At 45.8% G+C, this 69,509-nt stretch overlaps 5 protein-coding genes across 18 annotated transcripts in view; all 5 read right to left on the reverse strand.

Annotated features, from left to right (window-relative positions):
• Nucleotides 1-2,044: 2,044 nt before the first annotated feature.
• LOC311278883 (uncharacterized protein) lies at nt 2,045-4,893 on the reverse strand. 7 transcript variants are annotated; one of them, XM_084389993.1, is made up of 5 exons: nt 4,586-4,893; nt 3,718-3,849; nt 3,337-3,474; nt 2,391-3,073; nt 2,045-2,212 (listed from the first exon to the last, which is right to left on the reverse strand). In XM_084389993.1, the coding sequence occupies exons 1-5, from the start codon at nt 4,668-4,670 to the stop codon at nt 2,210-2,212; spliced, it is 1,041 nt and encodes a 346-aa protein (XP_084246119.1). In that variant the 5' UTR covers nt 4,671-4,893; the 3' UTR covers nt 2,045-2,209. The 7 variants fall into 7 exon arrangements, with proteins under 7 accessions (XP_084246119.1, XP_084246120.1, XP_084246118.1 ...); XM_084389994.1 differs by having other exon boundaries at nt 2,045-2,224; XM_084389992.1 differs by having other exon boundaries at nt 2,358-3,073.
• A 13,302-nt stretch (nt 4,894-18,195) lies between these two features.
• On the reverse strand, nt 18,196-21,083 carry LOC311278884 (uncharacterized protein). Its single transcript, XM_084389995.1, has 4 exons — nt 20,724-21,083; nt 19,869-20,000; nt 19,488-19,625; nt 18,196-19,224 (listed from the first exon to the last, which is right to left on the reverse strand). Exons 1-4 carry the CDS (start codon nt 20,806-20,808, stop codon nt 18,317-18,319), a joined length of 1,263 nt encoding a protein of 420 aa, XP_084246121.1. The 5' UTR covers nt 20,809-21,083; the 3' UTR covers nt 18,196-18,316.
• A 10,366-nt stretch (nt 21,084-31,449) lies between these two features.
• On the reverse strand, nt 31,450-34,362 carry LOC311278885 (uncharacterized protein). 6 transcript variants are annotated; one of them, XM_084390001.1, is made up of 5 exons: nt 34,003-34,310; nt 33,147-33,278; nt 32,766-32,903; nt 31,886-32,502; nt 31,450-31,707 (listed from the first exon to the last, which is right to left on the reverse strand). In XM_084390001.1, exons 1-5 carry the CDS (start codon nt 34,085-34,087, stop codon nt 31,705-31,707), a joined length of 975 nt encoding a protein of 324 aa, XP_084246127.1. In that variant the 5' UTR covers nt 34,088-34,310; the 3' UTR covers nt 31,450-31,704. The 6 variants fall into 6 exon arrangements, with proteins under 6 accessions (XP_084246127.1, XP_084246126.1, XP_084246125.1 ...); XM_084390000.1 differs by having other exon boundaries at nt 31,853-32,502; XM_084389999.1 differs by having other exon boundaries at nt 31,820-32,502.
• Nucleotides 34,363-41,693: 7,331 nt separating this feature from the next.
• On the reverse strand, nt 41,694-59,717 carry LOC311278887 (uncharacterized protein). The gene is made up of 4 exons (XM_084390009.1): nt 59,375-59,717; nt 43,301-43,432; nt 42,920-43,057; nt 41,694-42,656 (listed from the first exon to the last, which is right to left on the reverse strand). The coding sequence occupies exons 1-4, from the start codon at nt 59,457-59,459 to the stop codon at nt 41,815-41,817; spliced, it is 1,197 nt and encodes a 398-aa protein (XP_084246135.1). The 5' UTR covers nt 59,460-59,717; the 3' UTR covers nt 41,694-41,814.
• Nucleotides 59,718-66,986: 7,269 nt separating this feature from the next.
• The window catches only part of LOC311278888 (uncharacterized protein), a 2,926-nt gene continuing 403 nt past the window's right edge, over nt 66,987-69,509 (reverse strand). Inside the window, exons 2-5 of one of the 3 annotated variants that reach the window (XM_084390012.1) lie at nt 68,696-68,827; nt 68,315-68,452; nt 67,291-68,051; nt 66,987-67,244 (exon numbers count right to left, since the gene is read on the reverse strand). In XM_084390012.1, coding sequence (XP_084246138.1) covers nt 67,242-67,244; nt 67,291-68,051; nt 68,315-68,452; nt 68,696-68,827 — 1,034 coding nt within the window. In that variant the 3' untranslated portion in view covers nt 66,987-67,241. Of the gene's footprint in view, nt 68,052-68,314; nt 68,453-68,695; nt 68,828-69,509 lie in introns of all 3 variants that reach the window. The other 2 variants (XM_084390010.1, XM_084390011.1) reach the window with 2 other exon arrangements.

A 69,509-nucleotide genomic window follows, 5' to 3' on the forward strand; every position in this document is an offset into this window, starting at 1 on the left:
GCTGACTGGGAAAACCCAAACTGGGTTGCAGCACTGGCCTGTGGAGCCCTCAGCTGACTATCACTGGATGCTGCTGTCCCTGCCTTCTCTGCTGACTGGGAAAAATAAAAGTGGGTTTACATTTAAAGTACATTTTCACTAATAATTACATACTCACACTGTTTAACACTGGAAACAAACAGTAGAACTGAGGAGAAAACATTTTCCATTACATTTTCCAGTATATTTTCATCACATCACAGGTTTAAGGATTCAATGGCATCGTTTACCTCGTGGTATCCACACTTGCAGGGGATCCTTTTCCCAAATATGTCTAGTTTGTGGACAGTAGTTTGACCTTTCAGGGGGGTCAGAGGACAATCAGCAATCCGCAGCATTACCGCCCTCCATCGCCTGGATCCTGGCCTTTTGCCAGTCGTAAATGTGTATTTTCCCTGGGCATACAGGGACATCACACCTGCCCAGTAGGCATCCGGTTTCCCAGTTTTTGTCATTTCTGCAGATATTAGGGACAATATATGGAAAATAACAAAAATAAACCGTAACAGATGGAAATACTACTCAACTAACGTTACTGATCACCACAAGCAAGGCTTTATTTCTCAATATTTCAGCAATATGTCTATCAAATAAAGCCTACCCTATCATATGACAAATGTGTTGATTGGTAACAGTAATTAATTTCACAATTTATTTTACTCAGAAAGTTAATTCATAGGTCTAACGGTACTCTTCAAATAGGGTCTTCGTGCTGACGTCACTAGATTATTAAAAAAGCACACAAAAACACCTCAGGCGTTTACGGTTTTCACATCACAAGACAGACACACAAAAGACACTTAAAAACGTTCAGTAAAGAAAATAATTAACATAACTTAACTTAGCTGCTAGCGATCAGCGTTACATTATCCCTTAAGGTTTGTGACCGTCTTATCAAACTTACCGAAAAACATCCAACGTTTGTCACAGCAGAAGTATTTACAAACACACCACATACTTTTACGATTTCACTTCAGTGATTTACATAATTTTAGTAAGTTCTACTTACTTTTAGTGTCAAGAGATATTCGCCGCCGGTAAATAAAGTTACCTCAGGATCAACTGTCGTCTCCGAGTCCGTCAGTCAACCAATGAGAACACTGTCCGCACGGGGCCCGTTTCGACGCATATGATTGGCTCTTTTGCCCCCCTGAAGCATATGATTGGCTCTTTTGCCCCATCGTTAGGACTCTGTTTGGATTCTGTTAGGAGTTGTTTGGACTTGTTAGGACTTCGAGAGCAGGCCACGACTACTTCTCGCATTAGTTTTGGATGTGAAACGCAGTTTGCAGACCAGACAGTTGTCAGCTCTTCTTTCTTTTGTCAAGTCATGCAGTGTGAAACCCCCTGTCGTCGGTGCATCGTGCACACAGCAGCAACTGAACGTTACCCCAGATAGTCGTTTAGTGTGAAAAGAACAGTGCCCCGACTACTTTGAAAATTGTGCAGTGTGAACTCGGCATTCAGAACTCATTTGGTCACAGGCAACTAAAGGGATCATCTGTTAATAGGCTTGAAGTTGCAACTTCGTAAAATAAAATGACCACTAGAAGACACAATTTCACTAAAATGCTTCAGAATGCAGAAGACTATTGGTCAATAGACAATACTGGTTGAAACTTCACATTCTATAGCAATCAAAAATAGAATGGTTTATCCAATCATTGCATTTGGATTTAGACGTTTCCATGTCAACACTATCAACGCCAAAATGAATCAGCATCAGTCAGGTGGTACAACTAGAGCACTGCAAGTTGTTTACGTTCATTATCACTGCATGTTATGCATTTTAGACATGAGGCAATTTAGTGCAGTCTTTCATCTCGTGACACTTTACAGACTCTGCTGTGTGTGTTCAAGCATTTTGAAGGAGGCGCAGCTTTGGAGGGTGGGATCTCACGCATTGATTCCAATGAGCCATTATGTGAAAACAGCCGAACTAACACTGGAATACAAAAATCGAATTCCTTGTTTTCCCCACTAAAAAAAAAAAAAAAAAAAAAAGTGGTCTTACAAGTGTGAGATTTATTTGGTGATAAACAGGGAAAACACACCATACAGCCAATGGTTAAAACAGCACAGTTACAGTAACTGCATGCATAGCCACATTAATTATGGCCAGGACATTAGCCATAAGGGTAAGGAGGCTTGGGCGGTTCGGCTGCAGGCTTCACTGGAGGCTTCACTGGAGGCTTGGGCGGTTCGGCTGCAGGCTTCACTGGAGGCTTGGGCGGTTCGGCTGCAGGCTTCACTGGAGGCTTGGGCGGTTCGGCCGCAGGCTTCACTGGAGGCTTCGGGGGTTCGGCCGCAGGCTTCACTGGAGGCTTGGGCGGTTCGGCTGCAGGCTTCACTGGAGGCTTGGGCGGTTCGGCTGCAGGCTTCACTGGAGGCTTGGGCGGTTCGGCCGCAGGCTTCACTGGAGGCTTGGGCGGTTCGGCCGCAGGCTTTCCTGGAGGCTTTGGAGGTTCGGCTGCAGGCTTTCCTGGAGGCTTTGGAGGTTCGGCTGCAGGCTTCACTGGAGGCTTTGGAGGTTCGGCTGCAGGCGTCACTGGAGGCTTTGGAGGTTCGGCTGCAGGCGTCACTGGCAGTTCGTCTGAAGGCACCGGAGGTTCGGTAGAAGGCTCAGGCAGTTCAGCAGAAGGTTCCGGCAGTTCTGTAGAAGGCTCCGGGAGTTCGTTAGAAAGCTCCGGCTCTTCTGTAGAAGGCTCCGGCTCAGGTAGTTCAGCGGAAGGCTTCACTGGAGGCTTCGGAGGTTCAGCTGCAGGCTTTCCTGGAGGCTTTGGAGGTTCGGCTGCAGGCTTCACTGGAGGCTTTGGAGGTTCGGCTGCAGGCTTTCCTGGAGGTTTTGGAGGTTCGGCTGCAGGCTTCCCTGGAGGTTTTGGAGGTTCGGCTGCAGGCTTCACTGGAGGCTTTGGAGGTTCGGCTGCAGGCTTTCCTGGAGGCTTTGGAGGTTCGGCTGCAGGCTTTCCTGGAGGCTTTGGAGGTTCGGCTGCAGGCTTTCCTGGAGGCTTCGGCGGTTCGGCTGCAGGCTTCACTGGATGGATACAGATAGTCAACTTCAGTCAGTCCGATTAGAGGCATTCATTCTCAGATACATCACAAAAACCAAATACCAACTTTTACTCCTAATTATTAATCATGATCGTATTAATGAATCATATGAATTAATTTTGTAAAGCCATCCTGTGCTTTAAACCGTGCTATTGGCTGAATACTTTTTAAATTGAGAACGATTAATTATAAAACAAGAAACTGAAATGAGGAAGCGGACTCAAACACTAATATAATAACAAATACCTGCAAATGGATCCATACACTGATGTCCACATCCATTGCTGCAGCATTTCTCATTCTTCGGACAGTCACTGTCATAGTAACACAACTCTGCACACATTCCTGCTCCAGAATTTGTGCTTGGACACTCCCCTGCCTTTGCTGTTATAGAGACACATGACAGAGAAACCACATCACTGAATACTGAAGGTCTCATACACTATGAAAAATCGTAGAAGGATTTACCGGAAAATTCAGTCCATCTACTTCATAGTTTCACATTTAGTTCAATGCGTTACTTGTAAGTTTCACAAATTGCAAAGAAACCGCTAGCAATTCCTGAGTGAAAAAATTCAGGGTTTTTTTCTGGAAGACGTATAGCATGAATAAATAATTAAAACTCACTGAAAACAGGCGGCACACACGCGGCCCCACAGGGAAATTGACAGCATTTGTGTCCTCCAGAGCAGTCTCTATCAGAAGTGCATCCTCGTCGGGAGGGCACGACCGTCAGCATCGCCGGACAATGACCAGACACTACAGAAGAGGATTCAAGAGGTGCTGTAATAGTTTGCTTCAGCATTTCCAAGTCAGGGGTTTTGCAATGAGTCTCAAACTTCATAATATTCACACATTTATCTGCTTCAATTCAAGTAGCTTAGAAATCTACCATTTTTCTCTAAACTGCATCAATCGGTTTCAAAGTGCAGTTACAACCTACCCCACTGTAGAAAGCATGGACATCAGTTATTATGTTGTATACAAATTTACTGGTGTACATCTTCAAAAATGATGCCATCCCCATGACCACCCTCATTTCCTTTTAAGCATTTTAATAAGCTACTCAACAGAAAACAAAACGAATATAGAAACCCACTATATATGTAAAATGCAGAGTTATCGGTTATAATTAGCCCCGCCATGTTATATTGTAGGCTCATGCATTTCTTGATGAAAAGTTGAAACTCAGGATTGATACTGTCCGGTAACAATTTTGTAGCCATATTACACTAATGTTCTTGTTTTACAGTAAACAAATGCCTATTAGCGATTATATGGGTTTTACTTGTACAATGAAAAATGCATAAACATATGACAGTTTGCATATTTATACTTTGCTTATTATTAAAACTAAACCAACATACAAAGATGAACTTCAACTTGACGGCTATACTGTATTTTTGTAAGCAGATGTGTCTGAAATCCAATTTTGTAAGGCACTTTATTTATGCACTTCTTCTGGCTGCATAATGAAGCTAAAAGAACTTCTCACCTAGGACTCCAGCATCTGTTGTGCTTAAACAAGCAGACAGACACAATAAAACAGCACTAAATGAGCAGTACACTTGAGCTGTCATCCTCTCAGCCTGCAATCTCAAAATCAGCTCTGCTGGAAGATGCACTGAATTAGTGAGTCTACAATAAAACTACAAAGAAAAACCCCCTGTTGCTGCATCAAAATATCAGCGGAGTCCCACAACAAACGCTATCAAAGGAGTTTAAAACACTTTTTGAAAATGCGTTTTTAAAGATCCAATTGGGGGTCTGGGTAACTCCAACCCTAATGAAAATCACTTGCCTGTAGCTTTCTAATATAGCCTAATCTTGAAGACCTTGATTAGCTTGTTCAGGTGTGTTTGATTAGGGTTGGATGTCGTAATTAGGAGATGATTGATTGTTTTTATGGCAACACTATCAACGACAAATGAATCTGCAGTGGTCAGGTGGTACAGCGATCACGTGGTACAAGTCGGAGTTCTACCACAAGTTACAAGTTGTAATTATGACTAAACTCCTACACCTAAACTCTCCAGGAAATGGATCTCTACTGGAGACTGGCATAAATCTGCATTGAACATCAAGAGACACAGGGGCATGTCTAGAATTTGAATCTGAATCTTTCAATTGTTGATTGATTTGCGATGTGAATCCATGCAAGTAATTATGAATGAAAACAATGTTTCCAGCCACTGTAGTGAATATAGGGGAATACACAGCCATGGTTATATCATAGCCAATTTAATATTGGATGGTTTCATATGGATTGCATAATCAGATAATATTTGTTCACTCAAGCTTTCTATAGACATTTTTCTTATTGTGACCGAGGCAAGTAGCCTATAGAGTTTTGGTTCATTTCTGTGACGGAGACCGAGACGGCAGAAAGTGCACCCTGTTTGTTTTCTTTATTTTACAAAAGCACAACATTTAATTGTTATTGTGAGTGTACATGAATAAAAGTTTGTTCGCGTTTGTCGAACGCTAATTTAACATGCCCGAAATCAAATCGGATTTTAGAAGAATTTGTAGCGCCACTCGGACAGGTGTGCCAAAACACTTATTTATAAACTAACGACGTCTTTACCTACACAAAAACCTGCTCACCTCAGGTTTGAAAAGAGATTTTCCGTTTTAGAGAAAGAAGCAGCACGTACAAAGCTCCTGGATGTCACAATCAGACAAAGTGACAGGGAGCCAAGTAGTCGGCAGGGTTCAAATCTGCGCGGGGAGGCCCCAATGGATTTCGAGTCCATCGCCTTAACCTCTCGGCCACGACTACTTCCGTGTAACGTGCGATTTTCATTTCTGGATTTGAGCATCAGAGAACACCGGGGCCAACTATCAATGTGGATGGCGAAAATATTGTGTTGGCAAAAAGGAGTTCAACGACGTCTTCACCTACACGAAAAGACTGCCATGATCCGGATTTGGACTGGGGATGCTGCGGGCACAACGCAGAGTAATGAATGCTATACAGAGAAAGCAATCTTTCCACTTGCCCCGGGCCTGCACATACAGAGTCAATGGCAAGCTTCAGCTCAGTTCTCTCAAAGTCCCCCACCACCGCTTGCTTAGACAGTAGGGACTTTAAGCAATGTGGTTTAAGCTAATTTAAGATTAGGAGAGGTCTGCACAACTGTAAACCTTGGCCCGAACAGGGACTTGAACCCTGCACCCTCAGATTAAAAGTCTGATGCTCTACCATTTGAGCTAGCCAGGCTTTAGCTAAGGTACAGCCACCCTAGGGATATAACAGCACTTTCTCCTTAAAGTGTTCACGCTTTGTCAGCTTAAAGTTTGTGGCATTAAAGGATGAAGACCACAATTTATAAAGGGACGAGAGAGATAGGCTGCTCCTGCCAAAGCTAGGAACACTGACATTGAAAGAGTGAAGGTTTTTTTTCATGGCATGTTGCTAAGTCTAAGGTGGTTTCGACAAAGGAGCAATTGGGACATAATGAGTAGGTTTCTGTTTGACTTTTCTAAGAGAGAATGAATGCAACATTTCAAAACACTAATATCCAAGATTCTCCATAAAATATAATATATATGAGCTGCCCAACGTGAAGGTCGTGAAGTTGTCGGGGGATGCCAAAGCCATTGCTCCGACTAACCTGAATAGAATGGCCAAAATCACAGATGATCTGGGCCTTTTGAAACGACGCCCACTTCAGGCTTGAAAAGAGCCCAGTTTCCATGTTAGCAGCTCGTACAAAGATCCTGGATGTCACAACTCCTGTTGCAATCAGACAAAGTGAAAAAAAGCCACGTAGACGGCAGGGTTCGAATCTGCGCGGGGAGACCCCAATGGATTTCAAGTCCATCGCCTTAACCTCTCGGCCACGACTACACTTGATAGGGAGTCAAATGCTATTTTCCTTTCTGGAAGTGAGCAGCAGAGGACACCGGGGCCAACCATCAATGTGGATGTGAGCAGTAGAGGATGCACTCAGCTAACATATTGTGTCAGCAAAAAGGGGTTCAACGACGTCTTCACCCACACAAAAACCTGCTCGCGTCATGCTTGAAAAGAGATGTGGGTTGCCCAATTTTCCGTGTTAGAGAAAAAAGCAGCTCGTACAAAGCTCCTGGATGTCTCAATTTCTGTCGAAAACAGACAAAGTGAAAAAAAGCCACGTAGTCAGCAGGGTTCTAACCCTGCACGGGGAGACCCCAATGGATTTCAAGTCCATCTCCTTAACCTCTCGGCCACGACTACTCCTGCCAGTTAGTCACATGCTATTTTCTTTTCTGGATGTGAGCAGCAGAGAACACTGGGGCCAACCATCAATGTGGTTGTGCCGCAGCAGAGGGTCCACTCGGCTAAAATATTGTGTTGGCAAAAAGGAGTTCAACGACGTCTTCACATGCACAAAAAGACTGCCATGATCTGGATTTGGACTGGGGGTGCTGCGGGCACAACGCAGACTACTAGATTCATTAGATTAGATTAGATTCAACTTTATTGTCATTACACAAGTACAGGTACAAGGCAACGAAATGCAGTTTAGGTCTAACCAGAAGTGCAATAGCAGCAAGTGCAGGATATACAGTGGTTCATAAGTGCAGAACATGGATATGTACTGAATAAATATAGAGTTGAATACTATTATAAACAAAAATTTACAGATAGATTGTCCTATGAATATAATATACAGATAACTATTACTGTGAACAGAATTTACAGCTAGATATGTACTGAATATAATAATATACAGATGGCTATTACTATAAACAGAATGTTTACAGATAGATATGTACTGAATATAATATACAGATGGCTGTTACTATAAACAGAATTTTACAGATAGATATGTACTATGAATATATATACAGATGGCTGTTACTATAAACAGAATGTGAGCATAATATACAGATGGATATTACTATAAACAGAATTTAACAAATAGATATATGTATAAGTTAGGCTAATGAGCAGTATAACAATGGATTTAAAGTAGTGCAAATAAAGTTTGGACAGAAGCTATCCGAGTGAAAGTGCAGTGGAAAGTAATTGCATATTACAGTTAAGGTACGATATTGCAATGTATATATAACAGTCGGTACTGTAAATAAACAGTCGGCAGTGCAAATGAGCATATTCCAGTCAAGGTAGTAGTGCAAGATGCATATGTAAACAGTTGTTACTGTAATAACAGTCAGCAGTGCAAATGAACATTATAGTATTGCAAATAACAAAATGGAGGCAGGTGTGAGGAGGGAGAGGAGAGTCAATCAGTATATGAGGGGAGTGGGATCAATGAGGGTTAGAGTTTAATAAAGAGACAGCTCTGGGGAAAAAACTGTTCTTTAGTCTGCTGGTCCTGGTCCGGAGGCACCTGAAACGCCTGCCGGAGGGCAGGAGAGAAAACAGTCTGTGGGCTGGGTGAGAGGAGTCCTTAAGGATGCTGCGAGCTCGATGCAGACAGCGTTTCCTCTGGATGTGCTCGATGGCAGGTAGTGGAGTCCCAGTGATGCGCTGGGCGGTTTTCACCACCCGCTGCAGTGCCTTGCGCTCTGCAACAGAACAGCTCCCATACCACACTGTAGCACAGTTGGTCAGGATGCTTTCTATTGCACAGCGATAGAAGTTCACCAGGATAGTGGAGGAAAGCTGATTCTTCCTCAGTGTCCTCAGGAAGAAGAGGCGCTGGTGAGCCTTCTTGACCAGGCTGGAGGTGTTGGTTGTCCAGGTCATGTCCGCCGAGATGTGGGTCCCCAGGAACTTGAAACTGGAGACACGCTCAACAGCCATTCCATTGATGTGGATGGTGTCGTGTGTGCCTCTTGACACTTTCCTGAAGTCCACGATGAGCTCCTTCGTTTTGGTGGTGTTGAGGAGCTGGTTATTTTCGGTGCACCATGTGGCCAGGTGCTTGATCTCCTCCCTATAGGCAGTCTCATCGTTGTTGCTGATGAGACCAATCACCGTAGTGTCGTCCGCAAACTTGACGATGGAATTGGATCCGTACACAGGCTTGCAGTCGGAGGTGAAGAGGGAGTAGAGGAACGGGCTTAGCACACAGCCTTGTGGTACACCAGTGTTGAGTGTGATGGATGTGGAGCAGTTGGAGCCTGATCGAACATTCTGGGGTCTGTTGGTCAAGAAGTCCAAAATCCAGTTGCACATGGAGGTGTTGAAGCCCAGGTCTCCAAGTTTGGCTATTAACTTAGTTGGGATGACAGTGTTGAATGCTGAGCTGAAGTCAACAAACAGCATGCGTGCATAAGTGTTCTTATTGTCCAGATGTGTGAGCACAGAGTGCAGTGCCATGGAGACTGCATCCTCTGTGCTCCTATTGCTACGGTAGGCAAACTGGTGTGAGTCCAATGTGGATGGTAGAGAGTCTTTTAGGTGTGCCAGGACCAGCCGCTCAAAGCACTTCATTACGATGGGTGTGAGTGCTACAGGGCGGTAGTCATTAAGGCACTTCGGGCTGGAGTGTTTTGGCACTGGCACAATGGAAGTGCATTTAAAGCATGTTGGTACAGTTGCTTGGGCAAGAGACAGGTTGAAAATGTCTGTAAAAACCCCAGCGAGCTGCTCCGCACATGCCCTGAGTACGCGTCCAGGGATGTTGTCTGGTCCAGCAGCCTTGTGCGCGCTGATCCTGCTCAGTGCATTGCAGACATCTGTGGAGGAGAGTGTGATCGGTGGGTGGTCAGCTGAGGATTTGAGCTTGGTGGCAGTTTCTCTGTTGTCTCTTTCAAAGCGAGCATAAAAGTCATTTAGCTCGTTCAGGAAGTTGACATCAGTGGCTGCGGGGGTGGAGTGAGAGGGTTTGTAGTCACTGATGGCCTGAATGCCCTGCCACATGCGCCGAGGGTCAGCGTTGGAAAAGTGTCCCTCTATCTTAAGCTTGTAGCAGTGCTTGGCCTCTTTGATGCCCCTTTTCAGATTTGCTCTGGATGTGCTATAGGCTTGTGCATCTCCTGATCTGAAGGCAGTATTGCGTGTCTTCAATAGGAGTCGCACTTCCCTGTTCATCCATGGCTTCTGATTTGGGTATGTGGTGATCTGCTTCTGGGTTGTAACACTGTCAATGGTGGTATTAATATAATCCAGTACAGAGGAGGTGTAGCAGTCAATGTCCGTGTGAGAGCCACTGGTGGCTTGAGAAGCAAACATACTCCAGTCTGTGTGTAGAAACCTTTCCTGGAGTGAGAAATCTGCCCCCGCAGGCCACACCTTGATGGTCTTCACTGATGGCTTCACGCGATTGATCAGAGGTGCATATTTGGGGGTGAGGAACAAAGAAAGGTGATCTGACTGTCCCAAGTGGGGGAGGGGTGTCGCGACGTAAGCTTCAGCCATGTTTGTGTAAACATGGTCTAAGGTTTTGTTTCCTCTGGTGTGACAGGAAACATGCTGGTGAAATTTCGGTAGCACTGACTTTAAGTTTGAATGATTAAAATCACCCGCAACAATAAACGCAGCTTCCGGGTGAACGGTCTGTTGTTTACTGATGGCTGCGTGAAGTTCTTTCATAGCAAACTTGGCATCAGCATCCGGGGGAATATAGGCTGCAGTTATAATAGTGGAAGTGAACTCCCGCGGTAGATAAAACGGTCTACATTTAACCATGAGAAACTCAAGGTTAGCTGAACAATGTCTCCCAACAATAGCAGAGTTTGTGCACCAAGCTTTGTTAATGTAAATGCACAATCCACCACCTCTGGTCTTACCGGAGCCATGTAATGTTCTATCCGCCCGGAATGTATGGCGTCCCGCTAGCTCAATAGCGTTGTCCGGTATTCCGCTGTTTAACCATGTTTCCGTGAAAATTAGAACATTACAGTTCAAAAGTCTCTTGCTGTATGTGATGTTGAGTCGAATCTCCTCCATTTTGTTCAACAGCGACCGTACATTGGCAAGGAAAATGCTGGGTAAAGAGAGCCGGTGTGGTGTTAGCTTTAGCTTAGCTCTTAGTCCTCCGCGCTTCCCCCGCCTTTGTTTACGATCTCGCCGGCGCCTGCGAGCACTTCCGCCCGGCCGGGCAGAGTGCATAGCCTCGGGTGATCTGGCGATCTCAGGAAGGAGTCGAAGGTTGTCCATAAAACTGTCGGAAATTCGCAAACCAATATCCAAAAGCTCACCTTGGGTGTACGATGTTAAGGCACAACTGTTCTGGACGAACAGACCCGAAATGAGCAAGAAAAATACTGCTAAATTACAGAATCTGGAGAGACCGCGAGCCTCGCGATGTACTCGCGCCGCCATCTTGGATCTGAATCCAAAGTGCTTGAATACTAAATGCTTGAATACTAAATGCTATACAGAGAAAGCAAACCACTCGCCCCGGGCCTGCACATACAAGAGTCAACGGCAAGCTTCAGCTCAGTTCTCTCAAGTCCCCCATTTATTTATAAACTAACGACGTCTTTACCTACACAAAAACCTGCTCACCTCAGGCTTGAAAAGAGATTTTCCGTTTTAGAGATAGAAGCAGCTAGTACAAAGCTCCTGGATGTCACAATTCCTGTCGCAAACAGACAAAGTGACAAGGAGCCACGTAGTCGGCAGGGTTTGAACCTGCGCGGGGAGACCCCAATGGATTTCGAGTCCATCGCCTTAACCTCTCGGCCACAACTACTTCCATGTCACATGCTATTTTCATTTCTGGATTTGAGCATCAGAGAACACCAGGGCCAACTATCAATGCGGATGGCGAAAATATTGTGTTGGCAAAAAGGAGTTCAACGACGTCTTCACCTACACAAAAAGACTGCCATGATCCAGATTTGGACTGGGGATGCTGCGGGCACAACGCAGAGTACTAAATGCTATACAGAGAAAGCAAACCACTCTCCCCGGGCCTGCACATACAAGAGTCAACGGCAAGCTTCAGCTCAGTTCTCTCAAGTCCCCCACCACCGCTTGCTTAGACAGTAACCAAGCATTACAGCAGGTAAAACAACACCAAATGCTTGGAACTAACTCCACCATGTCTTTTCTTGAAGAGGAGGACCACCTCTCTCAAAGGCTGGGAAGAGCACAGCACGAGATTAGGAGAGGTCTGCAACAAACTTTCGGCCGAACAGGGACTTGAACCCTGGACCCTCAGATTAAAAGTCTGATGCTCTACCGACTGAGCTATCCGGGCTTTTACCAGGGAACAGCAACCCTGGGGATATAACAGCACTTTCTCCTTAAAGTGTTCATGCTTTGTCAGCTTAAAGTTTGTGGCATTAAAGGATGAAGACCACAATTTATAAAGGGACGAGAGAGATAGGCTGCTCCTGCCAAAGCTAGGAACACTGACATTGAAAGAGTGGAGTTTTTTTTTCATGGCATGTTGCTAAGTCTAATGTGGTTTCGACAAACGAGCAATTGGGACATAATGAGTAGGTTTCTGTTTGACTTTTCTAAGAGAGAACGAATGCAACATTTCAAAACACTAATATCCAAGATTCTCCATAAAATATAATGCGGTGACTCTTGAGCTGCCCAACGTGAAGGCCGTGAAGTTGTCGGGGGATGCCAAAGCCATTGCTCCGACTAACCTGAATAGAATGGCCAAAATCACAGATGATCTGGGCCTTTTGAAACGACACCCACTTCAGGCTTGAAAAGAGCCCAGTTTCCATGTTAGCAGCTTGTACAAAGATCCTGGATGTCACAACTCCTGTCGCAATCAGACAAAGTGAAAAAAAGCCACGTAGTCGGCAGGGTTCGAACCTGCGCGGGGAGACCCCAATGGATTTCAAGTCCATCGCCTTAACCTCTCGGCCACGACTACACTTGATAGGGAGTCAAATGCTATTTTCCTTTCTGGATGTGAGCAGCAGAAAACACTGGGGCCAACCATCAATGTGGTTGTGCGCAGCAGAGGGTCCACTCGGCTAAAATATTGTGTTGGCAAAAAGGAGTTCAACGACGTCTTCACATGCACAAAAAGACTGCCATGATCTGGATTTGGACTGGGGGTGCTGCGGGCACAACGCAGACTACTAAATGCTATGGCGAGAAAGCAAACCACTCGCCCCGGGCCTGCACATACAAGAGTCAACGGCAAGCTTCAGCTCAGTTCTCTCAAGTCCCCCATTTATTTATAAACTAACGACGTCTTTACCTACACAAAAACCTGCTCACCTCAGGCTTGAAAAGAGATTTTCCGTTTTAGAGAAAGAAGCAGCTAGTACAAAGCTCCTGGATGTCACAATTCCTGTCGCAAACAGACAAAGTGACAAGGAGCCACGTAGTCGGCAGGGTTCGAACCTGCGCGGGGAGACCCCAATGGATTTCGAGTCCATCGCCTTAACCTCTCGGCCACGACTACTTCCATGTCACATGCTATTTTCATTTCTGGATTTGAGCATCAGAGAACACCGCGGCCAACTATCAATGTGGATGGCGAAAATATTGTGTTGGCAAAAAGGAGTTCAACGACGTCTTCACCTACACAAAAAGACTGCCATGATCCGGATTTGGACTGGGGATGCTGCGGGCACAACGCAGAGTACTAAATGCTATACAGAGAAAGCAAACCACTTGCCCCGGGCCTGCACATACAGAGTCAATGGCAAGCTTCAGCTCAGTTCTCTCAAAGTCCCCCACCACCGCTTGCTTAGACAGTAGGGACTTTAAGCAATGTGGTTTAAGCTAATTTAAGATTAGGGGAGGTCTGCAATAAACCTTGGCCCGAGCAGGGACTTGAACCCTGGACCCTCAGATTAAAAGTCTGATGCTCTACCATTTGAGCAGCCGTGCTTTAGCTAAGGTACAGCCACCCTAGGGATATAACAGCACTTTCTCCTTAAAGTGTTCACGCTTTGTCAACTTAAAGTTTGTGGCATTAAAGGATGAAGACCACAATTTATAAAGGGATGAGAGAGATAGGCTGCTCCTGCCAAAGCTAGGAACACTGACATTGAAAGAGTGGAGGTTTTCTTTCATGGCATGTTGCTAAGTCTAAGGTGGTTTCGACAAACGAGCAATTGGGACATAATGAGTAGGTTTCTGTTTGACTTTTCTAAGAGAGAACGAATGCAACATTTCAAAACACTAATATCCAAGATTCTCCATAAAATATAATGCGGCGACTCTTGAGCTGCCCAACGTGAAGGCCGTGAAGTTGTCGGGGGATGCCAAAGCCATTGCTCCGACTGCCTGAATAGAATGGCCAAAATCACAGATGATCTGGGCCTTTTGAAACGACGCCCACTTCAGGCTTGAAAAGAGCCCAGTTTCCATGTTAGCAGCTCGTACAAAGATCCTGGATGTCACAACTCCTGTCGCAATCAGACAAAGTGAAAAAAAGCCACATAGTCGGCAGGGTTCGAACCTGCGCGGGGAGACCCCAATGGATTTCAAGTCCATCGCCTTAACCTCTCGGCCACGACTACACTTGATAGGTAGTCAAATGCTATTTCCCTTTCTGGAAGTGAGCAGCAGAGGACACCGGGGCCAACCATCAATGTGGATGTGAGCAGCAGAGGATGCACTAAGCTAACATATTGTGTCAGCAAAAAGGGGTTCAACGACGTCTTCACCCACACAAAAACCTGCTCGCGTCATGCTTGAAAAGAGATGTGGGTTGCCCAATTTTCCGTGTTAGAGAAAAAAGCAGCTCGTACAAAGCACCTGGATGTCTCAATTTCTGTTGAAAACAGACAAAGTGAAAAAAAGCCACGTAGTCAGCAGGGTTCTAACCCTGCACGGGGAGACCCCAATGGATTTCAAGTCCATCTCCTTAACCTCTCGGCCACGACTACTCCTGCCAGTTAGTCACATGCTATTTTCTTTTCTGGATGTGAGCAGCAGAGAACACTGGGGCCAACCATCAATGTGGTTGTGCCGCAGCAGAGGGTCCACTCGGCTAAAATATTGTGTTGGCAAAAAGGAGTTCAACGACGTCTTCACCTACACAAAAAGACTGCCATGATCCAGATTTGGACTGGGGATGCTGCGGGCACAACGCAGAGTACTAAATGCTATACAGAGAAAGCAAACCACTTGCCCCGGGCCTGCACATACAGAGTCAATGGCAAGCTTCAGCTCAGTTCTCTCAAAGTCCCCCACCACCGCTTGCTTAGACAGTAGGGACTTTAAGCAATGTGGTTTAAGCTAATTTAAGATTAGGGGAGGTCTGCAATAAACCTTGGCCCGAACAGGGACTTGAACCCTAGACCCTCAGATTAAAAGTCTGATGCTCTACCATTTGAGCTAGCCGGGCTTTAGCTAAGGTACAGCCACCCCAGCTTAAAGTTTGTGGCATTAAAGGATGAAGACCACAATTTATAAAGGGATGAGAGAGATAGGCTGCTCCTGCCAAAGCTAGGAACACTGACATTGAAAGAGTGGAGGTTTTTTTTTCATGGCATGTTGCTAAGTCTAAGGTGGTTTCGACAAACGAGCAATTGGGACATAATGAGTAGGTTTCTGTTTGACTTTTCTAAGAGAGAACGAATGCAAGGGGAAAGAAGGGGAATCCACTCCTGTGGGCGATCCACTCCTGGTCAGCTGGCTGGATGACTCTGGTGAACTGCTTGGGTAGAAAATTCACCCAGTTTACCTCAGGAGGCTGCAGAGTGAGTGGGTGTCGTGGTGGTGCTAGTGACGTCTCATGAGCTGTGGGAGGAGCAGGAACAGGGACAGGAACATCGGGTGGGTCACTGGGTTGCAGTGTCGTCTCTTGGGCTATGGGAGTGGTAGGAGCAGCAACATCTGGGAGGTCTGTTGGACAGGTCAAAAGGTGACATTCCTCTATGTGCTGTAACAATCCAAGAGACCCCCAGGCCTTTGCACCACACTGCTCACACTGCTCCTGGGTGTGGTAGTCTGACAGGTGCTGCGTGAAGTCCTCGCACATCACCTCCTGACTACACAGCGAGCATGTGATAGACTTCCCCTCGCTCATCCTGCACAGAGCTGGAGTTTTCTGACCTACACCTGTCTGTCTGTGGTCCTGCTTTCCCAGCTGCTGCACTGGCATGAGAACCTGTAGCTGTTGCACCTGCACTGGCCTGAGAACCTGTAGCTGTTGCACCTGCACTGGCCTGTAAACTCTCAGCTGACCTGAGACACAGCTGACCTGCACTGGATGCTGCTTTCCCTGCTGACTGGGAAAACCCAAACTGGGTTGCAGCACTGGCCTGTGGAGCCCTCAGCTGACTATCACTGGATGCTGCTGTCCCTGCCTTCTCTGCTGACTGGGAAAAATAAAAGTGGGTTTACATTTAAAGTACATTTTCACTAATAATTACATACTCACACTGTTTAACACTGGAAACAAACAGTAGAACTGAGGAGAAAACATTTTCCATTACATTTTCCAGTATATTTTCATCACATCACAGGTTTAAGGATTCAATGGCATCGTTTACCTCGTGGTATCCACACTTGCAGGGGATCCTTTTCCCAAATATGTCTAGTTTGTGGACAGTAGTTTGACCTTTCAGGGGGGTCAGAGGACAATCAGCAATCCGCAGCATTACCGCCCTCCATCGCCTGGATCCTGGCCTTTTGCCAGTCGTAAATGTGTATTTTCCCTGGGCATACAGGGACATCACACCTGCCCAGTAGGCATCCGGTTTCCCAGTTTTTGTCATTTCTGCAGATATTAGGGACAATATATGGAAAATAACAAAAATAAACCGTAACAGATGGAAATACTACTCAACTAACGTTACTGATCACCACAAGCAAGGCTTTATTTCTCAATATTTCAGCAATATGTCTATCAAATAAAGCCTACCCTATCATATGACAAATGTGTTGATTGGTAACAGTAATTAATTTCACAATTTATTTTACTCAGAAAGTTAATTCATAGGTCTAACGGTACTCTTCAAATAGGGTCTTCGTGCTGACGTCACTAGATTATTAAAAAAGCACACAAAAACACCTCAGGCGTTTACGGTTTTCACATCACAAGACAGACACACAAAAGACACTTAAAAACGTTCAGTAAAGAAAATAATTAACATAACTTAACTTAGCTGCTAGCGATCAGCGTTACATTATCCCTTAAGGTTTGTGACCGTCTTATCAAACTTACCGAAAAACATCCAACGTTTGTCACAGCAGAAGTATTTACAAACACACCACATACTTTTACGATTTCACTTCAGTGATTTACATAATTTTAGTAAGTTCTACTTACTTTTAGTGTCAAGAGATATTCGCCGCCGGTAAATAAAGTTACCTCAGGATCAACTGTCGTCTCCGAGTCCGTCAGTCAACCAATGAGAACACTGTCCGCACGGGGCCCGTTTCGACGCATATGATTGGCTCTTTTGCCCCCCTGAAGCATATGATTGGCTCTTTTGCCCCATCGTTAGGACTCTGTTTGGATTCTGTTAGGAGTTGTTTGGACTTGTTAGGACTTCGAGAGCAGGCCACGACTACTTCTCGCATTAGTTTTGGATGTGAAACGCAGTTTGCAGACCAGACAGTTGTCAGCTCTTCTTTCTTTTGTCAAGTCATGCAGTGTGAAACCCCCTGTCGTCGGTGCATCGTGCACACAGCAGCAACTGAACGTTACCCCAGATAGTCGTTTAGTGTGAAAAGAACAGTGCCCCGACTACTTTGAAAATTGTGCAGTGTGAACTCGGCATTCAGAACTCATTTGGTCACAGGCAACTAAAGGGATCATCTGTTAATAGGCTTGAAGTTGCAACTTCGTAAAATAAAATGACCACTAGAAGACACAATTTCACTAAAATGCTTCAGAATGCAGAAGACTATTGGTCAATAGACAATACTGGTTGAAACTTCACATTCTATAGCAATCAAAAATAGAATGGTTTATCCAATCATTGCATTTGGATTTAGACGTTTCCATGTCAACACTATCAACGCCAAAATGAATCAGCATCAGTCAGGTGGTACAACTAGAGCACTGCAAGTTGTTTACGTTCATTATCACTGCATGTTATGCATTTTAGACATGAGGCAATTTAGTGCAGTCTTTCATCTCGTGACACTTTACAGACTCTGCTGTGTGTGTTCAAGCATTTTGAAGGAGGCGCAGCTTTGGAGGGTGGGATCTCACGCATTGATTCCAATGAGCCATTATGTGAAAACAGCCGAACTAACACTGGAATACAAAAATCGAATTCCTTGTTTTCCCCACTAAAAAAAAAAAAAAAAAAAAAAAGTGGTCTTACAAGTGTGAGATTTATTTGGTGATAAACAGGGAAAACACACCATACAGCCAATGGTTAAAACAGCACAGTTACAATAACTGCATGCATAGCCACATTAATTATGGCCAGGACATTAGCCATAAGGGTAAGGAGGCTTGGGCGGTTCGGCTGCAGGCTTCACTGGAGGCTTCACTGGAGGCTTGGGCGGTTCGGCTGCAGGCTTCACTGGAGGCTTGGGCGGTTCGGCTGCAGGCTTCACTGGAGGCTTGGGCGGTTCGGCCGCAGGCTTCACTGGAGGCTTGGGCGGTTCGGCCACAGGCTTCACTGGAGGCTTGGGCGGTTCGGCTGCAGGCTTCACTGGAGGCTTGGGCGGTTCGGCTGCAGGCTTCACTGGAGGCTTGGGCGGTTCGGCCGCAGGCTTCACTGGAGGCTTGGGCGGTTCGGCCGCAGGCTTTCCTGGAGGCTTTGGAGGTTCGGCTGCAGGCTTTCCTGGAGGCTTTGGAGGTTCGGCTGCAGGCTTCACTGGAGGCTTTGGAGGTTCGGCTGCAGGCGTCACTGGAGGCTTTGGAGGTTCGGCTGCAGGCGTCACTGGCAGTTCGTCTGAAGGCACCGGAGGTTCGGTAGAAGGCTCAGGCAGTTCAGCAGAAGGTTCCGGCAGTTCTGTAGAAGGCTCCGGGAGTTCGTTAGAAAGCTCCGGCTCTTCTGTAGAAGGCTCCGGCTCAGGTAGTTCAGCGGAAGGCTTCACTGGAGGCTTCGGAGGTTCAGCTGCAGGCTTTCCTGGAGGCTTTGGAGGTTCGGCTGCAGGCTTCACTGGAGGCTTTGGAGGTTCGGCTGCAGGCTTTCCTGGAGGTTTTGGAGGTTCGGCTGCAGGCTTCCCTGGAGGTTTTGGAGGTTCGGCTGCAGGCTTCACTGGAGGCTTTGGAGGTTCGGCTGCAGGCTTTCCTGGAGGCTTTGGAGGTTCGGCTGCAGGCTTTCCTGGAGGCTTTGGAGGTTCGGCTGCAGGCTTTCCTGGAGGCTTCGGCGGTTCGGCTGCAGGCTTCACTGGATGGATACAGATAGTCAACTTCAGTCAGTCCGATTAGAGGCATTCATTCTCAGATACATCACAAAAACCAAATACCAACTTTTACTCCTAATTATTAATCATGATCGTATTAATGAATCATATGAATTAATTTTGTAAAGCCATCCTGTGCTTTAAACCGTGCTATTGGCTGAATACTTTTTAAATTGAGAACGATTAATTATAAAACAAGAAACTGAAATGAGGAAGCGGACTCAAACACTAATATAATAACAAATACCTGCAAATGGATCCATACACTGATGTCCACATCCATTGCTGCAGCATTTCTCATTGTTCGGACAGTCACTGTCATAGTAACACAACTCTGCACACATTCCTGCTCCAGAATTTGTGCTTGGACACTCCCCTGCCTTTGCTGTTATAGAGACACATGACAGAGAAACCACATCACTGAATACTGAAGGTCTCATACACTATGAAAAATCGTAGAAGGATTTACCGGAAAATTCAGTCCATCTACTTCATAGTTTCACATTTAGTTCAATGCGTTACTTGCGGTTTCTTTGCAATTTGTGAAACTTACTAGCAATTCCTGAGTGAAAAAATTCAGGGTTTTTTTCTGGAAGACGTATAGCATGAATAAATAATTAAAACTCACTGAAAACAGGCGGCACACACGCGGCCCCACAGGGAAATTGACAGCATTTGTGTCCTCCAGAGCAGTCTCTATCAGAAGTGCATCCTCGTCGGGAGGGCACGACCGTCAGCATCGCCGGACAATGACCAGACACTACAGAAGAGGATTCAAGAGGTGCTGTAATAGTTTGCTTCAGCATTTCCAAGTCAGGGGTCTCAAACTTCATAATATTCACACATTTATCTGCTTCAATTCAAGTAGCTTAGAAATCTACCATTTTTCTCTAAACTGCATCAATCGGTTTCAAAGTGCAGTTACAACCTACCCCACTGTAGAAAGCATGGACATCAGTTATTATGTTGTATACAAATTTACTGGTGTACATCTTCAAAAATGATGCCATCCCCATGACCACCCTCATTTCCTTTTAAGCATTTTAATAAGCTACTCAACAGAAAACAAAACGAATATAGAAACCCACTATATATGTAAAATGCAGAGTTATCGGTTATAATTAGCCCCGCCATGTTATATTGTAGGCTCATGCATTTCTTGATGAAAAGTTGAAACTCAGGATTGATACTGTCCGGTAACAATTTTGTAGCCATATTACACTAATGTTCTTGTTTTACAGTAAACAAATGCCTATTAGCGATTATATGGGTTTTACTTGTACAATGAAAAATGCATAAACATATGACAGTTTGCATATTTATACTTGCTTATTATTAAAACTAAACCAACATACAAAGATGAACTTCAACTTGACGGCTATACTGTATTTTTGTAAGCAGATGTGTCTGAAATCCAATTTTGTAAGGCACTTTATTTATGCACTTCTTCTGGCTGCATAATGAAGCTAAAAGAACTTCTCACCTAGGACTCCAGCATCTGTTGTGCTTAAACAAGCAGACAGACACAATAAAACAGCACTAAATGAGCAGTACACTTGAGCTGTCATCCTCTCAGCCTGCAATCTCAAAATCAGCTCTGCTGGAAGATGCACTGAATTAGTGAGTCTACAATAAAACTACAAAGAAAAACCCCCTGTTGCTGCATCAAAATATCAGCGGAGTCCCACAACAAACGCTATCAAAGGAGTTTAAAACACTTTTTGAAAATGCGTTTTTAAAGATCCAATTGGGGGTCTGGGTAACTCCAACCCTAATGAAAATCACTTGCCTGTAGCTTTCTAATATAGCCTAATCTTGAAGACCTTGATTAGCTTGTTCAGGTGTGTTTGATTAGGGTTGGATGTCGTAATTAGGAGATGATTGATTGTTTTTATGGCAACACTATCAACGACAAATGAATCTGCAGTGGTCAGGTGGTACAGCGATCACGTGGTACAAGTCGGAGTTCTACCACAAGTTACAAGTTGTAATTAGGACTAAACTCCTACACCTAAACTCTCCAGGAAATGGATCTCTACTGGAGACTGGCATAAATCTGCATTGAACATCAAGAGACACAGGGGCATGTCTAGAATTTGAATCTGAATCTTTCAATTGTTGATTGATTTGCGATGTGAATCCATGCAAGTAATTATGAATGAAAACAATGTTTCCAGCCACTGTAGTGAATATAGGGGAATACACAGCCATGGTTATATCATAGCCAATTTAATATTGGATGGTTTCATATGGATTGCATAATCAGATAATATTTGTTCACTCAAGCTTTCTATAGACATTTTTCTTATTGTGACCGAGGCAAGTAGCCTATAGAGTTTTGGTTCATTTCTGTGACGGAGACCGAGACGGCAGAAAGTGCACCCTGTTTGTTTTCTTTATTTTACAAAAGCACAACATTTAATTGTTATTGTGAGTGTACATGAATAAAAGTTTGTTCGCGTTTGTCGAACGCTAATTTAACATGCCCGAAATCAAATCGGATTTTAGAAGAATTTGTAGCGCCACTCGGACAGGTGTGCCAAAACACTTATTTATAAACTAACGACGTCTTTACCTACACAAAAACCTGCTCACCTCAGGTTTGAAAAGAGATTTTCCGTTTTAGAGAAAGAAGCAGCACGTACAAAGCTCCTGGATGTCACAATCAGACAAAGTGACAGGGAGCCAAGTAGTCGGCAGGGTTCAAATCTGCGCGGGGAGGCCCCAATGGATTTCGAGTCCATCGCCTTAACCTCTCGGCCACGACTACTTCCGTGTAACGTGCGATTTTCATTTCTGGATTTGAGCATCAGAGAACACCGGGGCCAACTATCAATGTGGATGGCGAAAATATTGTGTTGGCAAAAAGGAGTTCAACGACGTCTTCACCTACACGAAAAGACTGCCATGATCCGGATTTGGACTGGGGATGCTGCGGGCACAACGCAGAGTAATGAATGCTATACAGAGAAAGCAATCTTTCCACTTGCCCCGGGCCTGCACATACAGAGTCAATGGCAAGCTTCAGCTCAGTTCTCTCAAAGTCCCCCACCACCGCTTGCTTAGACAGTAGGGACTTTAAGCAATGTGGTTTAAGCTAATTTAAGATTAGGAGAGGTCTGCACAACTGTAAACCTTGGCCCGAACAGGGACTTGAACCCTGCACCCTCAGATTAAAAGTCTGATGCTCTACCATTTGAGCTAGCCAGGCTTTAGCTAAGGTACAGCCACCCTAGGGATATAACAGCACTTTCTCCTCAAAGTGTTCACGCTTTGTCAGCTTAAAGTTTGTGGCATTAAAGGATGAAGACCACAATTTATAAAGGGACGAGAGAGATAGGCTGCTCCTGCCAAAGCTAGGAACACTGACATTGAAAGAGTGAAGTTTTTTTTTCATGGCATGTTGCTAAGTCTAAGGTGGTTTCGACAAAGGAGCAATTGGGACATAATGAGTAGGTTTCTGTTTGACTTTTCTAAGAGAGAATGAATGCAACATTTCAAAACACTAATATCCAAGATTCTCCATAAAATATAATATATATGAGCTGCCCAACGTGAAGGTCGTGAAGTTGTCGGGGGATGCCAAAGCCATTGCTCCGACTAACCTGAATAGAATGGCCAAAATCACAGATGATCTGGGCCTTTTGAAACGACGCCCACTTCAGGCTTGAAAAGAGCCCAGTTTCCATGTTAGCAGCTCGTACAAAGATCCTGGATGTCACAACTCCTGTCGCAATCAGACAAAGTGAAAAAAAGCCACGTAGACGGCAGGGTTCGAATCTGCGCGGGGAGACCCCAATGGATTTCAAGTCCATCGCCTTAACCTCTCGGCCACGACTACACTTGATAGGGAGTCAAATGCTATTTTCCTTTCTGGAAGTGAGCAGCAGAGGACACCGGGGCCAACCATCAATGTGGATGTGAGCAGTAGAGGATGCACTCAGCTAACATATTGTGTCAGCAAAAAGGGGTTCAACGACGTCTTCACCCACACAAAAACCTGCTCGCGTCATGCTTGAAAAGAGATGTGGGTTGCCCAATTTTCCGTGTTAGAGAAAAAAGCAGCTCGTACAAAGCTCCTGGATGTCTCAATTTCTGTCGAAAACAGACAAAGTGAAAAAAAGCCACGTAGTCAGCAGGGTTCTAACCCTGCACGGGGAGACCCCAATGGATTTCAAGTCCATCTCCTTAACCTCTCGGCCACGACTACTCCTGCCAGTTAGTCACATGCTATTTTCTTTTCTGGATGTGAGCAGCAGAGAACACTGGGGCCAACCATCAATGTGGTTGTGCCGCAGCAGAGGGTCCACTCGGCTAAAATATTGTGTTGGCAAAAAGGAGTTCAACGACGTCTTCACATGCACAAAAAGACTGCCATGATCTGGATTTGGACTGGGGGTGCTGCGGGCACAACGCAGACTACTAAATGCTATACAGAGAAAGCAAACCACTCGCCCCGGGCCTGCACATACAAGAGTCAACGGCAAGCTTCAGCTCAGTTCTCTCAAGTCCCCCATTTATTTATAAACTAACGACGTCTTTACCTACACAAAAACCTGCTCACCTCAGGCTTGAAAAGAGATTTTCCGTTTTAGAGATAGAAGCAGCTAGTACAAAGCTCCTGGATGTCACAATTCCTGTCGCAAACAGACAAAGTGACAAGGAGCCACGTAGTCGGCAGGGTTTGAACCTGCGCGGGGAGACCCCAATGGATTTCGAGTCCATCGCCTTAACCTCTCGGCCACAACTACTTCCATGTCACATGCTATTTTCATTTCTGGATTTGAGCATCAGAGAACACCAGGGCCAACTATCAATGCGGATGGCGAAAATATTGTGTTGGCAAAAAGGAGTTCAACGACGTCTTCACCTACACAAAAAGACTGCCATGATCCAGATTTGGACTGGGGATGCTGCGGGCACAACGCAGAGTACTAAATGCTATACAGAGAAAGCAAACCACTCTCCCCGGGCCTGCACATACAAGAGTCAACGGCAAGCTTCAGCTCAGTTCTCTCAAGTCCCCCACCACCGCTTGCTTAGACAGTAACCAAGCATTACAGCAGGTAAAACAACACCAAATGCTTGGAACTAACTCCACCATGTCTTTTCTTGAAGAGGAGGACCACCTCTCTCAAAGGCTGGGAAGAGCACAGCACGAGATTAGGAGAGGTCTGCAACAAACTTTCGGCCGAACAGGGACTTGAACCCTGGACCCTCAGATTAAAAGTCTGATGCTCTACCGACTGAGCTATCCGGGCTTTTGCCAGGGAACAGCAACCCTGGGGATATAACAGCACTTTCTCCTTAAAGTGTTCATGCTTTGTCAGCTTAAAGTTTGTGGCATTAAAGGATGAAGACCACAATTTATAAAGGGACGAGAGAGATAGGCTGCTCCTGCCAAAGCTAGGAACACTGACATTGAAAGAGTGGAGTTTTTTTTTCATGGCATGTTGCTAAGTCTAATGTGGTTTCGACAAACGAGCAATTGGGACATAATGAGTAGGTTTCTGTTTGACTTTTCTAAGAGAGAACGAATGCAACATTTCAAAACACTAATATCCAAGATTCTCCATAAAATATAATGCGGTGACTCTTGAGCTGCCCAACGTGAAGGCCGTGAAGTTGTCGGGGGATGCCAAAGCCATTGCTCCGACTAACCTGAATAGAATGGCCAAAATCACAGATGATCTGGGCCTTTTGAAACGACACCCACTTCAGGCTTGAAAAGAGCCCAGTTTCCATGTTAGCAGCTTGTACAAAGATCCTGGATGTCACAACTCCTGTCGCAATCAGACAAAGTGAAAAAAAGCCACGTAGTCGGCAGGGTTCGAACCTGCGCAGGGAGACCCCAATGGATTTCAAGTCCATCGCCTTAACCTCTCGGCCACGACTACACTTGATAGGGAGTCAAATGCTATTTTCCTTTCTGGATGTGAGCAGCAGAAAACACTGGGGCCAACCATCAATGTGGTTGTGCGCAGCAGAGGGTCCACTCGGCTAAAATATTGTGTTGGCAAAAAGGAGTTCAACGACGTCTTCACATGCACAAAAAGACTGCCATGATCTGGATTTGGACTGGGGGTGCTGCGGGCACAACGCAGACTACTAAATGCTATACAGAGAAAGCAAACCACTCGCCCCGGGCCTGCACATACAAGAGTCAACGGCAAGCTTCAGCTCAGTTCTCTCAAGTCCCCCATTTATTTATAAACTAACGACGTCTTTACCTACACAAAAACCTGCTCACCTCAGGCTTGAAAAGAGATTTTCCGTTTTAGAGAAAGAAGCAGCTAGTACAAAGCTCCTGGATGTCACAATTCCTGTCGCAAACAGACAAAGTGACAAGGAGCCACGTAGTCGGCAGGGTTCGAACCTGCGCGGGGAGACCACAATGGATTTCGAGTCCATCGCCTTAACCTCTCGGCCACGACTACTTCCATGTCACATGCTATTTTCATTTCTGGATTTGAGCATCAGAGAACACCGCGGCCAACTATCAATGTGGATGGCGAAAATATTGTGTTGGCAAAAAGGAGTTCAACGACGTCTTCACCTACACAAAAAGACTGCCATGATCCGGATTTGGACTGGGGATGCTGCGGGCACAACGCAGAGTACTAAATGCTATACAGAGAAAGCAAACCACTTGCCCCGGGCCTGCACATACAGAGTCAATGGCAAGCTTCAGCTCAGTTCTCTCAAAGTCCCCCACCACCGCTTGCTTAGACAGTAGGGACTTTAAGCAATGTGGTTTAAGCTAATTTAAGATTAGGGGAGGTCTGCAATAAACCTTGGCCCGAGCAGGGACTTGAACCCTAGACCCTCAGATTAAAAGTCTGATGCTCTACCATTTGAGCAGCCGTGCTTTAGCAAAGGTACAGCCACCCTAGGGATATAACAGCACTTTCTCCTTAAAGTGTTCACGCTTTGTCAGCTTAAAGTTTGTGGCATTAAAGGATGAAGACCACAATTTATAAAGGGATGAGAGAGATAGGCTGCTCCTGCCAAAGCTAGGAACACTGACATTGAAAGAGTGGAGGTTTTTTTTCATGGCATGTTGCTAAGTCTAAGGTGGTTTCGACAAACGAGCAATTGGGACATAATGAGTAGGTTTCTGTTTGACTTTTCTAAGAGAGAACGAATGCAACATTTCAAAACACTAATATCCAAGATTCTCCATAAAATATAATGCGGCGACTCTTGAGCTGCCCAACGTGAAGGCCGTGAAGTTGTCGGGGGATGCCAAAGCCATTGCTCCACTGCCTGAATAGAATGGCCAAAATCACAGATGATCTGGGCCTTTTGAAACGACGCCCACTTCAGGCTTGAAAAGAGCCCAGTTTCCATGTTAACAGCTCGTACAAAGATCCTGGATGTCACAACTCCTGTCGCAATCAGACAAAGTGAAAAAAAGCCACGTAGTCGGCAGGGTTCGAACCTGCGCGGGGAGACCACAATGGATTTCGAGTCCATCGCCTTAACCTCTCGGCCACGACTACTTCCATGTCACATGCTATTTTCATTTCTGGATTTGAGCATCAGAGAACACCGCGGCCAACTATCAATGTGGATGGCGAAAATATTGTGTTGGCAAAAAGGAGTTCAACGACGTCTTCACCTACACAAAAAGACTGCCATGATCCGGATTTGGACTGGGGATGCTGCGGGCACAACGCAGAGTACTAAATGCTATACAGAGAAAGCAAACCACTTGCCCCGGGCCTGCACATACAGAGTCAATGGCAAGCTTCAGCTCAGTTCTCTCAAAGTCCCCCACCACCGCTTGCTTAGACAGTAGGGACTTTAAGCAATGTGGTTTAAGCTAATTTAAGATTAGGGGAGGTCTGCAATAAACCTTGGCCCGAGCAGGGACTTGAACCCTAGACCCTCAGATTAAAAGTCTGATGCTCTACCATTTGAGCAGCCGTGCTTTAGCAAAGGTACAGCCACCCTAGGGATATAACAGCACTTTCTCCTTAAAGTGTTCACGCTTTGTCAGCTTAAAGTTTGTGGCATTAAAGGATGAAGACCACAATTTATAAAGGGATGAGAGAGATAGGCTGCTCCTGCCAAAGCTAGGAACACTGACATTGAAAGAGTGGAGGTTTTTTTTCATGGCATGTTGCTAAGTCTAAGGTGGTTTCGACAAACGAGCAATTGGGACATAATGAGTAGGTTTCTGTTTGACTTTTCTAAGAGAGAACGAATGCAACATTTCAAAACACTAATATCCAAGATTCTCCATAAAATATAATGCGGCGACTCTTGAGCTGCCCAACGTGAAGGCCGTGAAGTTGTCGGGGGATGCCAAAGCCATTGCTCCACTGCCTGAATAGAATGGCCAAAATCACAGATGATCTGGGCCTTTTGAAACGACGCCCACTTCAGGCTTGAAAAGAGCCCAGTTTCCATGTTAACAGCTCGTACAAAGATCCTGGATGTCACAACTCCTGTCGCAATCAGACAAAGTGAAAAAAAGCCACGTAGTCGGCAGGGTTCGAACCTGCGCGGGGAGACCCCAATGGATTTCAAGTCCATCGCCTTAACCTCTCGGCCACGACTACACTTGATAGGTAGTCAAATGCTATTTCCCTTTCTGGAAGTGAGCAGCAGAGGACACCGGGGCCAACCATCAATGTGGATGTGAGCAGCAGAGGATGCACTAAGCTAACATATTGTGTCAGCAAAAAGGGGTTCAACGACGTCTTCACCCACACAAAAACCTGCTTGCGTCATGCTTGAAAAGAGATGTGGGTTGCCCAATTTTCCGTGTTAGAGAAAAAAGCAGCTCGTACAAAGCACCTGGATGTCTCAATTTCTGTTGAAAACAGACAAAGTGAAAAAAAGCCACGTAGTCAGCAGGGTTCTAACCCTGCACGGGGAGACCCCAATGGATTTCAAGTCCATCTCCTTAACCTCTCGGCCACGACTACTCCTGCCAGTTAGTCACATGCTATTTTCTTTTCTGGATGTGAGCAGCAGAGAACACTGGGGCCAACCATCAATGTGGTTGTGCCGCAGCAGAGGGTCCACTCGGCTAAAATATTGTGTTGGCAAAAAGGAGTTCAACGACGTCTTCACCTACACAAAAAGACTGCCATGATCCAGATTTGGACTGGGGATGCTGCGGGCACAACGCAGAGTACTAAATGCTATACAGAGAAAGCAAACCACTTGCCCCGGGCCTGCACATACAGAGTCAATGGCAAGCTTCAGCTCAGTTCTCTCAAAGTCCCCCACCACCGCTTGCTTAGACAGTAGGGACTTTAAGCAATGTGGTTTAAGCTAATTTAAGATTAGGGGAGGTCTGCAATAAACCTTGGCCCGAACAGGGACTTGAACCCTAGACCCTCAGATTAAAAGTCTGATGCTCTACCATTTGAGCTAGCCGGGCTTTAGCTAAGGTACAGCCACCCCAGCTTAAAGTTTGTGGCATTAAAGGATGAAGACCACAATTTATAAAGGGATGAGAGAGATAGGCTGCTCCTGCCAAAGCTAGGAACACTGACATTGAAAGAGTGGAGGTTTTTTTTTCATGGCATGTTGCTAAGTCTAAGGTGGTTTCGACAAACGAGCAATTGGGACATAATGAGTAGGTTTCTGTTTGACTTTTCTAAGAGAGAACGAATGCAAGGGGAAAGAAGGGGAATCCACTCCTGTGGGCGATCCACTCCTGGTCAGCTGGCTGGATGACTCTGGTGAACTGCTTGGGTAGAAAATTCACCCAGTTTACCTCAGGAGGCTGCAGAGTGAGTGGGTGTCGTGGTGGTGCTAGTGACGTCTCATGAGCTGTGGGAGGAGCAGGAACAGGGACAGGAACATCGGGTGGGTCACTGGGTTGCAGTGTCGTCTCTTGGGCTATGGGAGTGGTAGGAGCAGCAACATCTGGGAGGTCTGTTGGACAGGTCAAAAGGTGACATTCCTCTATGTGCTGTAACAATCCAAGAGACCCCCAGGCCTTTGCACCACACTGCTGACACTGCTCCTGGGTGTGGTAGTCTGACAGGTGCTGCGTGAAGTCCTCGCACATCACCTCCTGACTACACAGCGAGCATGTGATAGACTTCCCCTCGCTCATCCTGCACAGAGCTGGAGTTTTCTGACCTACACCTGTCTGTCTGTGGTCCTGCTTTCCCAGCTGCTGCACTGGCATGAGAACCTGTAGCTGTTGCACCTGCACTGGCCTGAGAACCTGTAGCTGTTGCACCTGCACTGGCCTGTAAACTCTCAGCTGACCTGAGACACAGCTGACCTGCACTGGATGCTGCTTTCCCTGCTGACTGGGAAAACCCAAACTGGGTTGCAGCACTGGCCTGTGGAGCCCTCAGCTGACTATCACTGGATGCTGCTGTCCCTGCCTTCTCTGCTGACTGGGAAAAATAAAAGTGGGTTTACATTTAAAGTACATTTTCACTAATAATTACATACTCACACTGTTTAACACTGGAAACAAACAGTAGAACTGAGGAGAAAACATTTTCCATTACATTTTCCAGTATATTTTCATCACATCACAGGTTTAAGGATTCAATGGCATCGTTTACCTCGTGGTATCCACACTTGCAGGGGATCCTTTTCCCAAATATGTCTAGTTTGTGGACAGTAGTTTGACCTTTCAGGGGGGTCAGAGGACAATCAGCAATCCGCAGCATTACCGCCCTCCATCGCCTGGATCCTGGCCTTTTGCCAGTCGTAAATGTGTATTTTCCCTGGGCATACAGGGACATCACACCTGCCCAGTAGGCATCCGGTTTCCCAGTTTTTGTCATTTCTGCAGATATTAGGGACAATATATGGAAAATAACAAAAATAAACCGTAACAGATGGAAATACTACTCAACTAACGTTACTGATCACCACAAGCAAGGCTTTATTTCTCAATATTTCAGCAATATGTCTATCAAATAAAGCCTACCCTATCATATGACAAATGTGTTGATTGGTAACAGTAATTAATTTCACAATTTATTTTACTCAGAAAGTTAATTCATAGGTCTAACGGTACTCTTCAAATAGGGTCTTCGTGCTGACGTCACTAGATTATTAAAAAAGCACACAAAAACACCTCAGGCGTTTACGGTTTTCACATCACAAGACAGACACGCAAAAGACACTTAAAAACGTTCAGTAAAGAAAATAATTAACATAACTTAACTTAGCTGCTAGCGATCAGCGTTACATTATCCCTTAAGGTTTGTGACCGTCTTATCAAACTTACCGAAAAACATCCAACGTTTGTCACAGCAGAAGTATTTACAAACACACCACATACTTTTACGATTTCACTTCAGTGATTTACATAATTTTAGTAAGTTCTACTTACTTTTAGTGTCAAGAGATATTCGCCGCCGGTAAATAAAGTTACCTCAGGATCAACTGTCGTCTCCGAGTCTGTCAGTCAACCAATGAGAACACTGTCCGCACGGGGCCCGTTTCGACGCATATGATTGGCTCTTTTGCCCCCCTGAAGCATATGATTGGCTCTTTTGCCCCATCGTTAGGACTCTGTTTGGATTCTGTTAGGAGTTGTTTGGACTTGTTAGGACTTCGAGAGCAGGCCACGACTACTTCTCGCATTAGTTTTGGATGTGAAACGCAGTTTGCAGACCAGACAGTTGTCAGCTCTTCTTTCTTTTGTCAAGTCATGCAGTGTGAAACCCCCTGTCGTCGGTGCATCGTGCACACAGCAGCAACTGAACGTTACCCCAGATAGTCGTTTAGTGTGAAAAGAACAGTGCCCCGACTACTTTGAAAATTGTGCAGTGTGAACTCGGCATTCAGAACTCATTTGGTCACAGGCAACTGAAGTTGCAACTTCGTAAAATAAAATGACCACTAGAAGACACAATTTCACTAAAATGCTTCAGAATGCAGAAGACTATTGGTCAATAGACAATACTGGTTGAAACTTCACATTCTATAGCAATCAAAAATAGAATGGTTTATCCAATCATTGCATTTGGATTTAGACGTTTCCATGTCAACACTATCAACGCCAAAATGAATCAGCATCAGTCAGGTGGTACAACTAGAGCACTGCAAGTTGTTTACGTTCATTATCACTGCATGTTATGCATTTTAGACATGAGGCAATTTAGTGCAGTCTTTCATCTCGTGACACTTTACAGACTCTGCTGTGTGTGTTCAAGCATTTTGAAGGAGGCGCAGCTTTGGAGGGTGGGATCTCACGCATTGATTCCAATGAGCCATTATGTGAAAACAGCCGAACTAACACTGGAATACAAAAATCGAATTCCTTGTTTTCCCCACTAAAAAAAAAAAAAAAAAAAAAAAAGTGGTCTTACAAGTGTGAGATTTATTTGGTGATAAACAGGGAAAACACACCATACAGCCAATGGTTAAAACAGCACAGTTACAGTAACTGCATGCATAGCCACATTAATTATGGCCAGGACATTAGCCATAAGGGTAAGGAGGCTTGGGCGGTTCGGCTGCAGGCTTCACTGGAGGCTTCACTGGAGGCTTGGGCGGTTCGGCTGCAGGCTTCACTGGAGGCTTGGGCGGTTCGGCCGCAGGCTTCACTGGAGGCTTCGGGGGTTCGGCCGCAGGCTTCACTGGAGGCTTGGGCGGTTCGGCTGCAGGCTTCACTGGAGGCTTGGGCGGTTCGGCCGCAGGCTTCACTGGAGGCTTGGGCGGTTCGGCCGCAGGCTTTCCTGGAGGCTTTGGAGGTTCGGCTGCAGGCTTTCCTGGAGGCTTTGGAGGTTCGGCTGCAGGCTTCACTGGAGGCTTTGGAGGTTCGGCTGCAGGCGTCACTGGAGGCTTTGGAGGTTCGGCTGCAGGCGTCACTGGCAGTTCGTCTGAAGGCACCGGAGGTTCGGTAGAAGGCTCAGGCAGTTCAGCAGAAGGTTCCGGCAGTTCTGTAGAAGGCTCCGGGAGTTCGTTAGAAAGCTCCGGCTCTTCTGTAGAAGGCTCCGGCTCAGGTAGTTCAGCGGAAGGCTTCACTGGAGGCTTCGGAGGTTCAGCTGCAGGCTTTCCTGGAGGCTTTGGAGGTTCGGCTGCAGGCTTCACTGGAGGCTTTGGAGGTTCGGCTGCAGGCTTTCCTGGAGGTTTTGGAGGTTCGGCTGCAGGCTTCCCTGGAGGTTTTGGAGGTTCGGCTGCAGGCTTCACTGGAGGCTTTGGAGGTTCGGCTGCAGGCTTTCCTGGAGGCTTTGGAGGTTCGGCTGCAGGCTTTCCTGGAGGCTTTGGAGGTTCGGCTGCAGGCTTTCCTGGAGGCTTCGGCGGTTCGGCTGCAGGCTTCACTGGATGGATACAGATAGTCAACTTCAGTCAGTCCGATTAGAGGCATTCATTCTCAGATACATCACAAAAACCAAATACCAACTTTTACTCCTAATTATTAATCATGATCGTATTAATGAATCATATGAATTAATTTTGTAAAGCCATCCTGTGCTTTAAACCGTGCTATTGGCTGAATACTTTTTAAATTGAGAACGATTAATTATAAAACAAGAAACTGAAATGAGGAAGCGGACTCAAACACTAATATAATAACAAATACCTGCAAATGGATCCATACACTGATGTCCACATCCATTGCTGCAGCATTTCTCATTCTTCGGACAGTCACTGTCATAGTAACACAACTCTGCACACATTCCTGCTCCAGAATTTGTGCTTGGACACTCCCCTGCCTTTGCTGTTATAGAGACACATGACAGAGAAACCACATCACTGAATACTGAAGGTCTCATACACTATGAAAAATCGTAGAAGGATTTACCGGAAAATTCAGTCCATCTACTTCATAGTTTCACATTTAGTTCAATGCGTTACTTGTAAGTTTCACAAATTGCAAAGAAACCGCTAGCAATTCCTGAGTGAAAAAATTCAGGGTTTTTTTCTGGAAGACGTATAGCATGAATAAATAATTAAAACTCACTGAAAACAGGCGGCACACACGCGGCCCCACAGGGAAATTGACAGCATTTGTGTCCTCCAGAGCAGTCTCTATCAGAAGTGCATCCTCGTCGGGAGGGCACGACCGTCAGCATCGCCGGACAATGACCAGACACTACAGAAGAGGATTCAAGAGGTGCTGTAATAGTTTGCTTCAGCATTTCCAAGTCAGGGGTCTCAAACTTCATAATATTCACACATTTATCTGCTTCAATTCAAGTAGCTTAGAAATCTACCATTTTTCTCTAAACTGCATCAATCGGTTTCAAAGTGCAGTTACAACCTACCCCACTGTAGAAAGCATGGACATCAGTTATTATGTTGTATACAAATTTACTGGTGTACATCTTCAAAAATGATGCCATCCCCATGACCACCCTCATTTCCTTTTAAGCATTTTAATAAGCTACTCAACAGAAAACAAAACGAATATAGAAACCCACTATATATGTAAAATGCAGAGTTATCGGTTATAATTAGCCCCGCCATGTTATATTGTAGGCTCATGCATTTCTTGATGAAAAGTTGAAACTCAGGATTGATACTGTCCGGTAACAATTTTGTAGCCATATTACACTAATGTTCTTGTTTTACAGTAAACAAATGCCTATTAGCGATTATATGGGTTTTACTTGTACAATGAAAAATGCATAAACATATGACAGTTTGCATATTTATACTTTGCTTATTATTAAAACTAAACCAACATACAAAGATGAACTTCAACTTGACGGCTATACTGTATTTTTGTAAGCAGATGTGTCTGAAATCCAATTTTGTAAGGCACTTTATTTATGCACTTCTTCTGGCTGCATAATGAAGCTAAAAGAACTTCTCACCTAGGACTCCAGCATCTGTTGTGCTTAAACAAGCAGACAGACACAATAAAACAGCACTAAATGAGCAGTACACTTGAGCTGTCATCCTCTCAGCCTGCAATCTCAAAATCAGCTCTGCTGGAAGATGCACTGAATTAGTGAGTCTACAATAAAACTACAAAGAAAAACCCCCTGTTGCTGCATCAAAATATCAGCGGAGTCCCACAACAAACGCTATCAAAGGAGTTTAAAACACTTTTTGAAAATGCGTTTTTAAAGATCCAATTGGGGGTCTGGGTAACTCCAACCCTAATGAAAATCACTTGCCTGTAGCTTTCTAATATAGCCTAATCTTGAAGACCTTGATTAGCTTGTTCAGGTGTGTTTGATTAGGGTTGGATGTCGTAATTAGGAGATGATTGATTGTTTTTATGGCAACACTATCAACGACAAATGAATCTGCAGTGGTCAGGTGGTACAGCGATCACGTGGTACAAGTCGGAGTTCTACCACAAGTTACAAGTTGTAATTATGACTAAACTCCTACACCTAAACTCTCCAGGAAATGGATCTCTACTGGAGACTGGCATAAATCTGCATTGAACATCAAGAGACACAGGGGCATGTCTAGAATTTGAATCTGAATCTTTCAATTGTTGATTGATTTGCGATGTGAATCCATGCAAGTAATTATGAATGAAAACAATGTTTCCAGCCACTGTAGTGAATATAGGGGAATACACAGCCATGGTTATATCATAGCCAATTTAATATTGGATGGTTTCATATGGATTGCATAATCAGATAATATTTGTTCACTCAAGCTTTCTATAGACATTTTTCTTATTGTGACCGAGGCAAGTAGCCTATAGAGTTTTGGTTCATTTCTGTGACGGAGACCGAGACGGCAGAAAGTGCACCCTGTTTGTTTTCTTTATTTTACAAAAGCACAACATTTAATTGTTATTGTGAGTGTACATGAATAAAAGTTTGTTCGCGTTTGTCGAACGCTAATTTAACATGCCCGAAATCAAATCGGATTTTAGAAGAATTTGTAGCGCCACTCGGACAGGTGTGCCAAAACACTTATTTATAAACTAACGACGTCTTTACCTACACAAAAACCTGCTCACCTCAGGTTTGAAAAGAGATTTTCCGTTTTAGAGAAAGAAGCAGCATGTACAAAGCTCCTGGATGTCACAATCAGACAAAGTGACAGGGAGCCAAGTAGTCGGCAGGGTTCAAATCTGCGCGGGGAGGCCCCAATGGATTTCGAGTCCATCGCCTTAACCTCTCGGCCACGACTACTTCCGTGTAACGTGCGATTTTCATTTCTGGATTTGAGCATCAGAGAACACCGGGGCCAACTATCAATGTGGATGGCGAAAATATTGTGTTGGCAAAAAGGAGTTCAACGACGTCTTCACCTACACGAAAAGACTGCCATGATCCGGATTTGGACTGGGGATGCTGCGGGCACAACGCAGAGTACTGAATGCTATACAGAGAAAGCAATCTTTCCACTTGCCCCGGGCCTGCACATACAGAGTCAATGGCAAGCTTCAGCTCAGTTCTCTCAAAGTCCCCCACCACCGCTTGCTTAGACAGTAGGGACTTTAAGCAATGTGGTTTAAGCTAATTTAAGATTAGGAGAGGTCTGCACAACTGTAAACCTTGGCCCGAACAGGGACTTGAACCCTGCACCCTCAGATTAAAAGTCTGATGCTCTACCATTTGAGCTAGCCAGGCTTTAGCTAAGGTACAGCCACCCTAGGGATATAACAGCACTTTCTCCTTAAAGTGTTCACGCTTTGTCAGCTTAAAGTTTGTGGCATTAAAGGATGAAGACCACAATTTATAAAGGGACGAGAGAGATAGGCTGTTCCTGCCAAAGCTAGGAACACTGACATTGAAAGAGTGAAGGTTTTTTTTCATGGCATGTTGCTAAGTCTAAGGTGGTTTCGACAAACGAGCAATTGGGACATAATGAGTAGGTTTCTGTTTGACTTTTCTAAGAGAGAATGAATGCAACATTTCAAAACACTAATATCCAAGATTCTCCATAAAATATAATGCGGCGACTCTTGAGCTGCCCAACGTGAAGGTCGTGAAGTTGTCGGGGGATGCCAAAGCCATTGCTCCGACTAACCTGAATAGAATGGCCAAAATCACAGATGATCTGGGCCTTTTGAAACGACGCCCACTTCAGGCTTGAAAAGAGCCCAGTTTCCATGTTAGCAGCTCGTACAAAGATCCTGGATGTCACAACTCCTGTCGCAATCAGACAAAGTGAAAAAAAGCCACGTAGTCGGCAGGGTTCGAACCTGCGCGGGGAGACCCCAATGGATTTCAAGTCCATCACCTTAACCTCTCGGCCACGACTACACTTGATAGGGAGTCAAATGCTATTTTCCTTTCTGGATGTGAGCAGCAGAAAACACTGGGGCCAACCATCAATGTGGTTGTGCGCAGCAGAGGGTCCACTCGGCTAAAATATTGTGTTGGCAAAAAGGAGTTCAACGACGTCTTCACATGCACAAAAAGACTGCCATGATCTGGATTTGGACTGGGGGTGCTGCGGGCACAACGCAGACTACTAAATGCTATACAGAGAAAGCAAACCACTCGCCCCGGGCCTGCACATACAAGAGTCAACGGCAAGCTTCAGCTCAGTTCTCTCAAGTCCCCCATTTATTTATAAACTAACGACGTCTTTACCTACACAAAAACCTGCTCACCTCAGGCTTGAAAAGAGATTTTCCGTTTTAGAGAAAGAAGCAGCTAGTACAAAGCTCCTGGATGTCACAATTCCTGTCGCAAACAGACAAAGTGACAAGGAGCCACGTAGTCGGCAGGGTTCGAACCTGCGCGGGGAGACCCCAATGGATTTCGAGTCCATCGCCTTAACCTCTCGGCCACGACTACTTCCATGTCACATGCTATTTTCATTTCTGGATTTGAGCATCAGAGAACACCGCGGCCAACTATCAATGTGGATGGCGAAAATATTGTGTTGGCAAAAAGGAGTTCAACGACGTCTTCACCTACACAAAAAGACTGCCATGATCCGGATTTGGACTGGGGATGCTGCGGGCACAACGCAGAGTACTAAATGCTATACAGAGAAAGCAAACCACTTGCCCCGGGCCTGCACATACAGAGTCAATGGCAAGCTTCAGCTCAGTTCTCTCAAAGTCCCCCACCACCGCTTGCTTAGACAGTAGGGACTTTAAGCAATGTGGTTTAAGCTAATTTAAGATTAGGGGAGGTCTGCAATAAACCTTGGCCCGAGCAGGGACTTGAACCCTGGACCCTCAGATTAAAAGTCTGATGCTCTACCATTTGAGCAGCCGTGCTTTAGCTAAGGTACAGCCACCCTAGGGATATAACAGCACTTTCTCCTTAAAGTGTTCACGCTTTGTCAACTTAAAGTTTGTGGCATTAAAGGATGAAGACCACAATTTATAAAGGGATGAGAGAGATAGGCTGCTCCTGCCAAAGCTAGGAACACTGACATTGAAAGAGTGGAGGTTTTTTTTCATGGCATGTTGCTAAGTCTAAGGTGGTTTCGACAAACGAGCAATTGGGACATAATGAGTAGGTTTCTGTTTGACTTTTCTAAGAGAGAACGAATGCAACATTTCAAAACACTAATATCCAAGATTCTCCATAAAATATAATGCGGCGACTCTTGAGCTGCCCAACGTGAAGGCCGTGAAGTTGTCGGGGGATGCCAAAGCCATTGCTCCGACTGCCTGAATAGAATGGCCAAAATCACAGATGATCTGGGCCTTTTGAAACGACGCCCACTTCAGGCTTGAAAAGAGCCCAGTTTCCATGTTAGCAGCTCGTACAAAGATCCTGGATGTCACAACTCCTGTCGCAATCAGACAAAGTGAAAAAAAGCCACGTAGTCGGCAGGGTTCGAACCTGCGCGGGGAGACCCCAATGGATTTCAAGTCCATCGCCTTAACCTCTCGGCCACGACTACACTTGATAGGTAGTCAAATGCTATTTCCCTTTCTGGAAGTGAGCAGCAGAGGACACCGGGGCCAACCATCAATGTGGATGTGAGCAGCAGAGGATGCACTAAGCTAACATATTGTGTCAGCAAAAAGGGGTTCAACGACGTCTTCACCCACACAAAAACCTGCTTGCGTCATGCTTGAAAAGAGATGTGGGTTGCCCAATTTTCCGTGTTAGAGAAAAAAGCAGCTCGTACAAAGCACCTGGATGTCTCAATTTCTGTTGAAAACAGACAAAGTGAAAAAAAGCCACGTAGTCAGCAGGGTTCTAACCCTGCACGGGGAGACCCCAATGGATTTCAAGTCCATCTCCTTAACCTCTCGGCCACGACTACTCCTGCCAGTTAGTCACATGCTATTTTCTTTTCTGGATGTGAGCAGCAGAGAACACTGGGGCCAACCATCAATGTGGTTGTGCCGCAGCAGAGGGTCCACTCGGCTAAAATATTGTGTTGGCAAAAAGGAGTTCAACGACGTCTTCACCTACACAAAAAGACTGCCATGATCCAGATTTGGACTGGGGATGCTGCGGGCACAACGCAGAGTACTAAATGCTATACAGAGAAAGCAAACCACTTGCCCCGGGCCTGCACATACAGAGTCAATGGCAAGCTTCAGCTCAGTTCTCTCAAAGTCCCCCACCACCGCTTGCTTAGACAGTAGGGACTTTAAGCAATGTGGTTTAAGCTAATTTAAGATTAGGGGAGGTCTGCAATAAACCTTGGCCCGAACAGGGACTTGAACCCTAGACCCTCAGATTAAAAGTCTGATGCTCTACCATTTGAGCTAGCCGGGCTTTAGCTAAGGTACAGCCACCCCAGCTTAAAGTTTGTGGCATTAAAGGATGAAGACCACAATTTATAAAGGGATGAGAGAGATAGGCTGCTCCTGCCAAAGCTAGGAACACTGACATTGAAAGAGTGGAGGTTTTTTTTTCAGTCTAAGGTGGTTTCGACAAACGAGCAATTGGGACATAATGAGTAGGTTTCTGTTTGACTTTTCTAAGAGAGAACGAATGCAAGGGGAAAGAAGGGGAATCCACTCCTGTGGGCGATCCACTCCTGGTCAGCTGGCTGGATGACTCTGGTGAACTGCTTGGGTAGAAAATTCACCCAGTTTACCTCAGGAGGCTGCAGAGTGAGTGGGTGTCGTGGTGGTGCTAGTGACGTCTCATGAGCTGTGGGAGGAGCAGGAACAGGGACAGGAACATCGGGTGGGTCACTGGGTTGCAGTGTCGTCTCTTGGGCTATGGGAGTGGTAGGAGCAGCAACATCTGGGAGGTCTGTTGGACAGGTCAAAAGGTGACATTCCTCTATGTGCTGTAACAATCCAAGAGACCCCCAGGCCTTTGCACCACACTGCTCACACTGCTCCTGGGTGTGGTAGTCTGACAGGTGCTGCGTGAAGTCCTCGCACATCACCTCCTGACTACACAGCGAGCATGTGATAGACTTCCCCTCGCTCATCCTGCACAGAGCTGGAGTTTTCTGACCTACACCTGTCTGTCTGTGGTCCTGCTTTCCCAGCTGCTGCACTGGCATGAGAACCTGTAGCTGTTGCACCTGCACTGGCCTGAGAACCTGTAGCTGTTGCACCTGCACTGGCCTGTAAACTCTCAGCTGACCTGAGACACAGCTGACCTGCACTGGATGCTGCTTTCCCTGCTGACTGGGAAAACCCAAACTGGGTTGCAGCACTGGCCTGTGGAGCCCTCAGCTGACTATCACTGGATGCTGCTGTCCCTGCCTTCTCTGCTGACTGGGAAAAATAAAAGTGGGTTTACATTTAAAGTACATTTTCACTAATAATTACATACTCACACTGTTTAACACTGGAAACAAACAGTAGAACTGAGGAGAAAACATTTTCCATTACATTTTCCAGTATATTTTCATCACATCACAGGTTTAAGGATTCAATGGCATCGTTTACCTCGTGGTATCCACACTTGCAGGGGATCCTTTTCCCAAATATGTCTAGTTTGTGGACAGTAGTTTGACCTTTCAGGGGGGTCAGAGGACAATCAGCAATCCGCAGCATTACCGCCCTCCATCGCCTGGATCCTGGCCTTTTGCCAGTCGTAAATGTGTATTTTCCCTGGGCATACAGGGACATCACACCTGCCCAGTAGGCATCCGGTTTCCCAGTTTTTGTCATTTCTGCAGATATTAGGGACAATATATGGAAAATAACAAAAATAAACCGTAACAGATGGAAATACTACTCAACTAACGTTACTGATCACCACAAGCAAGGCTTTATTTCTCAATATTTCAGCAATATGTCTATCAAATAAAGCCTACCCTATCATATGACAAATGTGTTGATTGGTAACAGTAATTAATTTCACAATTTATTTTACTCAGAAAGTTAATTCATAGGTCTAACGGTACTCTTCAAATAGGGTCTTCGTGCTGACGTCACTAGATTATTAAAAAAGCACACAAAAACACCTCAGGCGTTTACGGTTTTCACATCACAAGACAGACACGCAAAAGACACTTAAAAACGTTCAGTAAAGAAAATAATTAACATAACTTAACTTAGCTGCTAGCGATCAGCGTTACATTATCCCTTAAGGTTTGTGACCGTCTTATCAAACTTACCGAAAAACATCCAACGTTTGTCACAGCAGAAGTATTTACAAACACACCACATACTTTTACGATTTCACTTCAGTGATTTACATAATTTTAGTAAGTTCTACTTACTTTTAGTGTCAAGAGATATTCGCCGCCGGTAAATAAAGTTACCTCAGGATCAACTGTCGTCTCCGAGTCTGTCAGTCAACCAATGAGAACACTGTCCGCACGGGGCCCGTTTCGACGCATATGATTGGCTCTTTTGCCCCCCTGAAGCATATGATTGGCTCTTTTGCCCCATCGTTAGGACTCTGTTTGGATTCTGTTAGGAGTTGTTTGGACTTGTTAGGACTTCGAGAGCAGGCCACGACTACTTCTCGCATTAGTTTTGGATGTGAAACGCAGTTTGCAGACCAGACAGTTGTCAGCTCTTCTTTCTTTTGTCAAGTCATGCAGTGTGAAACCCCCTGTCGTCGGTGCATCGTGCACACAGCAGCAACTGAACGTTACCCCAGATAGTCGTTTAGTGTGAAAAGAACAGTGCCCCGACTACTTTGAAAATTGTGCAGTGTGAACTCGGCATTCAGAACTCATTTGGTCACAGGCAACTGAAGTTGCAACTTCGTAAAATAAAATGACCACTAGAAGACACAATTTCACTAAAATGCTTCAGAATGCAGAAGACTATTGGTCAATAGACAATACTGGTTGAAACTTCACATTCTATAGCAATCAAAAATAGAATGGTTTATCCAATCATTGCATTTGGATTTAGACGTTTCCATGTCAACACTATCAACGCCAAAATGAATCAGCATCAGTCAGGTGGTACAACTAGAGCACTGCAAGTTGTTTACGTTCATTATCACTGCATGTTATGCATTTTAGACATGAGGCAATTTAGTGCAGTCTTTCATCTCGTGACACTTTACAGACTCTGCTGTGTGTGTTCAAGCATTTTGAAGGAGGCGCAGCTTTGGAGGGTGGGATCTCACGCATTGATTCCAATGAGCCATTATGTGAAAACAGCCGAACTAACACTGGAATACAAAAATCGAATTCCTTGTTTTCCCCACTAAAAAAAAAAAAAAAAAAAAAAAAAAAGTGGTCTTACAAGTGTGAGATTTATTTGGTGATAAACAGGGAAAACACACCATACAGCCAATGGTTAAAACAGCACAGTTACAGTAACTGCATGCATAGCCACATTAATTATGGCCAGGACATTAGCCATAAGGGTAAGGAGGCTTGGGCGGTTCGGCTGCAGGCTTCACTGGAGGCTTCACTGGAGGCTTGGGCGGTTCGGCTGCAGGCTTCACTGGAGGCTTGGGCGGTTCGGCCGCAGGCTTCACTGGAGGCTTCGGGGGTTCGGCCGCAGGCTTCACTGGAGGCTTGGGCGGTTCGGCTGCAGGCTTCACTGGAGGCTTGGGCGGTTCGGCCGCAGGCTTCACTGGAGGCTTGGGCGGTTCGGCCGCAGGCTTTCCTGGAGGCTTTGGAGGTTCGGCTGCAGGCTTTCCTGGAGGCTTTGGAGGTTCGGCTGCAGGCTTCACTGGAGGCTTTGGAGGTTCGGCTGCAGGCGTCACTGGAGGCTTTGGAGGTTCGGCTGCAGGCGTCACTGGCAGTTCGTCTGAAGGCACCGGAGGTTCGGTAGAAGGCTCAGGCAGTTCAGCAGAAGGTTCCGGCAGTTCTGTAGAAGGCTCCGGGAGTTCGTTAGAAAGCTCCGGCTCTTCTGTAGAAGGCTCCGGCTCAGGTAGTTCAGCGGAAGGCTTCACTGGAGGCTTCGGAGGTTCAGCTGCAGGCTTTCCTGGAGGCTTTGGAGGTTCGGCTGCAGGCTTCACTGGAGGCTTTGGAGGTTCGGCTGCAGGCTTTCCTGGAGGTTTTGGAGGTTCGGCTGCAGGCTTCCCTGGAGGTTTTGGAGGTTCGGCTGCAGGCTTCACTGGAGGCTTTGGAGGTTCGGCTGCAGGCTTTCCTGGAGGCTTTGGAGGTTCGGCTGCAGGCTTTCCTGGAGGCTTTGGAGGTTCGGCTGCAGGCTTTCCTGGAGGCTTCGGCGGTTCGGCTGCAGGCTTCACTGGATGGATACAGATAGTCAACTTCAGTCAGTCCGATTAGAGGCATTCATTCTCAGATACATCACAAAAACCAAATACCAACTTTTACTCCTAATTATTAATCATGATCGTATTAATGAATCATATGAATTAATTTTGTAAAGCCATCCTGTGCTTTAAACCGTGCTATTGGCTGAATACTTTTTAAATTGAGAACGATTAATTATAAAACAAGAAACTGAAATGAGGAAGCGGACTCAAACACTAATATAATAACAAATACCTGCAAATGGATCCATACACTGATGTCCACATCCATTGCTGCAGCATTTCTCATTCTTCGGACAGTCACTGTCATAGTAACACAACTCTGCACACATTCCTGCTCCAGAATTTGTGCTTGGACACTCCCCTGCCTTTGCTGTTATAGAGACACATGACAGAGAAACCACATCACTGAATACTGAAGGTCTCATACACTATGAAAAATCGTAGAAGGATTTACCGGAAAATTCAGTCCATCTACTTCATAGTTTCACATTTAGTTCAATGCGTTACTTGTAAGTTTCACAAATTGCAAAGAAACCGCTAGCAATTCCTGAGTGAAAAAATTCAGGGTTTTTTTCTGGAAGACGTATAGCATGAATAAATAATTAAAACTCACTGAAAACAGGCGGCACACACGCGGCCCCACAGGGAAATTGACAGCATTTGTGTCCTCCAGAGCAGTCTCTATCAGAAGTGCATCCTCGTCGGGAGGGCACGACCGTCAGCATCGCCGGACAATGACCAGACACTACAGAAGAGGATTGTCAAGTGTATTTAAAACTTCATGGCTTCCCACACTTGAAAAGGGAAGGACTTGATCAGACTCAGGATTTCACTCGTTCTTCAGTTTATTTGACCAGTAAACAAGGAAGGTGAAAAACCTTTAAACATACAACAAATATAACAAATTAAATAAAGTTCAATATTTCACATCAAATACAATAAAGCACAGCAAAGTACATCAGGCAAAGGGTATGTATATTTTACACTTAGATTAACCATTACTTCATTATATATCAACCCAGGTAAACAATGTAAATCAGGCATTGAATAACCAGAAAGTCAGCTCTACTTTTAGACCCATTTACTTTTAAATTAACCTGTTATTCTTTGTTCAACCTATCATTCTACACAGAATTTATATATGACATATTGCATTCATAATTTCACCCTAAAGGAAATCAAGCATTCCAAACGATTTTACTGTAGATTAACATAAGATTATTTCTGTTCAGAAATGGTTAAGTCTCTTTGTACAAAGCTAAACATTTACCCAATGTACAGAAATGTTTTAGCTTCAATCTATTAATAGTGCAATTAACAATGCATCTCTATCAACAGACCATACATTTCACTTGCCCATTCAAACTACTACGTAGCCAGCGATCACATTTAAACAGTCTTCAGAGTCCAGTAAGGAGATGTGAGCTTACCGGTAGCCCTTTTGATCTTTTCCTTTTCCCATAAGTTTTAATTCCGTCCTTCTTTAGCGACTTCTTCCTTCTGCTGTTCTTAGCTACGTTGCAACCTGAACAAACTCGCACCGCTTCTATTGTATGAAGGTCTCTGGCGTGTGCTACTAATTAATCTAATTTCGCTCACCTGCTGAGGCGCGCTGCGGAGCTGCACGCTCGCTGTTACGCGCATGTAGAAGCAAGACTGCTGTCACATGCACTCGCGCGCAGACACACCTCCCGGCAGATCGCCGCAACACCTCCCACTCGATCTTTGCGCGGTGCGACCGGAAAGATCGCACCTCTCAGGCGAGCTGGTCCCCGTCGAATTGATCCTCTGCTGGGATGAGGACGATGAGGCGCCGCACGTCCCGATGCAGTATGGTACCCTGGAAATCCTTTTCCTTAGACCCGGACTCTTCGACAAGAGGTTTTGGAGTCTTTGCCTGAACACACCCGCTCGGAGAGACTTTCACGTGGACATCCCGGACGATGCCTTTGGAATCTGCATTCACACTGATGACTCTTGCTAACTTGAACTGCCCCCTTAGTGCATTTTGGTCGCAGAGCCAAACTATGTCTCCAATGGCAACGTTTCTTTCGGCAGTATGCCACTTGCTGCGGATGAACAGGTTTGGACCTGCAAGCTGGCTCCAGGACTTCCAAAAGTAGTTAACTTGAGTTTGCATCTCTTGCAGCCTTTTGAAGGGGTAAGTAGTGTAGTCGAATGCTTTGAAATCTCCACTCTGTGTGGCGCGACCAAGCAACAGGGTGTTCGGACTGATGTATTGGATGCGGTCTTCACGGCTCTGGACTCTGGCGTCGATAGGCCTTTCATTGGCAAGGTTGGCAGCTAGCTTGAGCACAGTCAGGAATTCGCAGAAGGTAAGGCCTCCTCCTTTACCAAGACTTTGGAGAGCTCTTTTAGTGATCTTGACAGCAGCTTCGGCAGCGCCATTTCGGTGAGGTGAGTTGGCTGGAAGGATCTTCCATGTCCAGCAAGTCCCATTCTTGGCAGCATATTCTTCAAGTGACTCTTTGCTTTGTTGTCTCAGGTAAGTGTACATCTCTTCTAGGACAAGTTTTGCTCCAATAAAATTCGTACCTGGATCGGACCAGATCTTCTGAGGATGGCCCCGGACAGAAGTGAACCTCTGGTAAGCAAGTAGAAAGCTCTCTGTTGTTAGCGTGCTTGCCAGTTCGACATGGATGGCTCGGCTCGACATGCAGCAAAAGAGCACACCCCATACTTTCATGCTTACTCTCCTCTTGACATCATCCTTCACTTGGTACGGTCCGAACAGGTCGACAGACGTGAATTGAAACGGTGCAGCCGGGCTTGTCCTCTCCTCAGGTAAGTTTCCCATTATTTGCTGACAGGTTTTTGCTTTTGCCTTCTTGCAAATGACACACTTGTCAACTACTTTTTGGGCGATAATTCTTCCCCTGATGACCCATGCTTTCTTTCGCATCCGCAGCAAAGTCCCTGCCACTCCATCATGTCCCTCACTATGTGCTTCTCGGGCTAGGAGGGTGGAGATCCAGGTCTGGAAAGGTAGCAGGGGAACAGCTCTCTGGTCCTCTTTGAAGGTCTGGATCCTGCCACCACACATCAGGAGTCCACTTGTTTGATCCTTGTAAACAACCAGTCTGTCCGTTGTTGTGTTCGGAAAGTGTACGCCCTCTTGTGCTGCCAGGCATAGGTTCCGGAACACTTCTTCTCTTTCTTTGACTGTGATGATACCAGATGACTCTACTGCCTCCCACTTTTCTTTCTCTTCAATCTTAGCACACAGGAACTTCTTAGCTACTCTCCAAGTCCAAGCTATCGCCCCGACCAGCCGTCTTAGACTGCTGAAGCGCCTTTCGTCCAATAGCTTTTGGACTGCTGCTACTGCCGGTGGTCTTCTGGACTTGGACTCTGTCTCCTGGATTCTGATTGAATCTTGCGCTTTCTGTCGACTTCGGGTGAGTACCGCAACAAATGTTTTCTTCTGCATTTTTGTGATACTGTCTCCTGCTTGTGCAGCAATGTCTTTGGCTGATTTTTTCGGCCACTCACTCTCAGGAAGCTGAAGGAACTGTGGACCCGACTGCCACTCGGATTCCTCAGTTAAATTATCAGGACTGGCCCCTCTGGTGATGATATCTGCAATGTTCGCCGACCCAGGAATCCACAACCAATCTCGGATGTCGGTACTGCTCTGGATCTCGCCAACTCGGTTCGCAAAGAAGGTCTGATAGCCATAACTTTCACGCTGTATTGCGCCCAAGATGGTCTGACTGTCTACAAGATGGTACCACCTCTCGACATCGATTCTGCAGTGTTTCTGGAAGTAGTTTTTCAGCCGGGCTGCAAAGACTGCTCCGCACAACTCGGCTTTCACAGGGTCACCCTTCTGGTCTAGAGGGGTCAGCTTGGCCTTAGATTCGACTAGCCTCACAATGACACCATGGCTGCAGCTCCAACGAAGGTACAGCACGGCGCCATACGCGTGCTCACTACCGTCAGAGAAGGTGATGCCACATGGTCGTCCACCTGGATCTGGCGGTGTGAGGGCTCTGGTGAATCTGAGTAGCCTCAGGTCAGCATACTCTTCGAGGAGCTTTACTGCGTCTTCTCTGAGTTCTTTGGACAAGGCGGCATCCCAGGTGTCCTCTATGCAGTGCATCACTTTCGCTTCTTGAAAAGCTTTTCGAATCAGGATGGCTCCCTTCTGTTTTGCTGGAGACACAAGGCCAAGGGGATCATAAAGACCAGAGACTTGGCTTAACAGTTCTCTTCTGGTGAGTGGGTCTGGGGTTTGGCTTCTTACTTCTTCCCTCAGTAAGTCCTGGCCAAGGCGCATTTTTCTCCTTTTCTTAGAGAAGTTCACTGCAACCATGACGTGTAACTTGTCGTCTTCAATGGTGTAACCGAGGCCAAGGGCTTTGTTATCCTCTTCAGTTAACTGGTTCGGCAGGATAACGGTCTTTGAATCCATCTTCTCACCTCTCTGCCCTTTCCTCCCACTTTGATCAGAGTAGACCCAGGGCTTCATGAAGAATCCTCCTGCTTTAAGGATCTGCTCAATGTTGGACGTGAGGAGTTTCAGGTGATCGAGGTCATTGTGAGAGGTTAGGATGTCATCAACATATGCGTCTTCCTCCAGCACACGTTTCTCTTCTTTAAAGTGGCTAAATGGAGGTAAGTTGGCGGTCTCCCGCATGGCGACTTGGGCTATGCAACCAGCAGGTTTGTCTCCGATGTTGACTCTTGTTACGGCGAAATCCTCTATCTCTGCATCTTCAGTGTCGCGCCACAGGAACCTGTGCAGGTGGACCTCTCTTTCTTCCAGCCAGACAGAGTTGTACATCTTGCGGATGTCACCAAGGGCAGCAAAGACACCAGCTCGGAACCTCAGTAGGACGGCTCTGATCGGATTCAAGACGTCAGGACCTTTGATCAGTATGTCGTTCAAGCTTAGGCCTCTGTACTTCTGGCTGCTGTTCCACACTAGCCTCACTGGGGTGGAGACTGAATGTGGATTTAGTGCAATCAGGTGACTTATGTACCACACTGGCCCCTTCCAGCTCTGCAGAACTTCTTTGGACAGCTTCACTGCAGCTTCGCGATTAACCATTTCATGGACTTGTGAAGCATAGGCCATTTTCCACTCGGGTTCCTTTGCCAGCTGCTTCTCCGTTCTGTGAAATGTGGCTTCAACCGCTCTCCTGTTGTTGGGGAGCAATGCTGGATCCTCTGTCCATGGATACTTGGCATGCCAGTGTGGTTCAGGGCTGTGGTGATCTCTTTTCACATACGTCAAGCCATCTCTCACCATCTCCATCTCTCTTTCCTCAGCCAGCGTCATTTCCTTCCCCCCAGGTTGGCAATTCCCGCAGCGACACCCTCCACATCTCGGCTCACAAGAGGCTCCGATGCTTTCCCATTTCCACCACTTCAGAAAGTCTCTGTTACTAGTGGCTGTATTGGACTGGATGCTGGGATGGTCGGGAGACTGGCAGGAGACTGGATTTTTACAGGTGAATTCAGTGTATTTGACTGCTGCGGTCCTCATGGATCTTGCGAAGTGCGTCTTTGACGTATGAGCCATTAATGTGACTTCTTCAAAGAGGTCCGGGTGCGTGCCTCCGATGGTCTTGCCGAGCGGGCCGTCCCAGAGCACCAGGTCACAGACAGAACGAACTTTCTGGGGTACCAGCTGCCCTTCTTTGTGGCTGATCAGGAGTTGTATTTCCCTCGGTCTTGCGAGGTCTTTGAGGGAAATATCTGGAAATATCTTCTGTAACTTGACAGCTGGAACATGCCTGTGAACTTCTGCAATTTTATCAAGCCCATAGCAGATCAATTGATGTGACCTGAGGGTCCCTCTGGGAGTGCCAACACGTATCCTGAGGAGGTAACGTTTGGTTGCGACAGACACTTTCATCCCTCCAACGCCGTAAACCACCAGTGTCACATCTTCACTTCTCAGGTTCAACTTGCTCGCAGCTCTGTGTGTTATGTAGTTCGTGTCTGATGCCAAGTCAATGAGGGTCCCTACTCTTTGTCCATCGTTGGCAGTAACGTCAAGGAGCATTAGGATCACTGGGTACTCCTTTAAGCAGTTGTCCTCCAGAAGACCTCTTTCAGCTACAGTGGAATTGTATGCCCTGGATGCTACGTTGCAGAAGGCGTCTTGACATTGCTGCGCCAGCTCCGGTGTAAGTTTGGAGAGGAACTTTTCTTGGATTTCGGTGTATCTTTTGCCCTCAGTTCCCACTGGACTAGACTTGGGTGTTCTTTGAGGCTGGGATCTGGCAACTGGACAGAGAAGAAAGTGGTGTTGGTCTTTGCACTCTGGATTCCCGCACAGGTAATTAGTTTTCCTGCAGTAGTCACCATTGTGGACTTCGAGGCACCTCTTGCAGGCACCAATTTGTTGCGCTGCGTCCTTCTTCTCCACTGGCTTTAGGTTAGCCCTAAACTTTCTGCAGAAATATAGTTTCTTCCTGTGCTTTGGGTCACCACAAATGATGCAGCCTGCTATTTCACTGCTGGTCTTGGTTGTCTTTGTTCTGGCGTACTTAAGAGACTTGGTCTTCTCCTTAGCGGGTTCGACGACGTCTTTCAGCTGATCTAGTTGTTCATATATGGATTCTTGTGATTTCAGGTATGTGATAAGCTTGTCGAAACGGTTCTGACGGTTAACAGCGTTTCTCTCATCAGCAGCATAGGTGAGCCAGTCCTTCTTCAGAGTTTCTGGGAGCTTGCCCTCGATGGATTTAATCACTATCGGGTTATTTATGGCATCTACATTATCCAGTTCACTCAAATCATAAAGGGCCTTTTCCACAGTTTGGATGAGCTCTATGACTTTTCTTGGCTGGCCGCTCCTGACTGGTGGAGTTGCTTGTAGCTCCTCGATAATCTCGAGAGCGATGGTGGCTTGGTTCCCAAACCGGTTCTCCAGGATTCGGAAGATCTCGTTTGAGGAGTTGTATGTTGACAGGCATAGATCTCTGGCCAACTTCTCATCAAGGCTATCGAGCAGTTGAAATTTCTTCACCTCTTTGGAGCCGGTTGGTTCACCTTGTCTCTGCAGAGCCTCCCATTCTTGCCTCCATCTGTAGTAGCCTCTCTGGTTACCGGCAAACTTTGGTAGAGCTGTGGCTTTCAGCTTTATCGCTGCCACTGGAGCTAAACGGCGGCCTGGGGGTTCTTCAGTGTCTGGTTTTATCCTTGCTGCTTTGATGAAGGCGGCCTTCCGCGACACCAGCTGGGGAAAGTGCACCTCAAGTGCTCTTAGACGGCCATCAGCATCTCCCTGCTCGGCTGGTGAAGCCCAGCGGTTCCAGTTTTGGTGCGCTTCCTTTGCCTTGATCACCAACTTCTCTAAGTGGGTCAGCATAAACTCATAAACCTCCAGAGTTACGTCTAGCTGGGTGGAGGAGACATTCTTGCACTCACTCTCTGCAACATGTAGAGCTAGGGACAGTTCTTTTTCTCCATATACGACCCAGAGTGTCTCTCGAATTAGGAGTTTGACTTCTTTCGTCTTTTGCTTACAATATTCCTCCGTCTTTTCTATGTCGGCTCTCACTAAGTCGCTCAGCTCCTCTGCAGTAGCTGCATTGGACTCTGCCATGTAAGCGGCCTCTATCTCTTCGTTTGCCTCCATGACTCTGGAGCTCTCTAGTGTAAGCTTCTTGAAGTTCTCCTTTAACTCCTCTATAGACATCTCTGTATGGGTCCTCGTAATGCTATTGGCAAGACGGGAGAAAAGTCTCTTAGCTGTGGTCCTCTCCACTTTCAAATCATCAAGTGACTTTGCCATATTGTTCCCTTCAATAGACGAACAGCAGCTTTATCCTTCAGGCCCGCAGGTGGAGTGTCTTCCCTCTTGGTTGTGGCCGCAAGCAGAATCTTCGCTGGTTACTGGCCGCGGTTTTTCACTGTCAAGTGTATTTAAAACTTCATGGCTTCCCACACTTGAAAAGGGAAGGACTTGATCAGACTCAGGATTTCACTCGTTCTTCAGTTTATTTGACCAGTAAACAAGGAAGGTGAAAAACCTTTAAACATACAACAAATATAACAAATTAAATAAAGTTCAATATTTCACATCAAATACAATAAAGCACAGCAAAGTACATCAGGCAAAGGGTATGTATATTTTACACTTAGATTAACCATTACTTCATTATATATCAACCCAGGTAAACAATGTAAATCAGGCATTGAATAACCAGAAAGTCAGCTCTACTTTTAGACCCATTTACTTTTAAATTAACCTGTTATTCTTTGTTCAACCTATCATTCTACACAGAATTTATATATGACATATTGCATTCATAATTTCACCCTAAAGGAAATCAAGCATTCCAAACGATTTTACTGTAGATTAACATAAGATTATTTCTGTTCAGAAATGGTTAAGTCTCTTTGTACAAAGCTAAACATTTACCCAATGTACAGAAATGTTTTAGCTTCAATCTATTAATAGTGCAATTAACAATGCATCTCTATCAACAGACCATACATTTCACTTGCCCATTCAAACTACTACGTAGCCAGCGATCACATTTAAACAGTCTTCAGAGTCCAGTAAGGAGATGTGAGCTTACCGGTAGCCCTTTTGATCTTTTCCTTTTCCCATAAGTTTTAATTCCGTCCTTCTTTAGCGACTTCTTCCTTCTGCTGTTCTTAGCTACGTTGCAACCTGAACAAACTCGCACCGCTTCTATTGTATGAAGGTCTCTGGCGTGTGCTACTAATTAATCTAATTTCGCTCACCTGCTGAGGCGCGCTGCGGAGCTGCACGCTCGCTGTTACGCGCATGTAGAAGCAAGACTGCTGTCACATGCACTCGCGCGCAGACACACCTCCCGGCAGATCGCCGCAACACCTCCCACTCGATCTTTGCGCGGTGCGACCGGAAAGATCGCACCTCTCAGGCGAGCTGGTCCCCGTCGAATTGATCCTCTGCTGGGATGAGGACGATGAGGCGCCGCACGTCCCGATGCAGTATGGTACCCTGGAAATCCTTTTCCTTAGACCCGGACTCTTCGACAAGAGGTTTTGGAGTCTTTGCCTGAACACACCCGCTCGGAGAGACTTTCACGTGGACATCCCGGACGATGCCTTTGGAATCTGCATTCACACTGATGACTCTTGCTAACTTGAACTGCCCCCTTAGTGCATTTTGGTCGCAGAGCCAAACTATGTCTCCAATGGCAACGTTTCTTTCGGCAGTATGCCACTTGCTGCGGATGAACAGGTTTGGACCTGCAAGCTGGCTCCAGGACTTCCAAAAGTAGTTAACTTGAGTTTGCATCTCTTGCAGCCTTTTGAAGGGGTAAGTAGTGTAGTCGAATGCTTTGAAATCTCCACTCTGTGTGGCGCGACCAAGCAACAGGGTGTTCGGACTGATGTATTGGATGCGGTCTTCACGGCTCTGGACTCTGGCGTCGATAGGCCTTTCATTGGCAAGGTTGGCAGCTAGCTTGAGCACAGTCAGGAATTCGCAGAAGGTAAGGCCTCCTCCTTTACCAAGACTTTGGAGAGCTCTTTTAGTGATCTTGACAGCAGCTTCGGCAGCGCCATTTCGGTGAGGTGAGTTGGCTGGAAGGATCTTCCATGTCCAGCAAGTCCCATTCTTGGCAGCATATTCTTCAAGTGACTCTTTGCTTTGTTGTCTCAGGTAAGTGTACATCTCTTCTAGGACAAGTTTTGCTCCAATAAAATTCGTACCTGGATCGGACCAGATCTTCTGAGGATGGCCCCGGACAGAAGTGAACCTCTGGTAAGCAAGTAGAAAGCTCTCTGTTGTTAGCGTGCTTGCCAGTTCGACATGGATGGCTCGGCTCGACATGCAGCAAAAGAGCACACCCCATACTTTCATGCTTACTCTCCTCTTGACATCATCCTTCACTTGGTACGGTCCGAACAGGTCGACAGACGTGAATTGAAACGGTGCAGCCGGGCTTGTCCTCTCCTCAGGTAAGTTTCCCATTATTTGCTGACAGGTTTTTGCTTTTGCCTTCTTGCAAATGACACACTTGTCAACTACTTTTTGGGCGATAATTCTTCCCCTGATGACCCATGCTTTCTTTCGCATCCGCAGCAAAGTCCCTGCCACTCCATCATGTCCCTCACTATGTGCTTCTCGGGCTAGGAGGGTGGAGATCCAGGTCTGGAAAGGTAGCAGGGGAACAGCTCTCTGGTCCTCTTTGAAGGTCTGGATCCTGCCACCACACATCAGGAGTCCACTTGTTTGATCCTTGTAAACAACCAGTCTGTCCGTTGTTGTGTTCGGAAAGTGTACGCCCTCTTGTGCTGCCAGGCATAGGTTCCGGAACACTTCTTCTCTTTCTTTGACTGTGATGATACCAGATGACTCTACTGCCTCCCACTTTTCTTTCTCTTCAATCTTAGCACACAGGAACTTCTTAGCTACTCTCCAAGTCCAAGCTATCGCCCCGACCAGCCGTCTTAGACTGCTGAAGCGCCTTTCGTCCAATAGCTTTTGGACTGCTGCTACTGCCGGTGGTCTTCTGGACTTGGACTCTGTCTCCTGGATTCTGATTGAATCTTGCGCTTTCTGTCGACTTCGGGTGAGTACCGCAACAAATGTTTTCTTCTGCATTTTTGTGATACTGTCTCCTGCTTGTGCAGCAATGTCTTTGGCTGATTTTTTCGGCCACTCACTCTCAGGAAGCTGAAGGAACTGTGGACCCGACTGCCACTCGGATTCCTCAGTTAAATTATCAGGACTGGCCCCTCTGGTGATGATATCTGCAATGTTCGCCGACCCAGGAATCCACAACCAATCTCGGATGTCGGTACTGCTCTGGATCTCGCCAACTCGGTTCGCAAAGAAGGTCTGATAGCCATAACTTTCACGCTGTATTGCGCCCAAGATGGTCTGACTGTCTACAAGATGGTACCACCTCTCGACATCGATTCTGCAGTGTTTCTGGAAGTAGTTTTTCAGCCGGGCTGCAAAGACTGCTCCGCACAACTCGGCTTTCACAGGGTCACCCTTCTGGTCTAGAGGGGTCAGCTTGGCCTTAGATTCGACTAGCCTCACAATGACACCATGGCTGCAGCTCCAACGAAGGTACAGCACGGCGCCATACGCGTGCTCACTACCGTCAGAGAAGGTGATGCCACATGGTCGTCCACCTGGATCTGGCGGTGTGAGGGCTCTGGTGAATCTGAGTAGCCTCAGGTCAGCATACTCTTCGAGGAGCTTTACTGCGTCTTCTCTGAGTTCTTTGGACAAGGCGGCATCCCAGGTGTCCTCTATGCAGTGCATCACTTTCGCTTCTTGAAAAGCTTTTCGAATCAGGATGGCTCCCTTCTGTTTTGCTGGAGACACAAGGCCAAGGGGATCATAAAGACCAGAGACTTGGCTTAACAGTTCTCTTCTGGTGAGTGGGTCTGGGGTTTGGCTTCTTACTTCTTCCCTCAGTAAGTCCTGGCCAAGGCGCATTTTTCTCCTTTTCTTAGAGAAGTTCACTGCAACCATGACGTGTAACTTGTCGTCTTCAATGGTGTAACCGAGGCCAAGGGCTTTGTTATCCTCTTCAGTTAACTGGTTCGGCAGGATAACGGTCTTTGAATCCATCTTCTCACCTCTCTGCCCTTTCCTCCCACTTTGATCAGAGTAGACCCAGGGCTTCATGAAGAATCCTCCTGCTTTAAGGATCTGCTCAATGTTGGACGTGAGGAGTTTCAGGTGATCGAGGTCATTGTGAGAGGTTAGGATGTCATCAACATATGCGTCTTCCTCCAGCACACGTTTCTCTTCTTTAAAGTGGCTAAATGGAGGTAAGTTGGCGGTCTCCCGCATGGCGACTTGGGCTATGCAACCAGCAGGTTTGTCTCCGATGTTGACTCTTGTTACGGCGAAATCCTCTATCTCTGCATCTTCAGTGTCGCGCCACAGGAACCTGTGCAGGTGGACCTCTCTTTCTTCCAGCCAGACAGAGTTGTACATCTTGCGGATGTCACCAAGGGCAGCAAAGACACCAGCTCGGAACCTCAGTAGGACGGCTCTGATCGGATTCAAGACGTCAGGACCTTTGATCAGTATGTCGTTCAAGCTTAGGCCTCTGTACTTCTGGCTGCTGTTCCACACTAGCCTCACTGGGGTGGAGACTGAATGTGGATTTAGTGCAATCAGGTGACTTATGTACCACACTGGCCCCTTCCAGCTCTGCAGAACTTCTTTGGACAGCTTCACTGCAGCTTCGCGATTAACCATTTCATGGACTTGTGAAGCATAGGCCATTTTCCACTCGGGTTCCTTTGCCAGCTGCTTCTCCGTTCTGTGAAATGTGGCTTCAACCGCTCTCCTGTTGTTGGGGAGCAATGCTGGATCCTCTGTCCATGGATACTTGGCATGCCAGTGTGGTTCAGGGCTGTGGTGATCTCTTTTCACATACGTCAAGCCATCTCTCACCATCTCCATCTCTCTTTCCTCAGCCAGCGTCATTTCCTTCCCCCCAGGTTGGCAATTCCCGCAGCGACACCCTCCACATCTCGGCTCACAAGAGGCTCCGATGCTTTCCCATTTCCACCACTTCAGAAAGTCTCTGTTACTAGTGGCTGTATTGGACTGGATGCTGGGATGGTCGGGAGACTGGCAGGAGACTGGATTTTTACAGGTGAATTCAGTGTATTTGACTGCTGCGGTCCTCATGGATCTTGCGAAGTGCGTCTTTGACGTATGAGCCATTAATGTGACTTCTTCAAAGAGGTCCGGGTGCGTGCCTCCGATGGTCTTGCCGAGCGGGCCGTCCCAGAGCACCAGGTCACAGACAGAACGAACTTTCTGGGGTACCAGCTGCCCTTCTTTGTGGCTGATCAGGAGTTGTATTTCCCTCGGTCTTGCGAGGTCTTTGAGGGAAATATCTGGAAATATCTTCTGTAACTTGACAGCTGGAACATGCCTGTGAACTTCTGCAATTTTATCAAGCCCATAGCAGATCAATTGATGTGACCTGAGGGTCCCTCTGGGAGTGCCAACACGTATCCTGAGGAGGTAACGTTTGGTTGCGACAGACACTTTCATCCCTCCAACGCCGTAAACCACCAGTGTCACATCTTCACTTCTCAGGTTCAACTTGCTCGCAGCTCTGTGTGTTATGTAGTTCGTGTCTGATGCCAAGTCAATGAGGGTCCCTACTCTTTGTCCATCGTTGGCAGTAACGTCAAGGAGCATTAGGATCACTGGGTACTCCTTTAAGCAGTTGTCCTCCAGAAGACCTCTTTCAGCTACAGTGGAATTGTATGCCCTGGATGCTACGTTGCAGAAGGCGTCTTGACATTGCTGCGCCAGCTCCGGTGTAAGTTTGGAGAGGAACTTTTCTTGGATTTCGGTGTATCTTTTGCCCTCAGTTCCCACTGGACTAGACTTGGGTGTTCTTTGAGGCTGGGATCTGGCAACTGGACAGAGAAGAAAGTGGTGTTGGTCTTTGCACTCTGGATTCCCGCACAGGTAATTAGTTTTCCTGCAGTAGTCACCATTGTGGACTTCGAGGCACCTCTTGCAGGCACCAATTTGTTGCGCTGCGTCCTTCTTCTCCACTGGCTTTAGGTTAGCCCTAAACTTTCTGCAGAAATATAGTTTCTTCCTGTGCTTTGGGTCACCACAAATGATGCAGCCTGCTATTTCACTGCTGGTCTTGGTTGTCTTTGTTCTGGCGTACTTAAGAGACTTGGTCTTCTCCTTAGCGGGTTCGACGACGTCTTTCAGCTGATCTAGTTGTTCATATATGGATTCTTGTGATTTCAGGTATGTGATAAGCTTGTCGAAACGGTTCTGACGGTTAACAGCGTTTCTCTCATCAGCAGCATAGGTGAGCCAGTCCTTCTTCAGAGTTTCTGGGAGCTTGCCCTCGATGGATTTAATCACTATCGGGTTATTTATGGCATCTACATTATCCAGTTCACTCAAATCATAAAGGGCCTTTTCCACAGTTTGGATGAGCTCTATGACTTTTCTTGGCTGGCCGCTCCTGACTGGTGGAGTTGCTTGTAGCTCCTCGATAATCTCGAGAGCGATGGTGGCTTGGTTCCCAAACCGGTTCTCCAGGATTCGGAAGATCTCGTTTGAGGAGTTGTATGTTGACAGGCATAGATCTCTGGCCAACTTCTCATCAAGGCTATCGAGCAGTTGAAATTTCTTCACCTCTTTGGAGCCGGTTGGTTCACCTTGTCTCTGCAGAGCCTCCCATTCTTGCCTCCATCTGTAGTAGCCTCTCTGGTTACCGGCAAACTTTGGTAGAGCTGTGGCTTTCAGCTTTATCGCTGCCACTGGAGCTAAACGGCGGCCTGGGGGTTCTTCAGTGTCTGGTTTTATCCTTGCTGCTTTGATGAAGGCGGCCTTCCGCGACACCAGCTGGGGAAAGTGCACCTCAAGTGCTCTTAGACGGCCATCAGCATCTCCCTGCTCGGCTGGTGAAGCCCAGCGGTTCCAGTTTTGGTGCGCTTCCTTTGCCTTGATCACCAACTTCTCTAAGTGGGTCAGCATAAACTCATAAACCTCCAGAGTTACGTCTAGCTGGGTGGAGGAGACATTCTTGCACTCACTCTCTGCAACATGTAGAGCTAGGGACAGTTCTTTTTCTCCATATACGACCCAGAGTGTCTCTCGAATTAGGAGTTTGACTTCTTTCGTCTTTTGCTTACAATATTCCTCCGTCTTTTCTATGTCGGCTCTCACTAAGTCGCTCAGCTCCTCTGCAGTAGCTGCATTGGACTCTGCCATGTAAGCGGCCTCTATCTCTTCGTTTGCCTCCATGACTCTGGAGCTCTCTAGTGTAAGCTTCTTGAAGTTCTCCTTTAACTCCTCTATAGACATCTCTGTATGGGTCCTCGTAATGCTATTGGCAAGACGGGAGAAAAGTCTCTTAGCTGTGGTCCTCTCCACTTTCAAATCATCAAGTGACTTTGCCATATTGTTCCCTTCAATAGACGAACAGCAGCTTTATCCTTCAGGCCCGCAGGTGGAGTGTCTTCCCTCTTGGTTGTGGCCGCAAGCAGAATCTTCGCTGGTTACTGGCCGCGGTTTTTCACTGTCAAGTGTATTTAAAACTTCATGGCTTCCCACACTTGAAAAGGGAAGGACTTGATCAGACTCAGGATTTCACTCGTTCTTCAGTTTATTTGACCAGTAAACAAGGAAGGTGAAAAACCTTTAAACATACAACAAATATAACAAATTAAATAAAGTTCAATATTTCACATCAAATACAATAAAGCACAGCAAAGTACATCAGGCAAAGGGTATGTATATTTTACACTTAGATTAACCATTACTTCATTATATATCAACCCAGGTAAACAATGTAAATCAGGCATTGAATAACCAGAAAGTCAGCTCTACTTTTAGACCCATTTACTTTTAAATTAACCTGTTATTCTTTGTTCAACCTATCATTCTACACAGAATTTATATATGACATATTGCATTCATAATTTCACCCTAAAGGAAATCAAGCATTCCAAACGATTTTACTGTAGATTAACATAAGATTATTTCTGTTCAGAAATGGTTAAGTCTCTTTGTACAAAGCTAAACATTTACCCAATGTACAGAAATGTTTTAGCTTCAATCTATTAATAGTGCAATTAACAATGCATCTCTATCAACAGACCATACATTTCACTTGCCCATTCAAACTACTACGTAGCCAGCGATCACATTTAAACAGTCTTCAGAGTCCAGTAAGGAGATGTGAGCTTACCGGTAGCCCTTTTGATCTTTTCCTTTTCCCATAAGTTTTAATTCCGTCCTTCTTTAGCGACTTCTTCCTTCTGCTGTTCTTAGCTACGTTGCAACCTGAACAAACTCGCACCGCTTCTATTGTATGAAGGTCTCTGGCGTGTGCTACTAATTAATCTAATTTCGCTCACCTGCTGAGGCGCGCTGCGGAGCTGCACGCTCGCTGTTACGCGCATGTAGAAGCAAGACTGCTGTCACATGCACTCGCGCGCAGACACACCTCCCGGCAGATCGCCGCAACAAGGATTCAAGAGGTGCTGTAATAGTTTGCTTCAGCATTTCCAAGTCAGGGGTCTCAAACTTCATAATATTCACACATTTATCTGCTTCAATTCAAGTAGCTTAGAAATCTACCATTTTTCTCTAAACTGCATCAATCGGTTTCAAAGTGCAGTTACAACCTACCCCACTGTAGAAAGCATGGACATCAGTTATTATGTTGTATACAAATTTACTGGTGTACATCTTCAAAAATGATGCCATCCCCATGACCACCCTCATTTCCTTTTAAGCATTTTAATAAGCTACTCAACAGAAAACAAAACGAATATAGAAACCCACTATATATGTAAAATGCAGAGTTATCGGTTATAATTAGCCCCGCCATGTTATATTGTAGGCTCATGCATTTCTTGATGAAAAGTTGAAACTCAGGATTGATACTGTCCGGTAACAATTTTGTAGCCATATTACACTAATGTTCTTGTTTTACAGTAAACAAATGCCTATTAGCGATTATATGGGTTTTACTTGTACAATGAAAAATGCATAAACATATGACAGTTTGCATATTTATACTTTGCTTATTATTAAAACTAAACCAACATACAAAGATGAACTTCAACTTGACGGCTATACTGTATTTTTGTAAGCAGATGTGTCTGAAATCCAATTTTGTAAGGCACTTTATTTATGCACTTCTTCTGGCTGCATAATGAAGCTAAAAGAACTTCTCACCTAGGACTCCAGCATCTGTTGTGCTTAAACAAGCAGACAGACACAATAAAACAGCACTAAATGAGCAGTACACTTGAGCTGTCATCCTCTCAGCCTGCAATCTCAAAATCAGCTCTGCTGGAAGATGCACTGAATTAGTGAGTCTACAATAAAACTACAAAGAAAAACCCCCTGTTGCTGCATCAAAATATCAGCGGAGTCCCACAACAAACGCTATCAAAGGAGTTTAAAACACTTTTTGAAAATGCGTTTTTAAAGATCCAATTGGGGGTCTGGGTAACTCCAACCCTAATGAAAATCACTTGCCTGTAGCTTTCTAATATAGCCTAATCTTGAAGACCTTGATTAGCTTGTTCAGGTGTGTTTGATTAGGGTTGGATGTCGTAATTAGGAGATGATTGATTGTTTTTATGGCAACACTATCAACGACAAATGAATCTGCAGTGGTCAGGTGGTACAGCGATCACGTGGTACAAGTCGGAGTTCTACCACAAGTTACAAGTTGTAATTATGACTAAACTCCTACACCTAAACTCTCCAGGAAATGGATCTCTACTGGAGACTGGCATAAATCTGCATTGAACATCAAGAGACACAGGGGCATGTCTAGAATTTGAATCTGAATCTTTCAATTGTTGATTGATTTGCGATGTGAATCCATGCAAGTAATTATGAATGAAAACAATGTTTCCAGCCACTGTAGTGAATATAGGGGAATACACAGCCATGGTTATATCATAGCCAATTTAATATTGGATGGTTTCATATGGATTGCATAATCAGATAATATTTGTTCACTCAAGCTTTCTATAGACATTTTTCTTATTGTGACCGAGGCAAGTAGCCTATAGAGTTTTGGTTCATTTCTGTGACGGAGACCGAGACGGCAGAAAGTGCACCCTGTTTGTTTTCTTTATTTTACAAAAGCACAACATTTAATTGTTATTGTGAGTGTACATGAATAAAAGTTTGTTCGCGTTTGTCGAACGCTAATTTAACATGCCCGAAATCAAATCGGATTTTAGAAGAATTTGTAGCGCCACTCGGACAGGTGTGCCAAAACACTTATTTATAAACTAACGACGTCTTTACCTACACAAAAACCTGCTCACCTCAGGTTTGAAAAGAGATTTTCCGTTTTAGAGAAAGAAGCAGCATGTACAAAGCTCCTGGATGTCACAATCAGACAAAGTGACAGGGAGCCAAGTAGTCGGCAGGGTTCAAATCTGCGCGGGGAGGCCCCAATGGATTTCGAGTCCATCGCCTTAACCTCTCGGCCACGACTACTTCCGTGTAACGTGCGATTTTCATTTCTGGATTTGAGCATCAGAGAACACCGGGGCCAACTATCAATGTGGATGGCGAAAATATTGTGTTGGCAAAAAGGAGTTCAACGACGTCTTCACCTACACGAAAAGACTGCCATGATCCGGATTTGGACTGGGGATGCTGCGGGCACAACGCAGAGTACTGAATGCTATACAGAGAAAGCAATCTTTCCACTTGCCCCGGGCCTGCACATACAGAGTCAATGGCAAGCTTCAGCTCAGTTCTCTCAAAGTCCCCCACCACCGCTTGCTTAGACAGTAGGGACTTTAAGCAATGTGGTTTAAGCTAATTTAAGATTAGGAGAGGTCTGCACAACTGTAAACCTTGGCCCGAACAGGGACTTGAACCCTGCACCCTCAGATTAAAAGTCTGATGCTCTACCATTTGAGCTAGCCAGGCTTTAGCTAAGGTACAGCCACCCTAGGGATATAACAGCACTTTCTCCTTAAAGTGTTCACGCTTTGTCAGCTTAAAGTTTGTGGCATTAAAGGATGAAGACCACAATTTATAAAGGGACGAGAGAGATAGGCTGTTCCTGCCAAAGCTAGGAACACTGACATTGAAAGAGTGAAGGTTTTTTTTCATGGCATGTTGCTAAGTCTAAGGTGGTTTCGACAAACGAGCAATTGGGACATAATGAGTAGGTTTCTGTTTGACTTTTCTAAGAGAGAATGAATGCAACATTTCAAAACACTAATATCCAAGATTCTCCATAAAATATAATGCGGCGACTCTTGAGCTGCCCAACGTGAAGGTCGTGAAGTTGTCGGGGGATGCCAAAGCCATTGCTCCGACTAACCTGAATAGAATGGCCAAAATCACAGATGATCTGGGCCTTTTGAAACGACGCCCACTTCAGGCTTGAAAAGAGCCCAGTTTCCATGTTAGCAGCTCGTACAAAGATCCTGGATGTCACAACTCCTGTCGCAATCAGACAAAGTGAAAAAAAGCCACGTAGTCGGCAGGGTTCGAACCTGCGCGGGGAGACCCCAATGGATTTCAAGTCCATCGCCTTAACCTCTCGGCCACGACTACACTTGATAGGGAGTCAAATGCTATTTTCCTTTCTGGATGTGAGCAGCAGAAAACACTGGGGCCAACCATCAATGTGGTTGTGCGCAGCAGAGGGTCCACTCGGCTAAAATATTGTGTTGGCAAAAAGGAGTTCAACGACGTCTTCACATGCACAAAAAGACTGCCATGATCTGGATTTGGACTGGGGGTGCTGCGGGCACAACGCAGACTACTAAATGCTATACAGAGAAAGCAAACCACTCGCCCCGGGCCTGCACATACAAGAGTCAACGGCAAGCTTCAGCTCAGTTCTCTCAAGTCCCCCATTTATTTATAAACTAACGACGTCTTTACCTACACAAAAACCTGCTCACCTCAGGCTTGAAAAGAGATTTTCCGTTTTAGAGAAAGAAGCAGCTAGTACAAAGCTCCTGGATGTCACAATTCCTGTCGCAAACAGACAAAGTGACAAGGAGCCACGTAGTCGGCAGGGTTCGAACCTGCGCGGGGAGACCCCAATGGATTTCGAGTCCATCGCCTTAACCTCTCGGCCACGACTACTTCCATGTCACATGCTATTTTCATTTCTGGATTTGAGCATCAGAGAACACCGCGGCCAACTATCAATGTGGATGGCGAAAATATTGTGTTGGCAAAAAGGAGTTCAACGACGTCTTCACCTACACAAAAAGACTGCCATGATCCGGATTTGGACTGGGGATGCTGCGGGCACAACGCAGAGTACTAAATGCTATACAGAGAAAGCAAACCACTTGCCCCGGGCCTGCACATACAGAGTCAATGGCAAGCTTCAGCTCAGTTCTCTCAAAGTCCCCCACCACCGCTTGCTTAGACAGTAGGGACTTTAAGCAATGTGGTTTAAGCTAATTTAAGATTAGGGGAGGTCTGCAATAAACCTTGGCCCGAGCAGGGACTTGAACCCTGGACCCTCAGATTAAAAGTCTGATGCTCTACCATTTGAGCAGCCGTGCTTTAGCTAAGGTACAGCCACCCTAGGGATATAACAGCACTTTCTCCTTAAAGTGTTCACGCTTTGTCAACTTAAAGTTTGTGGCATTAAAGGATGAAGACCACAATTTATAAAGGGATGAGAGAGATAGGCTGCTCCTGCCAAAGCTAGGAACACTGACATTGAAAGAGTGGAGGTTTTTTTTCATGGCATGTTGCTAAGTCTAAGGTGGTTTCGACAAACGAGCAATTGGGACATAATGAGTAGGTTTCTGTTTGACTTTTCTAAGAGAGAACGAATGCAACATTTCAAAACACTAATATCCAAGATTCTCCATAAAATATAATGCGGCGACTCTTGAGCTGCCCAACGTGAAGGCCGTGAAGTTGTCGGGGGATGCCAAAGCCATTGCTCCGACTGCCTGAATAGAATGGCCAAAATCACAGATGATCTGGGCCTTTTGAAACGACGCCCACTTCAGGCTTGAAAAGAGCCCAGTTTCCATGTTAGCAGCTCGTACAAAGATCCTGGATGTCACAACTCCTGTCGCAATCAGACAAAGTGAAAAAAAGCCACGTAGTCGGCAGGGTTCGAACCTGCGCGGGGAGACCCCAATGGATTTCAAGTCCATCGCCTTAACCTCTCGGCCACGACTACACTTGATAGGTAGTCAAATGCTATTTCCCTTTCTGGAAGTGAGCAGCAGAGGACACCGGGGCCAACCATCAATGTGGATGTGAGCAGCAGAGGATGCACTAAGCTAACATATTGTGTCAGCAAAAAGGGGTTCAACGACGTCTTCACCCACACAAAAACCTGCTTGCGTCATGCTTGAAAAGAGATGTGGGTTGCCCAATTTTCCGTGTTAGAGAAAAAAGCAGCTCGTACAAAGCACCTGGATGTCTCAATTTCTGTTGAAAACAGACAAAGTGAAAAAAAGCCACGTAGTCAGCAGGGTTCTAACCCTGCACGGGGAGACCCCAATGGATTTCAAGTCCATCTCCTTAACCTCTCGGCCACGACTACTCCTGCCAGTTAGTCACATGCTATTTTCTTTTCTGGATGTGAGCAGCAGAGAACACTGGGGCCAACCATCAATGTGGTTGTGCCGCAGCAGAGGGTCCACTCGGCTAAAATATTGTGTTGGCAAAAAGGAGTTCAACGACGTCTTCACCTACACAAAAAGACTGCCATGATCCAGATTTGGACTGGGGATGCTGCGGGCACAACGCAGAGTACTAAATGCTATACAGAGAAAGCAAACCACTTGCCCCGGGCCTGCACATACAGAGTCAATGGCAAGCTTCAGCTCAGTTCTCTCAAAGTCCCCCACCACCGCTTGCTTAGACAGTAGGGACTTTAAGCAATGTGGTTTAAGCTAATTTAAGATTAGGGGAGGTCTGCAATAAACCTTGGCCCGAACAGGGACTTGAACCCTAGACCCTCAGATTAAAAGTCTGATGCTCTACCATTTGAGCTAGCCGGGCTTTAGCTAAGGTACAGCCACCCCAGCTTAAAGTTTGTGGCATTAAAGGATGAAGACCACAATTTATAAAGGGATGAGAGAGATAGGCTGCTCCTGCCAAAGCTAGGAACACTGACATTGAAAGAGTGGAGGTTTTTTTTTCATGGCATGTTGCTAAGTCTAAGGTGGTTTCGACAAACGAGCAATTGGGACATAATGAGTAGGTTTCTGTTTGACTTTTCTAAGAGAGAACGAATGCAAGGGGAAAGAAGGGGAATCCACTCCTGTGGGCGATCCACTCCTGGTCAGCTGGCTGGATGACTCTGGTGAACTGCTTGGGTAGAAAATTCACCCAGTTTACCTCAGGAGGCTGCAGAGTGAGTGGGTGTCGTGGTGGTGCTAGTGACGTCTCATGAGCTGTGGGAGGAGCAGGAACAGGGACAGGAACATCGGGTGGGTCACTGGGTTGCAGTGTCGTCTCTTGGGCTATGGGAGTGGTAGGAGCAGCAACATCTGGGAGGTCTGTTGGACAGGTCAAAAGGTGACATTCCTCTATGTGCTGTAACAATCCAAGAGACCCCCAGGCCTTTGCACCACACTGCTCACACTGCTCCTGGGTGTGGTAGTCTGACAGGTGCTGCGTGAAGTCCTCGCACATCACCTCCTGACTACACAGCGAGCATGTGATAGACTTCCCCTCGCTCATCCTGCACAGAGCTGGAGTTTTCTGACCTACACCTGTCTGTCTGTGGTCCTGCTTTCCCAGCTGCTGCACTGGCATGAGAACCTGTAGCTGTTGCACCTGCACTGGCCTGAGAACCTGTAGCTGTTGCACCTGCACTGGCCTGTAAACTCTCAGCTGACCTGAGACACAGCTGACCTGCACTGGATGCTGCTTTCCCTGCTGACTGGGAAAACCCAAACTGGGTTGCAGCACTGGCCTGTGGAGCCCTCAGCTGACTATCACTGGATGCTGCTGTCCCTGCCTTCTCTGCTGACTGGGAAAAATAAAAGTGGGTTTACATTTAAAGTACATTTTCACTAATAATTACATACTCACACTGTTTAACACTGGAAACAAACAGTAGAACTGAGGAGAAAACATTTTCCATTACATTTTCCAGTATATTTTCATCACATCACAGGTTTAAGGATTCAATGGCATCGTTTACCTCGTGGTATCCACACTTGCAGGGGATCCTTTTCCCAAATATGTCTAGTTTGTGGACAGTAGTTTGACCTTTCAGGGGGGTCAGAGGACAATCAGCAATCCGCAGCATTACCGCCCTCCATCGCCTGGATCCTGGCCTTTTGCCAGTCGTAAATGTGTATTTTCCCTGGGCATACAGGGACATCACACCTGCCCAGTAGGCATCCGGTTTCCCAGTTTTTGTCATTTCTGCAGATATTAGGGACAATATATGGAAAATAACAAAAATAAACCGTAACAGATGGAAATACTACTCAACTAACGTTACTGATCACCACAAGCAAGGCTTTATTTCTCAATATTTCAGCAATATGTCTATCAAATAAAGCCTACCCTATCATATGACAAATGTGTTGATTGGTAACAGTAATTAATTTCACAATTTATTTTACTCAGAAAGTTAATTCATAGGTCTAACGGTACTCTTCAAATAGGGTCTTCGTGCTGACGTCACTAGATTATTAAAAAAGCACACAAAAACACCTCAGGCGTTTACGGTTTTCACATCACAAGACAGACACGCAAAAGACACTTAAAAACGTTCAGTAAAGAAAATAATTAACATAACTTAACTTAGCTGCTAGCGATCAGCGTTACATTATCCCTTAAGGTTTGTGACCGTCTTATCAAACTTACCGAAAAACATCCAACGTTTGTCACAGCAGAAGTATTTACAAACACACCACATACTTTTACGATTTCACTTCAGTGATTTACATAATTTTAGTAAGTTCTACTTACTTTTAGTGTCAAGAGATATTCGCCGCCGGTAAATAAAGTTACCTCAGGATCAACTGTCGTCTCCGAGTCTGTCAGTCAACCAATGAGAACACTGTCCGCACGGGGCCCGTTTCGACGCATATGATTGGCTCTTTTGCCCCCCTGAAGCATATGATTGGCTCTTTTGCCCCATCGTTAGGACTCTGTTTGGATTCTGTTAGGAGTTGTTTGGACTTGTTAGGACTTCGAGAGCAGGCCACGACTACTTCTCGCATTAGTTTTGGATGTGAAACGCAGTTTGCAGACCAGACAGTTGTCAGCTCTTCTTTCTTTTGTCAAGTCATGCAGTGTGAAACCCCCTGTCGTCGGTGCATCGTGCACACAGCAGCAACTGAACGTTACCCCAGATAGTCGTTTAGTGTGAAAAGAACAGTGCCCCGACTACTTTGAAAATTGTGCAGTGTGAACTCGGCATTCAGAACTCATTTGGTCACAGGCAACTGAAGTTGCAACTTCGTAAAATAAAATGACCACTAGAAGACACAATTTCACTAAAATGCTTCAGAATGCAGAAGACTATTGGTCAATAGACAATACTGGTTGAAACTTCACATTCTATAGCAATCAAAAATAGAATGGTTTATCCAATCATTGCATTTGGATTTAGACGTTTCCATGTCAACACTATCAACGCCAAAATGAATCAGCATCAGTCAGGTGGTACAACTAGAGCACTGCAAGTTGTTTACGTTCATTATCACTGCATGTTATGCATTTTAGACATGAGGCAATTTAGTGCAGTCTTTCATCTCGTGACACTTTACAGACTCTGCTGTGTGTGTTCAAGCATTTTGAAGGAGGCGCAGCTTTGGAGGGTGGGATCTCACGCATTGATTCCAATGAGCCATTATGTGAAAACAGCCGAACTAACACTGGAATACAAAAATCGAATTCCTTGTTTTCCCCACTAAAAAAAAAAAAAAAAAAAAAAAAGTGGTCTTACAAGTGTGAGATTTATTTGGTGATAAACAGGGAAAACACACCATACAGCCAATGGTTAAAACAGCACAGTTACAGTAACTGCATGCATAGCCACATTAATTATGGCCAGGACATTAGCCATAAGGGTAAGGAGGCTTGGGCGGTTCGGCTGCAGGCTTCACTGGAGGCTTCACTGGAGGCTTGGGCGGTTCGGCTGCAGGCTTCACTGGAGGCTTGGGCGGTTCGGCCGCAGGCTTCACTGGAGGCTTCGGGGGTTCGGCCGCAGGCTTCACTGGAGGCTTGGGCGGTTCGGCTGCAGGCTTCACTGGAGGCTTGGGCGGTTCGGCCGCAGGCTTCACTGGAGGCTTGGGCGGTTCGGCCGCAGGCTTTCCTGGAGGCTTTGGAGGTTCGGCTGCAGGCTTTCCTGGAGGCTTTGGAGGTTCGGCTGCAGGCTTCACTGGAGGCTTTGGAGGTTCGGCTGCAGGCGTCACTGGAGGCTTTGGAGGTTCGGCTGCAGGCGTCACTGGCAGTTCGTCTGAAGGCACCGGAGGTTCGGTAGAAGGCTCAGGCAGTTCAGCAGAAGGTTCCGGCAGTTCTGTAGAAAGCTCCGGCTCTTCTGTAGAAGGCTCCGGCTCAGGTAGTTCAGCGGAAGGCTTCACTGGAGGCTTCGGAGGTTCAGCTGCAGGCTTTCCTGGAGGCTTTGGAGGTTCGGCTGCAGGCTTCACTGGAGGCTTTGGAGGTTCGGCTGCAGGCTTTCCTGGAGGTTTTGGAGGTTCGGCTGCAGGCTTCCCTGGAGGTTTTGGAGGTTCGGCTGCAGGCTTCACTGGAGGCTTTGGAGGTTCGGCTGCAGGCTTTCCTGGAGGCTTTGGAGGTTCGGCTGCAGGCTTTCCTGGAGGCTTTGGAGGTTCGGCTGCAGGCTTTCCTGGAGGCTTTGGAGGTTCGGCTGCAGGCTTTCCTGGAGGCTTCGGCGGTTCGGCTGCAGGCTTCACTGGATGGATACAGATAGTCAACTTCAGTCAGTCCGATTAGAGGCATTCATTCTCAGATACATCACAAAAACCAAATACCAACTTTTACTCCTAATTATTAATCATGATCGTATTAATGAATCATATGAATTAATTTTGTAAAGCCATCCTGTGCTTTAAACCGTGCTATTGGCTGAATACTTTTTAAATTGAGAACGATTAATTATAAAACAAGAAACTGAAATGAGGAAGCGGACTCAAACACTAATATAATAACAAATACCTGCAAATGGATCCATACACTGATGTCCACATCCATTGCTGCAGCATTTCTCATTGTTCGGACAGTCACTGTCATAGTAACACAACTCTGCACACATTCCTGCTCCAGAATTTGTGCTTGGACACTCCCCTGCCTTTGCTGTTATAGAGACACATGACAGAGAAACCACATCACTGAATACTGAAGGTCTCATACACTATGAAAAATCGTAGAAGGATTTACCGGAAAATTCAGTCCATCTACTTCATAGTTTCACATTTAGTTCAATGCGTTACTTGCGGTTTCTTTGCAATTTGTGAAACTTACTAGCAATTCCTGAGTGAAAAAATTCAGGGTTTTTTTCTGGAAGACGTATAGCATGAATAAATAATTAAAACTCACTGAAAACAGGCGGCACACACGCGGCCCCACAGGGAAATTGACAGCATTTGTGTCCTCCAGAGCAGTCTCTATCAGAAGTGCATCCTCGTCGGGAGGGCACGACCGTCAGCATCGCCGGACAATGACCAGACACTACAGAAGAGGATTCAAGAGGTGCTGTAATAGTTTGCTTCAGCATTTCCAAGTCAGGGGTCTCAAACTTCATAATATTCACACATTTATCTGCTTCAATTCAAGTAGCTTAGAAATCTACCATTTTTCTCTAAACTGCATCAATCGGTTTCAAAGTGCAGTTACAACCTACCCCACTGTAGAAAGCATGGACATCAGTTATTATGTTGTATACAAATTTACTGGTGTACATCTTCAAAAATGATGCCATCCCCATGACCACCCTCATTTCCTTTTAAGCATTTTAATAAGCTACTCAACAGAAAACAAAACGAATATAGAAACCCACTATATATGTAAAATGCAGAGTTATCGGTTATAATTAGCCCCGCCATGTTATATTGTAGGCTCATGCATTTCTTGATGAAAAGTTGAAACTCAGGATTGATACTGTCCGGTAACAATTTTGTAGCCATATTACACTAATGTTCTTGTTTTACAGTAAACAAATGCCTATTAGCGATTATATGGGTTTTACTTGTACAATGAAAAATGCATAAACATATGACAGTTTGCATATTTATACTTGCTTATTATTAAAACTAAACCAACATACAAAGATGAACTTCAACTTGACGGCTATACTGTATTTTTGTAAGCAGATGTGTCTGAAATCCAATTTTGTAAGGCACTTTATTTATGC

This window comes from Rutilus rutilus, assembly GCF_951802725.1.
Source record: "Rutilus rutilus genome assembly, chromosome: 19".
NCBI lineage: Eukaryota > Metazoa > Chordata > Actinopteri > Cypriniformes > Leuciscidae > Rutilus > Rutilus rutilus.

Excerpts from the sequence above, each read along its gene's own strand:
- LOC311278883 (XM_084389988.1), bottom strand. The coding sequence starts at position 4,670 with ATGACAGCTCAAGTGTACTGCTCATTTAGTGCTGTTTTATTGTGTCTG. Across the intron at positions 3,850-4,585 it reads AACAGATGCTGGAGTCCTAG|TGTCTGGTCATTGTCCGGCG; the intron begins GTGAGAAGTTCT and ends CCTCTTCTGTAG. Across the intron at positions 3,475-3,717 it reads GTGTGTGCCGCCTGTTTTCA|CAAAGGCAGGGGAGTGTCCA; the intron begins GTGAGTTTTAAT and ends TCTCTATAACAG.
- LOC311278884 (XM_084389995.1), bottom strand. The coding sequence starts at position 20,808 with ATGACAGCTCAAGTGTACTGCTCATTTAGTGCTGTTTTATTGTGTCTG. Across the intron at positions 20,001-20,723 it reads AACAGATGCTGGAGTCCTAG|TGTCTGGTCATTGTCCGGCG; the intron begins GTGAGAAGTTCT and ends CCTCTTCTGTAG. Across the intron at positions 19,225-19,487 it reads GTGTATGGATCCATTTGCAG|TGAAGCCTGCAGCCGAACCG; the intron begins GTATTTGTTATT and ends GTATCCATCCAG.
- LOC311278885 (XM_084389996.1), bottom strand. The coding sequence starts at position 34,087 with ATGACAGCTCAAGTGTACTGCTCATTTAGTGCTGTTTTATTGTGTCTG. Across the intron at positions 33,279-34,002 it reads AACAGATGCTGGAGTCCTAG|TGTCTGGTCATTGTCCGGCG; the intron begins GTGAGAAGTTCT and ends CCTCTTCTGTAG. Across the intron at positions 32,904-33,146 it reads GTGTGTGCCGCCTGTTTTCA|CAAAGGCAGGGGAGTGTCCA; the intron begins GTGAGTTTTAAT and ends TCTCTATAACAG.
- LOC311278887 (XM_084390009.1), bottom strand. The coding sequence starts at position 59,459 with ATGACAGCTCAAGTGTACTGCTCATTTAGTGCTGTTTTATTGTGTCTG. Across the intron at positions 43,433-59,374 it reads AACAGATGCTGGAGTCCTAG|TGTCTGGTCATTGTCCGGCG; the intron begins GTGAGAAGTTCT and ends CCTCTTCTGTAG. Across the intron at positions 42,657-42,919 it reads GTGTATGGATCCATTTGCAG|TGAAGCCTGCAGCCGAACCG; the intron begins GTATTTGTTATT and ends GTATCCATCCAG.